Genomic DNA, 66,912 nt, shown 5'->3' on the forward strand with positions numbered 1-66,912 from the left:
CCACCCACCCAGGCCTCACGGTCAGGGGACCCTCTCAGGCTCCTCTTCCCCAGTGGCCCAGGCACACACAGGCCCTGGTGATCACGAAAACAGCACTTCACCCGCCCCGTGCTCCCCACCCCACCGCTACAACTCTCCACATAGCTTAATGCCCAAAACAGACTGAGGCCACAGGCGCTTGGAGGCTGGGGCCACGACAGAACCCAAGAGTGGCTCACACAGTGTTCCTTCCCTCCATCTCCATCTCAGAGAGCTGTGAGTCAGCTGGGGTGGCCCTGACGGAGGTGGGGGGCTGTTCTCATGTGCCACCATCTCCCCAGCCCTGGCCAGAGCTGGCAAAAATGCATACGTACATTCAATCTTTAAGAAAGCGGCCGATATTTCTGTATGGAATTACAGCATCAGCTCCCAGCTCCGCCCACCCCACGAAGATCTCTGGGATGCTCTCCCAGGACAGAATGAGCCCAGCGCCTCTCCCTCCAGGAACAGGAGAGAACTTCTCTCCCGTGAAGGCCTGGGAAGGGAGGGGACTAGGGAGGGGTGTTCTGCAGCAGCAGGGAGCATGTGCAGGATGGGAAGAAGCGGGGTGGAGGCCAGTGGATATCCAGATCTGAGGAGGGGCTGACTGGATCCCCTACAGGACCCTTCTCCCCAGGAAGCCCTTCCCCAGAACCTCCCTCCCCCAGGGCACCCCTCCCCTAGGACCCCCTCCCCCAGAAGTCCTGCCTAAGCCTCCCTCTGCCTGACTGGGGAGCCAGCCCAGCTCTCAGCTCCTAAGTGGGGCTCCTGGTTCTTTATGAGTCTCCTACCCCATAAAAGGATCACCGCTGTGCACAGTCCAGAACCTCTGGAAATAGCTGACAGCAGCCCTGCAGGCCCTGCCAGGCCCCTGGCAGCCCTGGGTTGGGCGGGTGGGACAGGGGCTGCTCTGAGCGTGGGAAGCATGGGCTCATGACCCACAGAAGCACTACGGTTGCTCCGTCTCAGGTCTCGGTCTCTCAGTGGGCCTGGTTCTGGTCTCTGTGGCCTGGGGAGCTGCAGCCAACCTGGCCTTGAATGTGGGACAGCTGCAGCCCTGCCCTGCCTCAAGCCCTCCCACTGACCGAGGCCCAGGCCCCTCCCAGGAATGTCCGGAGGGACCAGGTGGGGACTAACAGCAAACGCCTCCGATTAATAAAAGGTTTGATGGGAATTTCATATGTTGATGCGGATCCTAAACATTTTCCAGGAACATCTGGCAGAGGTGGAGGCCTGTTTATGCTCTCAATGAGTGTTTTTTTCCAGGTCCTCAGCCTGTCTCCTTCCCTGGGCCCCAGTGGGGTCTCTGGGTTGCCACCCACCGCCTCGGCCTGAGCCCACCCCTTACCCGGGAGCAAAGAGTCACTGGAATGGGAGCCAGCCTCCAGGCCCACCCCTGGGAGGGGCCTCAAATCTGATTCTTCTCACTCACCTCTGCCTGCCTCCTTCCTCCTCCTACCAGTACAGGAGAAGAGTCCTTCCTGGACGCCATCAGCCCTGCAGGTGCACAACCTGGGGAGGGGGGCAGCCGGGAGGGGGCTCCAAGCCTCTGCAATATGGGTTGGGTTGGGCTGTGGCCCCCTCTGGCCTTTACCCACGGTGGCTGCCTCCAGCCTACACACACACACACACACACACACACACACACAAACGCACGCAGACACACTCACACCAGGGCCTGGGGCTTCTGCGGTCCCTGTGGGTAGGCTCCAGAAAAGACAGGGCAAAGCAAACCAGGGTCTGTCTGAGGTGGTGACAGGAGAGAGCTGGACTCCAGGGGTAGGTTGGGCCCAGGGTAGACCTGGAGATGAGAGGTGGGGTGAGGGGTACCCAGGGCAGATCTGGAGGTGACAGGTCAGGGGCGGGTCCCTGGAGGGGTCAGCACCACCCCAACGCCGCTGTTTGACAGGCCCCGTGGTTGCTGGCGTCCTCAGCAAAGACCTCATTTGAGGCTATGTGGGGCTCAAACAGATCTCGTGACACGTCAGGCTCCAACCAGAACTATGCCAAGGGGGTAAGGGCCAGGCGAGACTCATCCCCCGAGCTCCCTCAGCCTTAGTCCCTAATCCCAGGGCAGCAGGTAGACAGTGAGCGTGGAGTCCTGGACTGAGGCCAGTGGGACTCATTAGTACTAATCCCACCCCTAGGCCCCCCGTGGGGGCGGGGCTCCTGTCAGCGGGGCACAGCCTGTGCCCGCCGTTCCCCCAGCTGCCTCATGCCATCTGTGTGGCCCTTGTAGGAGCCACTGTTTATTTGTTTTCGTCTCTTTTTTTCTAATAAAATGCAGCGGAGTGGTGGCAGACGCCACATCCTATCTCCTTATAAAATGCATGTATTTGTGCTGGGGGCCCGTGGGCAGCTCCAGCCCAGCAAACTGTCCCCACTGCCCTGGGTCCCAGTGGATCTCAGGGCCGGCCTTGGAGACCCCCAGACACTTGCACATGGAGGCTGGGTCGGCTGGAGAGCAGACCTGACTAGGAGGGTATGGGTGGCAAGGTCCCCCTCCACTTTGGGCAGCCTGAAGGACATCCCCGGGCACCCAAAAGCAAGATGGGGCCCACCGTCATGGGTCCTGACAAGGTGCCCCTGGGGCCTGGGAGCACAGGGCCCCGCTTTGGCACTGGGGCTCAGGGATTATTCCTGCGTCCCGTTGGAGTGACTAGATGGGGAAGGGGACTGTTCTCTATCCCCTACTGCTGGGCTTGCGGTGTGGAGTGAGAGCGGCATGTGTGGGCCTGTGTGAGGGTGCCCGGCTGCTGTGGGGTGTGGTGGGAGCGTGAGGGCTCCCTCAGGTTGGGGCGGGACCCCATCTAAGTCTCAGCACCAAACATTTGCTCCAAATTACAGCCAGTGTGTCTCTTAATGTTTTATGCTTTTCCTACAGAGCTAATCTCTGCTGCCTGCAACACCCATCAGACAGACATCCTCAGCCAATCCTGTGTGAATAGGCCCAGCCCAGCCCTCCCGGTCAGGGCTCAGGGGACATGCCACCCCCACCAAACCACAGTGGTGCCTGGACTAGGTAAATGCACGAGATCGCCTTAGGTCCAGGTGTACAAGGCCCCAGGTGTCCGCAACCCAGATGGCCATGACCCAGATGATGCCCACAGCCCAAAGAACAGGAGGGTGGAGGGTCTGGGGCCAGCTCTTCACCTCCACCTCATCCCAGCAGCAGGGCTGCGTTATCAGGTGTCACCTTCGGCTGCCTGCCCCTATCTACCCGGGAGCCTTCTGCCAGCACTCATAGGACCTCCTCTCCAGCACTCGGCACAGATAGCTTACCTGTCAGCCCGGTGCCCCCCACCCGCCCGCATGGCCCCACATGCCAAGGAGCCTGGGAAGGTGGGGCCTGCCCTCAGCACCTCGTGTGGGGGAACTGCCTCCATCACCTCCTCTCTGTACCCACCCACCCTGGGGCCCAGCCAAGCTGCCCCTGAGGTCGGCTGTGTCCTGGCCACTCTCCTGCCAGCTGGGCCAGAAGCCACTTCTCTCCCCACTTTCCCCTCAGCCATCAACCCTCAGGACCAGCACCTGTCAAAGAGGCCCCTCCCAGGAACCCCACTCAGGAAAGGCCCCTCCCAGCTTCCAGCTCCCACGCCAGAACTGTCCAGCCCCACACCCCACAGCCTCCCTCCAGCCGGCAAGCCCCCTACAGTCCCCGCCTGGGCCTGCCTTTTAGGTCTCAGAATCCCCACCTCCATCCTGCTCTGTTTACCTCTAGACTCCCCTCCCCAAGGGCACTGGAAGTTGCCCTCCTTCTATGACCTCCAAGCTTAGCAAGCTCCTACCCTGCCCCAGGTTCAGCCACACTCACCTAAGGTTTCCTAGAAATGTCATCCCAACCACTCTGCTGCCCCCTGGGTGGAGGTAGAGGGAGTTAGCCGTTTCTGCTACCCAGAATGGCTTCTGTCTACTTCCTTCTTGTCCTCAGGAAGGACCTCTGACCCCACCCCTATCCTTTGGAGAGTATCTGGGAGTGGGCTGTCCCTGGGCCCTCCCCCAAGCCCCTCAGCATCTCTCAGAGGCATTGGTCAGCGCCTCTTGGCAAGAATCCTCCAAGGACACCTTAATCCGCGGCCTGGTTTCCAAGGCCAAAGGCCCCAAAGTGCCTCCCTTGCATTCCAGATGAAGGTCAGTGACCCCAGGCAGGAGGGATGGTAGGGAAAGGAAGGACCCACAAAGGGTGGGGGCACAGAGGGGATGCAGCTGGACCCCGCACCCTACGATGCAGCTGGGGGTTCTCTCCATAGGGAGGTATCTTCAACATTTCCTTCCCTGGGTCCCAGCTACTCCATGTCTGTCCATCAGTCTGTCCTCTGTACTGGGCCTGGGGCTTCCAACTGTCCTGCCTGGGGTCAGGGTCAGGACTGGGAAGAAATGAAACCTTTTCTAGGAGACTGCAGCTTACCTGGCCCTGAGTCACAGACCCTGCTCAGCATCCCCTTGGTGTCAGTTGCCTGCTATTTTCACTAAGCAATCTATAACGAACCTTCTCCCGTGTGAAAGCAGCCATTTTCAAGATGGACCTCCGGGCCTTCATGCCCTTGGGGGTCATTTTAACTGTGAGCTAAGGGTAGCCACGCAACCAAGCAACTCCTAAGTGAGGTGAGCACTGCTGAGGCCCCTGGACCACCTGCTCTGGGGACAACCACTTCTGTGTCACTCAGTCAGCACTCTGGAGAGACCCTCATGAGAGACACTGAGGCCTTGGCCACACCAGCCTTCTCCAGCCCAGCAGTCACGAGAAAGCCCTCTTGGAGGACAGCTGCTAGTGAGCGGCCTCAAGGCAGAATGGCCGGGCAGACTCCAAAAAGAGGCAGTAGATGATTGTTGATAATTACGTTGGTCACTGAGTTTGGGGCTATTTCTTACGCAACCAGAACACATTCCCCCTGAAGCCACTGCCGGGTGGTTTTCCAGGTGTCCACGTGTGTGATCTGCCATCCTGAGGGTGAGTCATGCCAGGCCCACCAAGGCATGCAGCACATGTGTGCCCACAGAGCTGCTAGGTCCCGGTATTGTACCCAATCACCCCCCTGACTGTCAGTAGGGATATCTATCCACATGTATCATAGCCAGGGTGTGACATGAGGGCCCCTAAAGGGTGCAAGAGAGCTGTTTCCCAGGCAGAGGGAAGAGGGAGGATGAGGATGCACCCACTGGGGCAGGAGACCTAGGACCCAACACTGGATGCCATGGCTCCTGACCCCCAGGAGCCCATAGAACCTGCAGAGGCAGGCAGGGCCATGGCAGTCAGCTGCCCTGCCCTGGGGCCTCGGCCTGATGCAGTGGATCCCCGGGCAACCTACAAAGTCTACAGTTGGGGGGCAGGTAAGGAAGGCCCGAGGCCCCGACCTGTCATGTGCACCACCCGTGAGGAAGGCCCAGTCATTCTCAGGGCCCCTCCCCTGACAAAGCTGCACATCCATCCCTGTCTACCTCTCCAGCATGGCTTCTCCAGGCTCCTGGTTCAGAAACGGGGCATTATTCCCTACCCATCCCCCCTTACCTCACCCACCCAATGCCAGAGCCAGTCCTGTGTGCAGATAGAGAGACTGAGGCCCAGAGGCCTAGTGAGGAGAGCCTGACTCAGTATGCTCCCCTGGGACCAGAAGTCACCCCAGAGCTTTGGGGAGCTTCCGTCCATCTGTCTGTGCAGGGGAAAGCCTGTGGCCATGACCCTGGGAGCTGGGGGCTACCCTGAGGGTCTGGGGGCTTTGTCCAGGTGGGCCAGGAGGAGGAGGCCAGTCCTGGCCCATACAGGCAGAAGGCAATGCGTGCAGAGCTGTGAAGGCTGGCCTGGAGTGAATGGAGGAGCCAGGCCTTTGTTCAATCACACTTGCACACTCACACACTCGTGCTCACATATGCACACAGCCCCAGGAGAATGCACACACACTCATGCACACACAGAGTGTACACTCATACTGATATATGCATGCACAAACTCCCAGAAGAATACACAACCCCCAGGAAAACACACACACTCACATACACACCCAGGAGCATGCACACTGGCACACGCAGGCGTGCATGGCTGCCAAGTGCACCATGGGCGTTCCCTCAATTTCTGGCCTGGAGCTGGTGAAGGCTGTCACCAGCTGGCCCCCCCTCCCTGCTCCTGTACTCAGGGAAGCTTTATAGGAGGCAAGGTGGAGGCAGCCATCAGCTGGACCCTACACCAGGCCCAAGGATCTCAAGTGCCAGCCCAAAGGCCTGGTTCCCGGGAGGCGGCCGCCGGGTCAGAGCACATGTGAGAGGTGTGGGTGGCGCCCTGCGTGTGCACATGATGGACCCAGGGGCTTGGTTTACGATGGGGCTCCCGCACATAAAGGCGCCGTGTTAAGCAACGGCATAAAAATAATATATAGGTTACCGCAACATTTTTATGACCTTCTCCGGCCCTGCCCTGGAATGCTGGGATCCAGCAGGTGAAATAACACACGTGTCAGCGGCTATGCGGAGCTGAGTGCATGGGGAGCCTGGACAGCCAGGATGCTGAATCTGGGCCCTAGTCCTCCTGGGGAGGCAGAACCAGGATGGTGTCGGGCACGCCTCTGAACCCCAGAGAGCCCGCAGCTTGGACCAGGGTGGGGCAGGGGCATGCTACAAGAGGGGATGCTCTTCATGTACTGTGGACAGGCTGCAGAGGAAGACTGCACGAGAAGAGCCTGTAAGGGCTTGCAGCCACTGTGGGGACCAGAGAAGGCTGAACCAATGCAGGTAGCCTTGTGACAGGGAAACAGGACCCTTGCATTCATGACAACCTCTGGCTGCAAAAGGGACAGAGAGCGATGTGGGTGGTAGGGCAGCTGCAGACATCCCCCCCCCATAGGGGAGGGGCATCCCCCTGGGGACACTTTCCTTGTCTGTGGGACAGGAAGTTACAGAGTCTGTGAGCAAAGCCCTGTAAAACACCTGGTCCTGCACGAATCTCACAACGTCGTCTGCCTTGGTGTGCAGGCCAGCCCAGGTCTTGGAGCCAACAGGAGTTACCCTTTCCCTCTAGGCCCAGGAGAGCCTGAAGACCTGAACTGACAGTTGATGGGGTAACCAGCCCATGTGCCCACAGCCCATGCTCCCGAGTCCACTCACCCACCTGCACAGGTACCTCTCTGGGTGTGGGGGCCCCTCCTCTGAAGCCTTCCTGAGCTGACCACATAGATGCCAGGCTGCAGCCTCTGCGGCCACAAGCCGACTCTGGTCAGCTTCAGCCAGTTGTCCTGAGCTCCCAATGGCCAGCGGAACCTGAATTTGGAGACCTGCCAGGCTGGCAGGAGAATGTGGCCAGCAGGGGCAGGTGGGCTCAAGAGGCTGCCCCTCACCCTGCCCCAGGTCCTCTAGCACCCCAAGCCTCCCCACTGGCGCTGGTTGCAGATGGGCAGAGTCCAGGCTCAGGCCTCTAGCTGGGAGGGCCCTGGCTTGGCGTGGCCCTGGGGACTGGAGACTGATCCTGGAGAGCCGTCCATGAGACGTCCATGACACGAGTCCTGTCCCTGGGGCCGTGGCAGCCTGGGGCCACACACTACAAGGCCCCAGAATTGCCCTGGTGTCCTTCAACCCTGGTATCCTTCAACCTCTGTCTGTTGAGGGGCTCCAGGTGGGGGAGACCTCTCGGAGTGTGAGGTACCATTAAGGAGGCTGGGAAAGGAGGTGGGGTCAGCCTGCCCCAGGCCACAATGGACTTTTTGAGGGGGGCTCCATGGGGCTCCCGAGCACCTCAGGGCCCAGGTGACCAGGAGTGGGGGGACCTGTGGGCAAGGCAGGCATAGTCCAGGAGTCTGCACACCAGGACAGGGGTCCATAAAAGTGGCTATGGGAGGGCCTTGGAGGGAGTCCACAGAAACACACATGTCCCTGCAAGAAGCAGAAAATGCCATCCGCCATCCCCCCAGGGAGGGCCCCTCACTTGGGCAACCTGGGCCACCGTGGGCCCCACAGCTGCTCTCCAACCCCTCATCCATGCCAGACTTGTTGGGCTCCTGGGACTGCAGTGGTGACAAAGCCAACTGGAACTTCAGCCAAGGTGGGGTGGGACCGGCCGGGCCAGTGGGGGGTCAAACAGCAGACAAATATGGAATTTTTATAGTACATCCAATAAATGCCAAGAAGAAAAAACCAGGACCCCGACAGAAGATACTGGGGCAGTACCCTCCAAGGGTGGGTTGGCTGGGACAGGACCCTCCAAGGACAAAAGAACAGAACTGCCTACGAGTCCCCTGCTACAGACTGGGACAGAAAAGACACGTATGAAGGGCATAAAGGCCAAGGAAGCCCAGCAGAGCTCACCCTGGGAGCAGGGTCTCTACCCCAAGAGGAGGTACAGGCAACAGGATTTTGTGGTGTGGAAACCGAGAGGCCGGGTGCGGTGTGTCTTTGCACCCACTTTGCCCATTGAGTTTTCCACAAATACCACCGCAATATTTTAAGCTCTACACACTGTGCTAGACCCTTGCACAACCCTGCCAGGAAATGGGAGCTCTCCCGTCAGAGCTGGGGACTGTGTGATCGCTTGCACATGGATGTGGGTGCTCGGAGTGACCTCCAAGGTCAGGCACTGAAGGGGACACAGCCTCCACCTGGAGCCTGTTCTCTCTCACTCTCCCTCTGCCAGGACCCCAACCCCACCCACGCCATGCTGTGAGGAAGCCCAGGAGTGGATGCACCCCACAGGTCCCAGCCTGGCCTTCCAGTCCCTGTGGCCGAAGGAAGCAGGGATTAGCTGTCCACCATCTCCTGCCCAGTCGAGAACCCGGAGTATGACAAGTGCTGCTGCTGGGAGCAGCTGCGTCTCGGGGTGGGGGTCATGTAGCCCCCACCCTGGACCGGATGGCCAGCAACAGGTGCTGGGCTCTGAGAAGACTATGGGCACCACTTAGGGAGCTGGTCTGGACCTGAGCCTGGAGGCCACAGGGCAAGGACTCAGAGAGAAGTGCTGTGGTTCTGGATCACACCCAGCCAAAAAGGAGATGGAGAAGGAATTCTGGGAATTCACGGGGAGATGGGGATGAAAGGGAGTGGGGGGAAAAGGAGGCAGAGGGCGCCATAGGACTCTGGCGTGGGTTTTCTGGGTACTCCAGACTCCCCAAGGAGGCCGTACAGGACTTACCTTTTTCTGCTTTCCTGAAGTCCACAAGAGCTTGCGTCACACTTATGAGCAGAAAAAAATTATTAACCCCCCAATGGCTCCCTGCCCTCTGGCTGAGGCCAGACTCCTGGTCTGCTCCCAGAGCACTGTGGCTGCTGCCACCCCCAGGCTTCCTCTCTGTCTTGTCTCTCCTCCCCAAGGCCTCCCCGCACTGGCCTCCAGGCAGTGCCCCCACCCAGGTCCACAGGGAGGCAGGAGAATGGGGTAGGGCCCTCACAGAGGCCTGGGGAGGGAGAAGTCTTGCCCGAGAAGACATGAGACTCAAGCATCAGGCATATAGCCAGCATCCAGGTGCAAAGATGAGACAGGACAGGCCAACCAAGGCCACATCTCAGGGTCCAAGGGCAAGTCTGTGGGGCCAGGACCCACATCCTGGGTCAGGGATGCTCTCGGTGGCTAGCTCAACAAGTTACAGCACAGAATCTGGAGAGGGCAGTGGGCCCAAGGGCCATCAGAAGTCTCAGGGCTGTGCCCTGGAACCGAGGAAGGACCTCCGTGACTCTTAGGTCCTGAGCATGGCTTCTGGGTAGCTGTGTGGCCCCAGGACCCTCGGGGCCCAGCAAGGAGAGAGTGATGTCCAGGAGACACACAGCTGGGGGGCGGGGGCTGGGGGTATCCCTCCCTGCAGAGACCAAGTGGTTGCAAAGCCAAGACCTCACTCAGCACGCATGTGCCATCACGAGGGAGACCAGGCCCCTCTGGGGTTTGACACCACGGGAGGAAGGTGGGTGTGCAGGGCGTGCTCTCAGACCTGAGAGGACAGAACAGGGCGGGCATTGCCCCCCACCCAAAAGGCCATGGGCTGCCTCCCAGTGGTCCTGTCCTCCCAGGTTGGTGGGCAGTGGTTAGGCTTCAGCCCTGCCAGGTAGTGAGCCCATAAAGCTAGGAGAAGGGAGGAAGCCATATCCTGGCCTTGCTGCCCTTTCCCCCAGGTGAGGCTCCCTGAGCACATGCAGGTTCAGGGTGAAAGCCTGAGCAGTGGTGACCCTGGCCAGAGCTCACACTCCGGCCTCAGCCACGAAAACCTCCACAGGAGGAGGAGATCCCATCAGCACGGGAGCCCCGAGGAAGGTGTGTGAAGAGCCTGTGGAGAGTAACGCAGGGGCAGCAGTGGGGGAGCCTTCAGCCTCCCCGTCTGGCATTTGGGGCTTTCCAAGGATCGCTGCTCTCGGCCATGCTCACCTCCACCAACCCGGGGGCATTGTCCCAGCCCAGCCAGCACCTCCCCCTGCGGGAACTTCCCTGGCCACTCACTTCTTCCTTAGAGCAGTCACCCAGAGGTGGGGAGACATCACTGGGGGTGCAGGGAGATTGTACAATATAGAGCCCTGGGGGTGGGGTGAGGCCAACCTAGGAGCCAGTCCATGTTGGGGCATGTAGGGGGTCCCCAAATGCCCACCCTTCCAGCCACAGTCCAGGGGTCCTCCAGCATCAGGGGAGCTGGTGCTGGTCCCCCCCGCCAGCCTCTGCACCCCACCCCACTCCCACCCCCCCACCCCACCCAGGTCTCAAACATTCACAATCTGGAAACAGCAAAGACAAAACAGACAAAGCACAAAAACAAGGCGAAAGAAACCACTCATCCCCTGGAGCATCTTGGACATGTTTCTCCTGGACATTAATAAAATCTATGCCTTTGAAACACGGCTTGGGGAGTGAAATTTTTCCCTGTAAGACGGGGAGAAAGGGGCTTCCCTGGTGGCGCAGTGGTTGAGAGTCCGCCTGCCGATGCTGGGGACACGGGTTCGTGCCCCGGTCCGGGAAGATCCCACATGCCGTGGAGCGGCTGGGCCCGTGAGCCATGGCTGCTGAGCCTGCGCATCCGGAGCCTGGGAGAGGCCACAACAGTGAGAGGCCCACGTACCGCAAAAAAAAAAAAAAAAAAAAAAGAAGGGGAGAAAGTGGTTAGGGTTAGTCAGAGCAGCTACAGCCTAGAGGCTCAGGACAGAGCACGAGCCAGAGAGCCTGGGAGCACAGACACCGGTGCCAGCACACAGGACGCATCCAGGGTGCATGGCGCCCACGATCCACTCAGGATACACTGCACCCACATGCACACATCTGCTCCCATGGGTTGCAGAGCCTGCAGCTGCGTGCACACATATGAGGCCCTTCTCTTTGCTAATTGGGAAGGGAGCACACTCCCCTGCTCATGACACATGGGCACACAGAAGTCCTCCAGGAGCCCACGCCAGCCACTTCAGCGACATGGGGGACCCCAGGAGCCTGGAGGGCAGGAGAACCTTGGGGACCCCTGGACCACTCTCAGGTCCAAGGGCAGTAGACCGGGCCGCAAAGCACTCCAAGCAGGGTCTGAGGCTCACCCCCATAGCCCCTTGGATTCCTGGATCTCAACTTTCTCCAGTCTCAGCTGCCTTTCCCGGGAGGGACTCTGTGGGCAGTGGTGGGCACATGGGGCCTGTAAGGAGAACCAGCCCAGGACTCCAAGCCTCTGGCCCCTGGGCAGTCTCAGCTCTGGAGTATGGCTGGCCGGGAGGGCAAATTCCAGCTGGGTCCCCAAGCCCTCATTTCTTACATTCTATGCAAGGGCCAGATCTGATAGGCAGGATTCTTCTCACTGAGTGCCCCTGGGCCAGCCACCAGTCCTTGCTGGGAGTCTCACTGGGCAAAGGAACTTGGTGTCTAGCTGCCCCCCTCAGCCAAGTACCCCAGGAACAGTGTCTGAGCTGTCAGCCATCAGAAAGAAAAGGACAAAATATGTTTGTCTGTGAGTTGAGGTGAGAGGAAGGGCCTCAGCCTGCTCCCTCCCCTGTCAAAGCCTCCGTTTCCCCACCTGGATGTCCTCCTGGCATCCATCGGCTCAGTGATTCGTTCATTCACTGAATGGTTCATTCACTCACCCCCTGCCAGGCCCTTGGGGCTGGGACCCCAGCCGGCCCTGGAGGACCCATAGTCAGGCCAACCAGCAGGGAGGAGTGGGGGCAGACCAGGAGAGAGCAGCATCCAGGGACCTATCAGCATCCAGGGGTGAGAGTCTGCCCCCGCTCCAGGAAGTGTAGTCCGGGCAGGTAGCCCAGGCAATGCATCTCAAAATGTATTTGAGATGGGCTTTGCAGTGCAAATAGGAGTTCACAAAGCTGGAGGGGTGCTCTGGGCAGAGGGGGACTTGAAGGAGGGGGGTGCCTGCGGGTCGGGGGCTCTAGGTTCCTATGGCTGAAATCTGAGCCTGGGAAAAATGAGCAGGGCAGAATGAGGGCCGGAAGAGTTTGGGCAGGTCCTGAGGGTGGTGAGAAGCGCAGGGAATTTAAGAAAAAAAAATGTCATGAAGAACATAGGGGTAAGACAGGAATAAAGACACAGACCTACTAGAGAATGGACTTGAGGATATGGGGAAGGGGAAGGGTAAGCTGTGACAAAGCGAAAGAGAGGCATGGACATAAATACACTACCAAACGTAAGGTAGATAGATAGTGGGAAGCAGCCGCAGAGCACAGGGAGATCAGCTCGGTGCTTTGTGACCGCCTGGAGGGGTGGGATGGGGAGGGTGGGAGGGAGGGAGACGCAAGAGAGAAGGGATGTGGGAACAGATGTATATGTATGACTGATTCACTTTGTTATAAAGAAGAAACTAATTTAAAAAAAAAAAAGAAATAATCCTTCCTCCTCCTCCAAAGCCGTGGCCCCTGTTGCACCCACCCATACACCCCACGTGGGCCAGCCCTCACCGTAGCCCACGGGGGACACAGAGATGCTGCCCGGTGTCTTGACCCTGCCCCACACAACCTGTGCCAGGGTGTCCTACCACATCACCCCTTCAAGAGGAAGAGGGCTTCTGCTCAAGGACGGGCCTGGGGACCACTGGAGTTCAAATGGTCCTTCTTGGCCTTTGGGAAAGCTTCAGGGATCCCAGCTGCTCACAGAGTCCCCCACTGCACTCAAGGGAGGCCAAGCAGAGTTCTGAGACCCACCTGCACAACCTGTCCCTTGGAGCCTCCCTCACCCTGCAAGCTTCAATGTCCGCACTCAGGAAATGGGTAAATGAAGGCCACCACACAGGACTGCAGCAAGGGCAACATGAGGTGCTGGGTGTGAGGTCCACGCCCGTCCCATGTCCACCCTCCTTCCAGGGGCCCGTGCCCTCCCGGGAGGGCGGATGCACACGCGAGGGCCCTCAACTGTTCAAAGTCCAGAGGAAGCAGAGCCTGCTCCGAGCTCACACTCCTTTTTCATTTATTCCCTTTGGATTCATGTTAGCACTTAGAACAACTCCAATTCTCAAGTATTAATGAACTACATTAATTTTTTTCTTTAAAAAGTACTGGAATTTGATTCTTAAAGTCTCCCTTACACAGTGGGACTATAGAAGGAAGGAGAAAGTCCTGATTCACAGGGCAGCACATCCCCTGTGAAGGATCTTCAATAGAGCACCCATCCGCCACAGGTTAGGAATGATGCAGAAGACAGAACACCCCCACCCTGGGCCTTTGCCAAAAGACAGATTCTGACCCACCAGGTGTGGGGGGCGGTGCTGAGAGCCTGGTGAGGGTGATGTGCACCCACACTCTCAGCAGCAGGGGCCACAGCAACACACATCCAGTCTCGCTAGAGAGGATAGAGGTGGCTATGCCAGGCCAGGCAGGGCCCAAGTCAATGCAGTAGTTTAGCCCTCTCCTCATGGTCCAAAGATGGCTGCTGCCCTCTGAGTCTCACGTCTCTATCCCAGGCCATAAGAAGGGAATGAGGACAAGAGCCAGAATGGACCACAGAGCCTTTCTTCTCTCAGAGAAGTCTCACCCAGGCAGGTGAGCAGGCCTCCTCCCAACACCTGCCTTCATCTCTTTGGCCACAGGGACTCCACCAGGGGCCTCATGGCTCAAGATGGGGTGGATGGGACAGTGCCACTCCTCAGTGAGGCCCAGGGCAGACCAGGGCCAGGACTCAGAATGACACTGGGGTTTGGGAAAATGTCCCTGAGAAGGTGATACCTGAGGGAAGGATCAAAGTGGGTGCTCAGGGGGAATCGAACCAGGCGTCATCCTAGGGAGTCTTTGGGGTCAGAGACCTGGCGGAGTACTGTAGAGTCCCAGGTGGGAGCTGTGGGAGGGCATGATGACCTGGATTTGAATGGTGCAAGAGCTGGGGGTGGGGGCGGCTTCATCAAGTGGCCAAGAGGAAGGGGCATTCCAGGGTGGGCAGGTGGGGTCCACCTGAACAAGAGTTTGGCCAAACCACCCATGGGGTGCCTGAGGCCATGACAGACACCCTAGTTGTAACATGTGCTTTTTCTGCCAATATGCTGCACAGGAAGCTGGACCTCAGGCTCCAAGGGCGGACAGGCCGCAGGAAGCCGGGCCCTGTCCAGGCCCTGAGGCACCCACTGAGGTCCCAAGTGGCTGGAGCCAGGACCTGGGAGGAGTGAAGGAAGCAGGCCAGGATCTGACCGTGCAGGGCCAATGCTAGTGCAGACACCCTTCTGCAGGCTCAGAGGCCCAAGGCTGGGGCAGACGGGCCAGGGGTCAGAGCAGCAGATGCCCACAGGGTCCTCATCCCAATGTGCTGAGGAGAGAGGGTCACAGTGCTGGGCCCTGCTCTGAGCACACAGCCGTGCGGTTTGAAGAGGGAGCCCTGGCCGCACATATCCCCTCCACAGGTTTCCCCAGCCAGGCTTGGCGGCCAAGGGTGATGCAAGCCTGCCCTGGCAGGTCCCCGTGCTGCCACTCAGGGCCAGCCAGATGCTGGGGATGAGGGCCTGCCAGCTACTGATAGGTTAGAAACCATCTGCCGTGCAATGGGAAATCCCTTATTTCCTGGGCTCAGGAGTGAGGGGCTGAGAGCAGGGAGAGGAAGTGGGGGCCCTTGGGTGGGGACACACAGATGGATTGGGGTGTGGGCTCAGCCTAGGACTCTGTGTCCAGCTGACCCTACCCAGAGATCCCTGCAGTGTCCTCAGCCATGGGGAGCTCCTTACTTCCCAGAGCAGCCCACGGTTCTGGGGGAACCATCTCCCACTTCAGCTCTGCCAGGACTAGACCCACACAGTGAGCCTCAGATGGAAACAGGGCCATGTTCTTCCTCCAGGCTGAGTGGCCCCCACCCTGGCTGTTCCCTCAGTGTCAGCCTCATAGCAATCTAGAGTATGAACAAATAAGTAGACGAATAAATGAGTGGGTGAACAAATGAATGAATGAAAGAATGGATCCATGGATGGATGGACGAATGAACAAATGAGTAGATGAATGAATGACTGAATGAACAAATGAATGAAGAAATGAAGCACCTGCTCAGTGGAGAATGAAACATCTGTTCCTTAGCAAATACCTCCTGGGACAAGGGGTCAGGGTGGCTAACAGGTGCGGGCCAGGAGGAAGCCCACCTTCTTTTCTCAGGAGCACCCAGGGACACATCCTGCAGGAAATCTGAGGCCCCATCTGCAGCCCAGCCCACCCTCCTCCCAGCCCTGGATGCTCATGCATGCCCATGGGTCTCCTTCTTCACCTGTTAACCCTGAAGTGGATGGGGTGGCAGGAGGTAGCAGAGCCAGCCATCACCACCCCTGGGACCTCATGCATCACAAACCTCCTGGTGCCTTAGTTTCCCCACCTGTGAAGTGGGTCCAAGTAACTGTCCTCCTCTGGGGTCACCTAAAGGGGGTAGTATACACACACAGCCATGCAGCCACACATAGAATCATGAAACTATACACAGAACTACAGATCCACACATGGAACCACAAAGCCACACACGGAAACATGAAGCCACACACAGAAACCACACATGGAACCAGGAAGCCACATACAAAACCATAACACTGCACACAATCACACCTTTTGTCAGTCGTGAGAACCTTGCACACAAACCACACTCTCACATGCACACACATCAGAGAACTCAGGGTTTCTTCTGCAGCTCCCAGAGCAGGGACCCAACAAGTCCCAAATAGTGTGGTCAAGCCTCCCACGGTGTCCTCAAATCTAGCCTGACCCAGCCAGTTCCCTCTGCCACGCCTTTCTGGGGCTCACCCCTCTGTGAAGCTGTTCCCTCCTCCAGGAAGCACTCTCTGAAGGCCCAAGAGGAAGTGAGATCTGGGCCTCCCAGATATAGATGGTGGCAGTCAGTAGCAAGGGGACTGGGGCAATGAACACGCCCCTCTGAGCTTCCTTGTCCTGGGTGCACAATGGACTGTGCAAGCATTCACCGAGGTTCCCTGCCACCCACAGCTCCGCGGCTCTGCCCCAGGTGTGCAGAACTGCCTTGTGCCCTCGTGCAAGGTGGGCGAGCGAGGGTCCCAGGGACCAGGATGCGGGACCAAGCAGCGTGTGGCCGCTTGCTCTCTGAAGCAGACTGAGATCTCAGACTTCATGGCCTGTTCCCCCAGAATCTTGGGATTTGAACCCCTTCAAAGAGCCCTCCCCAACATCTAGGCCCACAGCCAAGACAGGGCATCCCAAGTTTCTAGCCTCTCCCAGGACCTCTCCTCTCTCTAGCACCCTCCCCCAGGAGCATCATAGGAGGCCACCAGGCCAAGGGGGATACTGGTTAAGCAGAGGCCCAGCTTATCTGGGGAGCCTATCATCGGAGGGAGGGAGAGCCCTGAGGTGACAGGAGAGACACTGAGGCAGCCACACTGGGGGAAAAAGTGTCCTTGAACAGGAGGAGGTGGGCCCAATGAAAACATTAGGAGCAAGACCCTTACAGCACGGAGCACCAGCCTGCATGGAACCTGTGACAGAGGCCTCTCTGTCTGCAGTCAGCCCAGATCCACTGACCACATCCTGGGTCCCACAGCGAGCCAGGCCTGGGCGCTGAACAGAAGATAGATGGACTGTCAGATGGACTAGTGGGTGATGAAGGCTTAGCTTCTGTATGGCCAAGTGTAGATGAGTAGGGTGGGTGGAGGTGTGGACTGGTGGTGTGGGAGCTGGGTACGGGGGTGGGGGTGAGGATGGGGAGTGGGGATGGACAGATGGGAAATGGACGGATGCGGACTGTTGGAGGTTCCCACTATCTAGGAGACCGCAGAGCATCAAAGCTTCCACAGGGGGCTGGCTGGGTGGCAGGGGCACAGCGGCCCCTCCTTGTCCTCCCCACGGGCACAGGCGTGCTTTGCCGTCTCCCGCTTTGTTTGCCTCCAGCTCCCTTCAAAGCTTTTGGTCCCATAGCAGTATTTGACTCACTGTTGCGTGTGTGTCGGCTCCTGTAGCACATGCACATGTTCACACACACACATGCCCCCAGTCCATCTCAGCTCACCACACTGCTCCCAGACCCAGCCTCTTCGTCTGTCACCCCCTCTGCCTGCCTTGGGCACCCCCCACCCCGCCTGCCCAGCAAACTCTATGAGCATCTATTAAGCTAACTTCTGTGCCAGTTCTCCTTTCACTGACTCTGGTGGGATGGGGGTGGGAGAGCAGGAGAAGGGGACACAGAGACTCACAGGGGAGGGACCAGGCAGGGGAGGCTGCCGGTCTTCACCTCCCACATGCTGCATGAACAGCTGGATCACAGGACAGCACCACCCCCGCCTGAGCTGCTGTTGCAGGGAGACAGGTTGGGGGATACAAGGACCCAGTCCTGGTGGGAAGAGCACAGGCCCCAGGTCTCCCAGACACCCCTCTACACACAGCAGCTCCCACTAGGCCCATGAGTGACGGACACACCCTCACCCGACTCAACTCTCCCGAGCCGACCTCCTCGGGGCCCCTCCTCAGATCTCGATGAGGACCAGGCCATTGTCACCACCCTGTCACCTCAGCTTCCCCTGGTTATGCTTCCTGGGTCAGCAACACCTGACACATTGCCTGCTTGCTAGGTCTGTCTGACCCTATCTCTCTGTCCCTCCCTCTCTCTCTGTCCGTCTCCCAAAATTCTTCTCCCCTCCGAGGGTATGGGGAGGGGTGACGAGTTGTAGCCAGCAGCTCCCACAGATGATGCTCTGTTGTTGCAAACTTCCCTTCGGGCAGGGCCCAGATGCCAGGGGTTCAGCACAGGAGCAAGGCACAGTCTGCTACCCATCATGCCCTGGACATGAGGAACCCAAGTTCCACTCTGGGGTGGGGGGAGCGGCAACAATCCACCCACGGCTGTGGAGAGGAGAGCCCCTCTGTGGTTCCCCCACACAGAGGCCACCCTATCCGACTGTGGGCTCCAAGCCACCTGAAAGCACGAACCTCACAGCCATATACATGGAGTGCTCATGGGGTGACCACATGTCCCCGATTCCCCCATCCCAAGTGATCTCGTGCATGTGAGGTGACCAGCCTTCTCCATTCTTGACATTTTTCTCGGATTACTTATTCCTTTGCTCCTGGGTCCCAGTCACTGTCTAGAACATTCTCCCCTGAGGTTGGTTGGTATCCATGGCTGGGGCTGGCATGAGGTTAGTTATCTGGTCTCCCCTCTACTGAGTTGCCCTCAGCTGACCACTGTGGTCTTTATCCAGCCGCGAGCCTATGTGGCGTTGGGCCTCAGTTTTCACCTCTACAAAATGGGAACAGAAACTTCTGATCTGCAGCCTTGAAAAGGCCCGTCAGCAGCCAGGCAGTAAGAAACGTGTGCCCTGGTGGGTGTGGCCAAGTCATGGGTGGCCTCAGGCCCCAGGCCCCCCTGGCCCCTTCCCAGCACCAGAGTCTCGTTACTCGCACCACCAGCCTTCCCGCTGCATCAGCATTGAGGTCCCTCACTAGTTCGCTCACTCATTCATCCTTGTGCAGTTATGGAGCACCAACAACATGCAGGTCCCCCCCTCTGGGCTCACAGTCTCCTAGAAAAGAACCAAATCACACAGGAGGCTGACTGAGCCCGGGGCGGGCAACAGGGCCTCGGCCACCCTGGTGAGAGACCCTCTCTCCTACAGGCTGTGGGAGAAGGTCTGGGGCCAGGGAGGGGGCAGGTAGAGACTCCCACCCTCCTGGTCCCTCTCTGTCCTGATGCCCCCGTTTCAGGCCGCCTCGGTGTGTTTTCTTCTCTAGTTCTGCCTCTGGCACTCCAGGTGCACCAATGCTTCCCTTGCTGGACCCCATTCAGGGTGAGCCTGGTCCAATCCCGGCCCCTCCCCAGCCCTACTGGCCAGCTCTGCTTCCCCCAGCTATAGGAGGATGACTTCACCCTGCCAGAATCCAGCAGCACGCAGTATTTACATAAACAGTCCCCCACCCCTGGACCTGGAGTGCGGCAAGGCAGGCGGGCGATCTGTGGGGCTGCTCAGCACCCCCCACACTCTGAGCTCCAGGCAGCCAGCCCAAACTTCTGTCCCTCTCTGAAGCTGCTTCTCAGGCTGCACATGGGGCCAACGAGGCTTCCCCCATGCACAGGCCCAACTGGAGAGGCACCTTGATGGGCAGGAAGCCAGGATTCCCGTCACCCGCCTCTCCTCCAAGGCCAGCTCACCCTGAACCCAGAAAGTCCCCTTCTCCCTGTAGGCTTGAAGGACAGACCCATCCCACTAAGAAAAGAAACATTCTCACTCAGAGGGGCACCTTGGTCTGGGGCAGGCAGTTCAGGAAGACTGTCTGTTGGAAGTAGCGGCAGCCTTGAGTCTTAATTGATGAGAGGCAGGTGAGAGGGTGAGGAAGGTCCAGGCAGAGTTCAGAAGCCTTGAAGAGGAAGCCCACAGGAAAAGAGGGGACACTGGCCACTAGAACCAGGCAATCAGGGCAGGCCTTACAATCCAGCCGGGTGTGGCCCCAGGCTGACCCACAGGGGAAGTGGCAGCCCCTAGCTTTCTGCATTTGGGGCCTTGAGAAGAAGACTGGGTGGGGAGAGATGGTGGGAACTAGCCTCACAGATGCGGACGGCCAGGGAGACGGTGGCATGGAAGGGGTTGCCCAGGAGAGAAGCCCAGTGGGGGCTGCAGATGAGGGCACGCAGCTGCCTCTGGGCCTAGCTGACTGAGCCCTCTTTCCAGCATCCCCAAGAAAAGGAAGAAGAGAGTCCTGGTGGGAGGAAGCCCCTGCTCGGTGGCTGCTCCCCTCTGTTGACCCTTCCCGGCCACCATCCGGATCAGGACCCCTCTCAGATCTCAGAGCATGTTTCGCATCAGTTCCAAGCTGGTTCCTCTGTCCGCTGGTTGCCATGACAATTGATGTGGATGCTGGAGTGGGCAGCTCTGAGTGTTCCTTGTTGACAGTGCTCACCCGGGGTTGGGGGCGCTGAGGGCCTGTCTAGGCCTGGGGCCCAAAGGGCTGAGGCACCCCGGTCTTAAGCTTGGGAGGGCTCCAACCCTCCAGCCCTCTGGGCCTGAGTGTCTCTACCCATATGCACTGAGAAGCTTTGGAAGGCCCCTCCTGCAGGTCCAAGGCCAGGTACGTGGACAGAGGGCTCTCTTTGTCCTGGAACCCACAGAACTGCTCCAAGACAAGGGTCTTGGGCCAAAACGGAAGAGAGGCCATCACTGCAGCCCCTGCCCCCCAACAACTTGAGGGGGCAAGAGTCCCCCCCAGGGCCCTCAGAGATCAAGGCAGCTGTGGTCACTGGACGGAGATAAGGTGGGAGAAAGAGGAGCAAGGGGGCTCAGGCGGCCTCAAGTGTTCACTGCCAAGTACTCCCAGGGGGTAGAGGCTGCCAGCAGCAGGGGCTGTCCTGGACCCTACCCAGAACCCCTTGCTGCAGCTACTTGGGCCGAGACAGTAATGCCAATGTGCCTGGGACACCTTGCTGCCCCAGGTGAGCAAGAAAATCCTCCCCCACTCCTCACAGCTGTACCAGTCTGAGGCTGGGGGCCTAGGAGACCCGAGACATTGTGGAGTGAGGGGAGGTCCGTCTACTCCACCCACCCTCCACCTCCCTAAGACCTCTGGGGTCTCAGACACCACCTGGGAGAGCTGCAGATTCAGGAAAAGCTAGCCTCAGAGAATATAGAACCTGTCCTTAGGTCTGGGGATGTGGGAGGTGTAGCTGTTCCTTGGGGACTGGTCTAGGGGACACAGCACTGCCCTGGGTCTGGGGGATATAGCCCTCCTTGCACTGGGGTCTGGTCTGGGGTCCCGCCTATGATCATAATGGCAGACTGGTCCAGATACCCAGCTGAGCCAGAAGCCAAGCCCTTTCCTGGCCACGACCTGGGCGGCTACCACCCTCGGGGCCTGGAGAGGGGCAGGATTCAGCCAGTGTACAGCTGGCTGGTCTGCAGGCCCTGCATTCCCAGCACCCACTGGAGCATGTCCCTGCTGCAGTCCAAGCTTCAGCTATTCAAGAAATTTCCACTCAAGGCTGGGACCCACCCTCCCGACATCCTGGACCCCAAAGTCTGCAGGGCTGAGCCCTCGCCTGACCTGCTGCTCTGGAGGGCCCTGCCACCTGGGCCCATAGCACAAAGCGGGGGGGGACTATGGGGGACTGTCCCTACCAGCACACCTCTGCACAGGCCCAGCCTGGGAAGGTGTGCCACTGCCATCAGATGTGGCCCCAGAATTCCACCCAGCCATGTGGGCAGGGCAATCCAGGCACCTCAGGGGGCCCTCGAAAGACACCTCTCATGGTGCACTCCAGCTGCATTCAGTTCTCCCTTTTAGGAGCATACAGGGGGTCAGGGGGCTGAGGGACTCTCACAGCTGCCTCCCAACAGGAGGGCCAGCTTCCATGGGGCCTGCCTGTCTTCTCTGAGTCTATTCTATTTAGGGTTTGAGCACGCACTCACCACCACTGTTACCAGCTCTGTCAGCCCCTCTCAGCAGGGTCAGGGAGAGCAGAGGTATGGCCCCGGCTCCCTCCTGGCCCTGAGGGGGTACAGGACTCCCACCCAACCTCAGCCACTGAGACATTCCCCTACACGACAAATCACATACTTGCTAGAAATCAGGCCCAGGCTGCAGTGGAAGACCACGCGAGCCCAGATGCCCGGTAATAAAACGTTTACAGCCTCCATGTCGTCCTCGGTGTCATGTGTTCATCACATGTGGCCGCGGTGAGCTATTTGGCATGGAAATCGCCCTTCCCCTCGGGGCCACAGAAATGTCACTGGCTGTGGTCACCATCACCAATGACAGTGACCAATGTCCTTCCTGGCTAGGGCAGGGGCTTCTCCACTCCACCCATCTGCTCTGTGACCTTTGGGGCGCTCTCTCACCATCTGCCCACACCCCAGAAGTGAGCTCTGAGACACACGCAGGGTGGGTAGGGAGCAAACACTGTAGGAGCACCAGGATTGTGGATCTGATGCTAAATCGTGGCCACAAAGAAAAACCAGTCAGGGTGACACTCAAGGCCCCGCCCCTCCAGGACCACCGCCCTACCCTGGGCAGGAGGCTTCGTGGGTTGAGTGCCAGGACTCTGAGCTGGTGGGGCTGGGTCTTCATTGCTTCCCATGCTGGTCCACACCAGCCAGCCCCTGGGTAACCCTGAGCGTGTACCCACAGGAGAGAGGTTCCCCAGCTCCACATACCGGAAGCTTCCAGGCCCAGAACCCATGATCTGCTAAGAAGCATTGACTTAACAGTAGCCCTGGCCCCGTGTCCCCTGTCCCTCTCAGCCCCACGTCCCCGTGTCTCCGTGTCCCAGGTCCCTCTCAGCAATCTCAGCTCACTCACACACAGTCACACGCACACAGTCGCACATATTCTTATACACACTTACATAGGCACACATGTTCACAGGCTCAGACATCAGCCCTCTTCGCCTCGCCTCGTCCTCGGCTTCCCTCTCCCGCCCTCTCCCCCTCCGACAGTGGGTTCCCACTGCCCCTCCCCTCCTCCTCGCCCGCTTCGCCCTCTCCCCACGGCTGGGCCTGCGGGAAAGCCCTCTCTCCTCACCATCAGTTGCTCTCTCTTGCCCTCTCGTTCCCTCTCATCCAGAGCATGGTACGGGGGTGGGGGCACCCTCTCCCTGTGCTCTTGTCTCTAGGATGCTCTTACGCTGTGTTTGCCCCCACACATGGCCATGGACATGGTTATCCTGTACCCGTTTGTGTATTGCAGTTCAGACCTTGCTCTGAACCTGAACTTTTCCTCCAGATGGGGCTACCGGGCTCCGTGGAGCAGGCTCTCTGAGGACCTGCTTGGCAAAGCACAGACCAGAGAGGCAACAACACCATTCACTCTCTGCCCCTGCAACTCCTTGCTCGCCTGAGTTGTGACCAGTATTCAGGTGTGAGTCCTGCCCTACGGTGAGCAGCAATGGGGAGGTCACTCTGCCAGGCACCCTGAGCAGCTCTACGCCTGACACTGCAAGCCCATTTCCTGCTGGGGGTGTGTTTCCTCAGGCACTGGCTGGGGCTCCTTTGTGGGCAGAAAGTGGAAACGTCTTTTCCCCTTACTCTCTTCGCGGTGGCCAGCAGAAATACTTCTCCAAATGTAATCAACATCAGTGGTCTGGTTTTTCCTTACGGTCTGTGCTCTTACGGTGTGTTCATTAAGTTTTTCACATATATATTTTCCTCCATTAAGCTGATAGTTTCAGTTCTAAAGTTTACGTCCTTAATTTCAGCATCTGCATATATCAGGTGCTCAACAGGTGTTTGTAAAATGAGGGAATGAATGATTCTTTAAAGAAAAGGTCTCTGGACTGCACAACCCCTCTCTGCCCCGTCCCAGCCTGGTTCCCCAAGGGGTCTACATTCCTGCCCCACTGGTCCTCAACCTCCCCCAGGAAGCCCTCTGTGGCCTGGCCACTGACTTGCTGGGGCCAAATCCACCTGCTTGTCCTTGCTTCTTTCTCTTGGTCACCTCAGAGCATTGGTGACATTGTCCGCACTTCCTTCACTTTCAGAATGACTTTTTAAAGAGGTGAAATTGATTAAACCTATTTATAGTTTTAAATCAAGCAAAACTAAAATGTACCATGAGAGTAAATCATTACCCCAGACTCCTGCAGTCAGAAGGAAACCTTGTTTACAGGAACTGAATTTTAATTCAGGTCTTTTCCAGGCATCACACATGGTCCAGGGATCAACACATGGGCCGAAGGAAGGAGAGAGCAGGCGGGAGGGAGGAAGGAGGGAGGGAAAGAGGGAGGAGCCAAGTGAGGCGATGAGATTCAAAGGTTTACTCGCTGAACTTGGGATAAATGTCTCTGCAACACATGAGATACGTGCATGTTTCTGAATAATCCTTCTAGGATTAAAAGAGAGAGAATATGTGAAATGAGGACATTGGACTGGTCTCCATTCCGCCAGCGCTGGTATCTGAGAATGGATCTGGCCCTCTCCTCCCCCGAATCCAGGTGTGCCCTCCTCAGCCTCCTGACTTGGCAAGCTTTCTACAATTTGCTACAATTCCTTGTCTTTATTGCAGTGGGCTCAAAACTCACTCCTTCCCCTCCACCCATGCTTTCTACCGAAAACTTCCCCATTTTAAGCTCTGTACTTTGATTCGTCTTTCCAGTGGCTGGATCTAACCACAGGGAGAGGACCTGTTTTGTATTGTTTTTCATGAGGACCCACACATCCTGAATTTCATCAATCCTGGGACATATGCCATCTTCCTTGCACCCCACCCTATTCACACCCTTGGGGTGCCCCCGCCCCTGCCCCAGCCATCCCAAGGTTTCCTCCCCACTCTCTGGGTGGAGCCTTGTTCTCTGCATCCCCTGAATTGCTCTGTGCAGCACTTCAAATAGTTTACTAGAAAGGGTGTGTAACAGAAGTGAACTTTCTGAGAACTTGCCTGCCCAGAATGCCTCTGTTCTGGTTTTTTTATGCAAGCTTGGCTAGGCATGGACTTCTAGGTTGGAGACGACTTGGAAGGCATGGTTCCATTTTAGTCTAGCACCCTCCCATTGCTGATGATGTCCAGTATCTGTTCAATCCTCAGGGCTCTATGTGCACATGAGTTAGGAATGATCTGGGTATCAGATAACAAAACCCAACCAGTGGAGCCTAAGCAAACAGACGTTCATTTGTTTTATTTTATTTAATTTATTTATTTTTACTTTTTATTTATTTATTTTTGGCCGTGCCGCGCGACATGCGGTATCTTAGTTCCCTGACCAGGGATTGAACCCATGCCCCCTGCAGTGGAAGTGCAGAGTCCTAACCACTGGACCTCCAGGGAATTCCCATGTTCATTTGTTTTAAATCACATGCGCAGAACAGAAACAGAAGAGGAAGAGTGGGATTAGAGCAAGAACTCTACAGGGTCACAGGGGACCTAAGCCTCTTCTATTTGTGTCCCTTCATTCTTCACGTGTGGCTTCTGTACTCATGATCCCAGGATGGCTGCTGCAACTCCTCCATCACAGCCTGTGTTTGAGGTAGGAAAAGGATGGAAGGGTATACAAGTGATGAACAAAATGGGCATTCTCTTAGCAAGCTTTACCTTTTTATTAGAGAAAGGACACTCTCCACAGGAATTTATCACCATATCTCCTTGGCCAAAACTGTTAGGTGACCACCATAGCTGGAAGATAGCCAAGAAGAAGTTGGCCTATTTTTTTCTCACTAGATTTCTTGGGCTTTATCTTTCATTTTTTAATTTAAAAACAATTCTTATTCCACCAGCCATATTTTCATTTCCAATAGTTCACTTTTGTTTTTAGTGTTCATTTCCCACAGATTCTACACTTGTTTTATGTAATTCCTCCACAAATCTTTCTAATGACACTGATGAGTTTATCTAAGACTCCTTTCTGTGCCCTGAATTGTTTCTATTTCTTCCGATATCATTTTTTGGGAATATCTCTTTAGAGTCCCCAGAGTGACTCCCTGAACACTTTCATTCTGTCTAAAAACCCTAGAATCCAGAAAGCAAGGAAATCTGCGTAGACTGATGGGACGGAAAAGCCAACTTGGTGGGGGCGGAGGGCGGGGTTCCTCCTGGCCAAATTTGGAAACATGTGAACACTTGAAGAGGAACAACGTCATTGCATTGTAACCTTTTGAATTAAAAAAAGAATCTGTGTGTCCTTGGAAATGGGAAAAAGCAAACAAAAGTTGGGGAGGGACATTTTCTTCATAGAACAATGACATGTAATACATGTAGCAGAAAGGATAGAATTTGGAAATTGCCCCTTCACAGGCACCAGTGCAATCACTGCTTGGAGCAGAGTATCCATGAGTCCCAGGACCACCGATGGAGTAGATTTCTCACCAGTCACAGGAAGACCACATGCCTGCCCGGCACAGAGAAAGGGCAGTTACCACTTCGCCCATGACCTGCCTCGGTATCCCTGAAGGGGCAAACAGGTACATCCTTGATTGGCCCTGGATCAGAAAACAAAAACCAGAAACAGCTACACAGTGATGTTGTTCCACTGATGTTGAATAGTCAGTGTGAAGACAGTAGGGAGTTATGTGGATGAATGCTCGCGGTACTGGAAGATACACTGGAGAATTACGGGGCTGACGTGTCAGGATGTCACTAACATACTCTCAAAAGGTAAACATAGATGTGTATGTGTTTAGAGAGTAAACAAAGCAAACGTGACTAAATTAACAACTGTTGAATCAGTACAGGATACATGGGAGTGTGGCAGGTAGACTACCAGATGTCCCCGGGACCCCTGGCCCTGTGGCTTTAAACCACAACTCTTGATAATCTGTTATGCAACAGTACATGACTGATGCTCTTCGTAGGATGGTCACAAATTCTCTTTCAAAGTTGGGGAGAAAACCATGTGGATGTGCACAGTTGCCCCTGTGATAAAATCCACACCGAGGTCTTGTCGGCTGGTCCCGGCCCGCCCTGCCCCCAGGACCTCACCCCACTCTAGGCCTTGACCCTGCCAGTCCAGGTTTGGGACATCCCAGCACTTCCCACACAGGCTATGAGGGCTGTCCCACCTGCCTGGGGTGCTGCTCCTGTCTTCCCATCCCCCGTGGCATCAGGGCCTCCCACTGTCCACCCCAGTATCATGACAGCCCAACTGCCCCCATGCTCCTCCTCTGCCCTCCCCCACCCCTCCCCACCCCTCCCCCACCTTCTCTGTCCCTTCCCCTCCCCCAGCCTTCTTCCTCCTCTGCCCTCCCCCACCTTCTCTGTCCCTTCCCCTCCCCCAGCCTTCTTCCTCCTCTGCCTTCCTCCCTCTTTCCCCTCCCCTTGCTTCCCACCCACCTCCTCTCCCCTCTCAGCTTCTCCTCTCCCTTCCTCTTCTTTCTCGTCTCTCTCCTCCCCTCTCTCCTCCTTTCTCCACTCCCCTTCTCTCCCCGCTCTGGAAGGTGGGCCTCTGGCTGCCCAGCTAATAACCACAGCAGGAGCCTCCCGGCTCCGCTCCCCAGCTCCAGCCGTTTCCATGGACGAGGGCCCACACAAACACAGGATGCTGCAGCTCCCCCTGCCAGCCCAGGACCCCCCGCAGCACAGGGTTGGTGGCAGATGAGGTCATTGCCACAGGGGCCCCACAGGCCTGTAGGGGGGGACTATTTGTTTGGCCTTGTTTCTGTGGCAACCTGCTAGACCCCTCCTTCGCTCCATCCGTGGGGGTGTTTGCTGGTGCAAGGGACGAAGCTGCCCCTGAGCCCCCAGCTCCACCTCCAAGGTATGCATAGGGAAACTGAGGCGCAAGAGCCAGGCAGAGGCAAGACCCTGCAGGGTCAGGACACTTGTCCCCAGACCGGGGTCTCCCTCTGCCCGGGAACTCAGGCAAACCTAGGCCAGGTGGGTCTGAGGCACACAGCCCGTCGCCCAGAGCAGGGGTCCTGGCTCTGCCCAGCATCTGTCCTGCCCAGGGATCAGGACACTGACCTATGTGCTGGACAGTGGGCCGAGAGGGTCATGTCCCAAGAGAGGAGGCCCTGGGCAGGGAGCGAGGAGGGGCTCAGAGGGCAGAGCAGTTTCCAGAAGAGGCACTGTGGCCAGGCACTGGGGAGGAAACCATGGGCAGCCCAGGTGGGGAGGAAAGAGGCACAGTCACAGGCTGGGGTGGCTCTAAGAAGAGGGGGGTGGAGACAGGAAGCTGGGGGAGGAGCTGAGAAGCAGGCAAGGCAAGGCAAGGTATGTCCAAGGCACCAGCACATCAGCCCACTGCATGCTGTTGCCACTGTCTCGTCCGTCCAGTGGCCTTGGCAGCAGCCAAGAGCCTCCTTAGATGGGGGCAGTCCCAGGAGGGGTGGCGTAGGCTCAGGCCAAGGGCATCAAGACCCCCAGAGCAGGGCCAGGAATGGGGGCTGTGTGCTCACAGTATTGGGGTCCAGGTGGGCCTGGCCCGCCCACAGCCTCCCAGCTTTCAGTACATCAATGCTCTGGGCCTTCAGCCCTCCTGGGCAGCCTCCTTCTCACATCCCTCATGCGCTGCCCCCTGAGCACCTGCTGTGCATGTCCTGGCCAGGCCCTGACAGAGCAGCAAGTGCCACTTCCTGTGGTTCCTATGGTCCCGGGGCCTGCAGGGTCTCACAGCAAGAGGCAACGGGGCCCCACCATGGCCTGTCTGAGCTCTCTGGCCATGGTGAATTGGCCTCACTGTTTCCACCCTTTCCCTCCCCCTTCATCTGCCTCTGCACCTCATCCTGTCTCTGAAGTCATCCTGGAAGGCAGGTGGGATCCAGCTGAATACCTTCCCGAAGTGCAGGCCCGTCGGAGACGTTACCTAACCGCACCTTCTTACCTAATCCCCCAGCCATCTCCTGCTTCCTGCGCCTGCCCCCACCCCAGCAGGGCCAACCTGGGCTCGAGCCCAGACTTGCCTCTGGCCACCTGTGGTCTTGGGCTGCCTCCCCAGGATGTGGTCCTACAGGGCAGGCCTTCCCCTGCCTCAGATTCTGGGCGGGCCAGCACGAGCTTGTCAGCTGGAGGAGGCCAGAGACAGGGGCAGGAGAGACTACAGTCACTGGGCAAAGCGGGTAGCAGGAGAGGAGAGTGACAGCCTGGCACTTTGTCCTCACAGTGCGCACATTCACGCATACACACGCACAGACACGTGGACCCAGCGCCCCCACGTTTGCACTCAGGCACACAGACACAGATACATGCAAGGTTAGCCAGGTGCACAGAGCTTATCCACCGCATATGGAACCCAGGATCGAGGGGAGACCTGGGTGCCCAGATAGGGACCCTCGGCAGGGGGCTGAGTGCCCAAGTAGGAGGAGGTTGGCCCTGGCAGGAGGCTGTGCATAGTGACCTATCCAGCCTGTCCCGGCTGGCTGGCCCCTTCTCCCCTCTGCAGCCCCCACCCGCCTGCAGCCCGCAGCCTGCACCTGGGTTGGTTTCAGCTACAGTTTCAGCCACCCGTCACCCAGGAAGAATGGCCACATTCAGGCTGCCTGCTCTCTAACCCAGGCAGCTCGCAACCCTCTCGCACCCAGGGCACAGAGGCCTGAGCCCTCTGCCTGTCCCTCCATAGCGGTGCCGGGGAGGAGGTCTCGGTTTTCCCAACGTGCGAAGACGGGGAGCTGCCCCCACAGGCCCCCCACGTGGCGAGAGGTCCCTCAGCCCCCCTCTGCCCTGTTGCCACCCACCCCCATCCCTCACCTGTGGATCCCGGTGCCTGGCTGAGGGGCCTCTTGGAGCTGCCAGGTCACCTTCGGCCTGGCAGAGGGTCTGGCCTCAGGAGGAACCATTCGGTCTCCAGTGGCAGTGTTCAGGAGGGCAGAGAGGGGGTACTGTAACCCTTCCGCCTGAGCACAGTGATTAGGCAGATAATTCCACATTCCTCGGGCAGCAGCTCCTCTCCTGGGTATCCAGGGGGACTTGGACAAGACCCGAGGTGTCAGGGAGGTGACCTCCCCGGAGAGGGGCCACCAGGGGTCCAGCAGGGCACATCACAGCTGTGGGGGAGGAGGACACACGAGATGGGCTCGAGGGAAGACAGAGGCCAGCAGGGAGGGCGGAAGGGCTAGGGACTGGGGACAAACTCGGTGGGAGGGGGTTTTGTTGCGCCCAGAGGACCCCAGACTCAGAGCAGGTGGACAGACAGATGGACAGGCTGTGTCAGGGACTCAGAGCTGGGATGAGGCACAAGGAACCTGCTTCTGGAAGAGGTTGCAGGCTTAGAGTGAGGGAGAGAAAGCTGGGGGTCCAGCAGGCATCCTGAGCGGAGGCAGGGGGCGCCCTCCGGCTAGCCAAGGGCCCCCCACACAATGGGGGGGTCACATGCCCACCTGGGATAGGGAGAAGGCGGCCAACACAGGGGCCTAACGCATGTACTGCAGGATGGGCTGAACCTCCAGCCGCTCTCTGAAGGACATAGGCCTTGAGGTGATGAGGGAAGAATTGCCAAGAAAGAGAAAGTCTTCTTTCCTAACTGGGCAAGAGAAGGAGATGTGCTCTGTCCTGTCCACCACAGCGCCTGGGCCCACCCTTGCTCCACACTCCTTTCCCCGCTCAGGGATCAGGTCCCAGGTCCCCTGGACTGCAGTGCTTGGGGTTCTGTCCCCCAAAGTTCACATCCACCTGAACTTCAGGATATGACTTTATTTGGGAAAGGGTCTTTGTAGATTATACTCAGTTACTTGAGTCAATGGTTTCAAGATCAGAGCATCCTGGACTGTCTAGGTGGGCCCTATGTTCCACGGCAGGTGTCCTCATAAGAGACAGAGGGGAGAAGACAAAGAAGACACGGAGATGGCCACATGAAGATGGAGGCAGAGACGGGAGTGATGTGGCCACAAGCCCGGGAATGCCTGGGGCACCAGGAATGCCTGGAAGAGGCAGGAAGGATCATCCTCTAGAGCCTCCCAAGAGCTCAGCCTGCCCACTTCTGGCCTCCACAGCTGGGAGAGAACAAATTCCTGTTGCTGTAAGCCATGTCCCTCACCCTGTTTGTGGTCATTTGTTACGATTGCCCCTTGACTAATACAGGGGACAAAGCCCCCCAGCAGTCCCCACACTCCTGCTCCAGAGGAGAGAGTGAAACAGGGCCTCAGCAGGCACTCTGGTAGAGACGAGGGTTTGGAGGCTCACTGAGAGCACTGTTTGAGGGCGTGCTGGGACAGAGGCCAAGCTAGAAGGAGCTGGGCACGTGGTCCTCCAGTGCCAGCCTCTGAGAGGATCCACGGGGCCACTCAGGGACGGGAGACCTGGGATATGGTCCCTGCACATGAGAGCTGCTGCATCTCCAGGTGCTAACAGGGAACTACTACCCCCTCCCACCTCTGGGGAGGGCTGGGCTGGACTTGGTCTGTGAGACACCTGTAAACCCCCTCATCTCCCTGGGCTCTCCTCCCTCAGGCCTCCTCCTCACACAGGCCCTTCTCCCCAGGACCACTGGAACCCCTCTAAAGGCAGCCAATGAGATGAGGCTATAATTTAAAAATACATTTATTTAGTGTTTCCATTTGTTTCTGTTCTGTTACACAAGGCCATTAAATAAATACATTCTCCAAGTCACTCGAGTACACAGCTACTCGCTATACAGATGAGGTAGAGAAATCAACAGGCTCACACAAGACTTCCCTCGTGTGTGAATGCCCCTCTCCTCCCGCCCGCCTGGACCTGGCCTAACCAAGCTCGGAGTCACGTCTGTGCAGGCTGAGCAGAGAGCAGGTGGCCGGGACCCGCCTGGCCCTCAGCACGGCTCTGCCCCTCCGGCCCTGGGGGGGCCGGGGGATCCGGACCCGCCACAGAACATGTTTTCTTTTAGAGACCCTCTGCTGCACAGAGAGAAGCATGTTAATGAGAGGCTCCGTCAGCGGGAGTTGTTTCTTTGCTTAGCAAGACATTCTGATATATATTTATGTATAAACAAACCAGCCAGCAGACGTTTTCAATCTGCCTTGTTTAAAAAAATACTTTTCTTAATATTTATGGCATAGAGCTAAATGTGGTATTTGATTAAAAAAAATCCTTCCTCTGACTTGCCGCCTTTCCAGACCCAGTAGTGACCGAGCTACAGTCTTGTCATAGAAGCATGGCCAGTTCTGCCTGCTCCAGGCCCCAGCAGGTGGGAATGCTTGGCGACAACTGGGATGCACCCCAGCCTATCCTCACCCTCTCCAGCCAGGCGTGAAGGAGACCGAGGGGCAGACCCACATCATCCACTGTCCCCTCCCAGGGGACATGCCTTGGCTGCACCACTCTGTCAGCATGCACTTATTCATGGGGATGTTCTCTGAACCACAGGAGAATAAACTTTACTATTTACACTATAAAACAGGGACAAAGAGACCCACATCCACATAAATAGGTTTTCTTTTAAAAACACAGTCCCCAGGGTTCCTGAAGCCCCCCCTGGACTCCGAGGAATCCCTTCACTCAGTAGTTCCCGTGTCCACGCTGCCACCCAGCTCTGTGCTTGCCCAAACCCCAGCGCACACCCTCGGAGCACAGTCATAGAGCTGAGCAGGATGGGCCCAGGGCTGGAGGCCCCACCAACATGGGAAGTAGAACTCCACACCTAGGAAGGGCACAGGGCAGAGGCCACAGCCCCGCCAACCACTGACCACAACCCAACACAGCGTGCATGAGCACACACACCACACACATGCACTGACATGCTTACGCACATGCGTGTACACACACGTATGCTCACACGTGCACAAAGCACAGACACCGCACATGCACAAACATGTGCACATGGTCACACACATACATGCATCCATGTACGTACATGCACACCCATGCACAAATGTGCTCACATTCTCATGCGTGAACACACACCACATGCAGATACACACACCTGCTCACACACAAGCACGCACGTGCACTTATGCATACACACATCACGTACTCACACACATGTACACTCATGCATGCACACAAAGATGCTCATGCTCACACGCTCATGCATGCATACACACATGCACACACGTGTGCGCACACCCTCAAACCAAATCAGGTCAGCGCTGGCCATCCTTCTCCCTTCCCCGCAAAATCAACAGCATGGCCAAGGAGAACAGCCTTCCATCTGCCACAACCTAACCTAGACTCTCTCCACCCATGTCTGTCCCCACGCTGCCTCCCCCGCAGTGACAGAGAGCAAGCCGTGCCTCCTCATGAAATGAACCTCCGAGGGGCTGGCACTGCCCCTCCCCATGTCCACCTCTGGGGGAGAACAGGCCACCTTCTGCCACCCCCAGCCCCAGAATCTGCACTGAGGAGGCTGGAGTGTGGAGCCATGTGCCCGCAGGGTTCAGAGCAGGGCCCGTCCACTTCCCAGGTCAGCCTTGCTATGGGTAGCCGACCGGGACCACGGGACCTGGCTTCCAGAAACCCTGAGGGTGGCGGCCAGACACAGCCTGCTTTACTCCTTCAAAAACGACGACAGCATGTCTCTCTGGATTTAGTGGTTTCAAACGACAAAGCAGATCAGGAGAACAGTTTAGGAGGGGGCGTGGAGGGAAGGGAGAAAGGGCCCCTCCAGGCCCGGCTCTGCTGAGAGGGGGAGGAGCCGCAGCCTGGGAGACTGCAGGGGTGGAGAGAAGAATAATTATATATTAGTTAAATAAAAATAACTTAAAAGTCACTGATATCACTCCAAAGAGAAGTACTCGATGTCAGAGGGGGCCGGCCGTACACCCCTCGCACCTGGGCAGCCAGGCATCTCCTCTCTCCCCTAGTGGTTTGACTCTAAGCCAGTGCTGGTGCAGGACAGGCCACAGGCAGCTCACACAGAGGCCGTGTGGTCACGAAGGTGTGCCCGCTGCTCCTCAGAGGGCACCCAGCGCAGGAGGGGCACCTGGTGATTTAGGGGGACACAGCTTGGAAAGCATCTGTGCAAAGCTCTCAGGTCATGGGGAGGGACAAACAGAGGGGATGCAGAGGTCAGACTGGGCCTTCGAGATGGGGAGACAAAAGGGCGGAGCTGGCCAACCCAGCCAACTCCCTGGCCCTGCCCCTGCCTTGTAACCAAGTATACTGGGGGCGCCCAGGTCAAGGACTCAGCCCCTGCAGGTCTAGACCCCTCACATGGCACACACCACCTGTACCCCTGCAACAGCCTGGCCAGGCCCAGGGGCTCAGCCCCTCCAGGTGTACACCTCTCACATTGCACACACTGCCTGCAGCCCTGCAGCAGCCTGGCCAGGCACAGGGGCTCAGCCCTTGCAGGTGTAGACCTCCTCACGCTGGGTGCACTGCCTGCACCCCTGCAGCAGCCTGGCCAGGCCCAGGGGCTCAGCCCTTGCAGGTGTAGACCTCCTCGCGCTGGGTGCACTGCCTGCACTCCACATAGCAGCACCAGCGCACCTGGCACTGGCAGGGCCGGGTCACCACCCGGCTCTGTGTGTTGTGGCCACGCCCGCAGCAGATGCTCTCGCAGTTCTTCTCACGGTGGCACCTGCGGCCGGCAGTGCCGGGGGAGAAGCGGCCGGCCAGGCAGAAGCTGGGTGAGTCGTCCAGGTGCACTAGCTCCGGTGTGCGGGGCAGTGGGTCGCCACCACCCGTCCCTGTGGCCCGGCCCCGCGGTGGTGGGATGGCGCCGGCCTCGCCGGTGGCCTCATTGGTGGTACTGCCCACCTTGAGCGCTGTCTCGTACTTGTGCTTCAGGCGCTTGCCCACCTCATGGAAAGGCGCCAGCTGCCGCCAGCACGTCCGCACGGTGCATGAGCCTGACACGCCGTGGCACTTGCATGTGGTCTCCACCCCGGCCTTGATCACCTGGGAGGGAGGTGGGCATGAGGGCCACTCTGAGCAGACTGGAGACCAGTCCCCAAGGACAACCCTCAGAGGGGCTGGAACTGCCATTCACCCCAGGGCCAGACCTCATGGCCCCCCAGACCCAGGCCCAGGCAAAGGGGGTCACCACTGCTCATCACCCAGGCTCCCTGGCACCCACACATGTCCCTCCCTCTCCAAGCCATGGACCACCCAGGACAGAAACCCCATAGCCAGCACCACACCTTCAGAGTGGCCACCGCAGCACCCCGAACCCACCTCCTGCACCATCGTGGCCCTCCCTTCCCATCCCTGCATCCCAGGCTGCCCTCTGCAAGGCAGGGCACACCTCCGCATTAGCCCCCCTGTCAGCAACCCCCGGGCCACACAGTCTGTCCTCAGCAGTCTGCTCCTTAAAAAAGCAAGGACAAGCAAGTTAGCTTGCCTAGTAGACAGAACTGGCCACTAGAGTCTACATTTGAGCTGACTATGCGCCTGCCTGAGCATAGGGATCAGATGCTACTGCATGTGCGGGCACCATCCCCCACCCTGCTAAGAGTAACTTGGAAAGTGGGAGAAAGCCTCCAGAGAGGTCCAGATGGGAGGGGGCTGCACCCACGGCACACATGCAGGCCGGAGCAGGCATGGCACAGCACCAACACTCCGCTTGGGATCTGGGAAGCTGCCTAAGACCCAGGCTGGGCCCTTCCCCTCCCAGGACTTGGGTCCAACCTGCAAAGCCGTGGAGTCAGCCCAGCTGTCCCACGGGGCCTCCTGCCTGACTTTCCACACTGGGGTCCCTAGAGGGACACAGGGAAGAAGAACGGCAGGGGAAGGGGAGGTCCCTCTCCCAGTGGGCCCCAAGCCAGGCCTGAGCTCCCACACTGCCCCCAGGGAGAGTCGGCTCAAGGGGGATTAAGAAACATAGCTGCCCTCCAGCCAGGCAACAGAAGAGTCACATTTAATGATACTTTGCTGAGACACCCGGACAAATTTAATTAAAACGAGGCTTACCCAGGACCAGTGGAGCTAATGGAGCACTTTCATATTCTGACTTTTCATTAATAGCTTACAAAAGGGCGAGTGCAGAGGAAAAGAAAGGGCCTCCCATGGGGGATTTAATCAGCCTGCACCCCTCCCCAGAGGGTGGAAGGAAAGGCAGGCAGAGCTCCTGTGGAAAAGGGGGAAATTGATTCTTTAATAAGCCCACACCTCAGAACTCTGGCTTCTCAATAAAGAGGGGCTCAGAGTGAGGCTGCCATTAATTACCTCACGCCCCACTCCAGCCCCCAGGCTGGGGCTCCATATCCCAAGGGCTGCCCAGCAAGCACGCAGATCCCCCTCCCAGCCCCTGACTATCCCACAGCTCAGGCTGAGCCTTGGGAGGCATTTGATTGTCCAGGTTGTGCAGGGACTAAGAGGGTGGGGTGTTCTGTCCACAGTGAAGGTGGCGGGACCTGATGCCTCCTCCAGTGGCGTGGAGCCAAGCGGCTGGCAGGTGGGTAGAGAGTGGTTGCAGAGCCAGGTCCCCCCAGGCCCAGCCATGCCTGCAGCAGCAGCTCCCAGAAGGGCCCAGCAAGAGAGGTGAAACAGTCCTTTTCACCTTGAGTCTTTTGTTTCAAGTTTCCTTGGAACAGTCCTGGCCACAGACAGTGCCCCTGAGGTAGAAGCAGCCTCCCCAGCTTGAGCCAGCCACACCCCCAGCTTTTCCCCGGGACCTCTGGACCACACACTTACCCGTTTGCTGTCCACCTAGGTCCCTGGTGACAGGACCACCCACCCCTCAGCCCTGGCAGGTAAGGACCAGTCCATTGTCCTCCTGGTTAGATGGTGCCCCGCAGGGAGACCCTCCCAGTGGCCCTGACCAGCCAGACCCACCTGCCTGCTCCCCAGCCAGCAGCAAGTAGGCCTTCTGGTTCCACCCAACCATGGGAGACCATGGGGCACCCCTCCATGGAGCTCCCCACCATGACAACTAGTATCCCTGCCCATCCGGTAAGTAATGAGCCTTATAAGCAGAAGGACTGGAGGCCCTGGCTGTCACCAGTGGCTGGAACAGAGCCCCAGAGGCAGCCGACTCCACCTCGTCCCAGCCCTCTCCCCCACCAATGCGCCTCCCTCAGCCCCTGCATCCCAGCCCTTCAACACATATGCGCCCTGCCCACCCCTCTGCACTGTCCCGCCCTGCTCCCCAACTCACGCCACCTGCAACCCCACACCCACCCCATGCCCTGCCCTGTGCCCTGTGCGCCCCCCACCCTGCACCGTTTCCCACTCCGCACCCCACCCCGCTTGCCTTCACACCCACGAGGTTGTTGTGGAAATCCACACGGGCTCGCAGATCCTTGCTAGACCGCCGACCCAGGAACTCCTTGACGAACTTGCTGCTGTACTTGAGATTGTCCCCGCAGCCACCCCACTGCCAGGCCTCTCGGTTCTCCAAGTCAGGGGCCTCATCACAAGTGCAGCGCTCCATGCGGCCTGCACTGCACGCCTTGGCCAGTGCATGCGTCAGGCCAGCAGAGGAGATGGCGTAAAGGAAGGCTGTCTCCTTGAAGCCTGGGGTGGTGGGGGCAGGGGCAGGTCAGCAGGCCACAGGGCCCCCGTCTCACTCGGGTGCAGCCAAATCATGGCATCCCCAGGCACACATTCCATATAGAGCAGGGTCTGCGGGAAGGCTCCTTCCTGGTGTTTTCCACACAGGGAGGGGCACACCTGCCTGGGCTGCCATGTGCACCTGGGGACAGGAGGTGCTCCCTTGTGCCCCAGACATAGGACTGGTCAGGGGCAGGAGAGAACCCAGAGTGTACTGGGCCACAGGTGTGCCCAGCAATCAGAGACCCTATCCATCTGGGTCTCCAACCTACTAGACTGGCCAGGGCCCTCTGTGAGCCTTGCCATGCCCTGGGCCTCAGGTCCCTAGTTTTGTTTTGTTTTTTAACATCTTTATTGGAGTATAATTGCTTTACAATGGTGTGTTAGTTTCTGCTTTATAACAAAGTGAATAAGCTATGCATATACATATATCCCCATATCTCCTCCTTCTTGGGTCTCCCTCCCACCCGTCAATTCCAACCTTTTAGGTGGTCACAAAGCACCGAGCTGATCTCCCTGTGCTATGCAGCTGCTTCCCACTAGCTATCTGTTTTACATTTGGGAGTGTATATATGTCCATGCCACTCTCTCACTTCGTCCCAGCTTACCCTTCCCCCGTGTCCCCTAGTTTTTAAAACAACGCTGTTGAGAGACTCAGATGAGAGTCCTCCTTGGCACACTCATGCAGAAGGAGACACAAGAGAGGAGGCTCCGTGCTCTGGGCTGGGGCAGCAGCTGGACACCTGCTCCTGTGCCCAGGCGCCTCAGCCATTGCCATGTGGCAAGAGCCATCAGAGCTGCCTCAGGCCCTGTCACAGCTGACCACGTGCGCCTTGTGCCACCAGCAACTGTTCCATGCAGGTGTGAGAAGGGACCGGGCGTGGGGGAGAGGGCAGGAGGAAGGGGAAGGGGGAAGCAGCGGGGTCAGTCCCACCCACCGCCCAGTCACCTGGAACTCAGCTGAGGTGATGCACTAGGGGCGCACACCAGGGCTAGGAGGTCCTGCCTCCCTGCTCTGGCCCAGTGTCCCAGCACACTCACCTCGCTTGAGCAGGCTGGCCCGGTAGCGACCCTCCAAGGTACAGTTCCAGCGCTCAAACCGGAACTGGTACTGGCACTCGAGAGCACTCATGCTGACCGCTTCCACCAGCGTCTCAGCCACACCGGGGTCCCGGCGGCACATGCGCCGCTGCTTGCGCTCCAGCTTCAGCCGGTCGCAGGCCTTGTAGTGTGCCTGGGCAGCTGCTTCCGGCTCCAGGGTCAGCGGGAGGATGGTCAGGGGCTCACTGCCCGTCAGCCTGGGCACAGAGAGGCCAGAGTGAGCCCTGCCCCAGAGGCAGAAGGTGGGCGCTGAGCGAGGGCTGCAGATGCTGGGGCAGCAGAAGAACCTGCTCGGCCGGAAAGCATGGCGGCAACTGGATAGGAGCCCCCGTGGGCCCACCTGGGGGGCAGGAGGGGCAGCGGGCCCAGGGACAGGGACACAAAGGCCACAGAGAACCCGGCGGGGGGGGGTAGTGAGAAGGCCGTGGGACCCGTGCCCACCAGGCATCCTCTCTACAACCGCTTGCCCGCATATCCACTCACGTCCTGCCCTGCCAACTGCTTGTGGACCCCTGCCTGGCCCCCTGCATGCCCTGGGTTCTCACACTGGCTGCCCAGTGAGCATGACTCAGGTACCCACATGGATGCTGACCCCTCCCCAACAAGTCCCTTCAGGGAGTCACACCCCAGCTGACACCAGCCTCACTTGCCCAGGTCGGATGACAGGGGAAGGAACATACAGCTAGAACCTCATATGCACACACCTGGGAAGACTGCCCAGCCCAGGGTATTGGCCAAGGGCAGACAACCAAGGCAGGGAGCGGGCACAGTTGCCTCAGGCCACATGAGACGTACATCTACTGTACCCTGCCCAACCCACTCCCATGTCTGCTCACCCAGCTTGCTCTAGGACCCCCACCCTCTGCCATCCCCAGCTGGGGGTGCCCCCCATGGCCCTGTGGTCCCTTGAGGATGGCCCTGGCTCACTCCCTGTCCTCCTGCAGCCTGTGCAGATGGCCCCCATGGTTCCATTGGGGTCTCCTGGAATATGTGCACCAGAAGGGGCCTCCCAGCCCAGGTCCCAGGTGCCACCCAGGAAGCGGGCTGCTGGTTCTTGTGCAACTCCACCCATTCTCTTGGCTGAGCCGAGGCCCTGGCCTGGGCCTGTCTTCCTCTGTCTGGCCTGCCTGCCCTAACTCCCTACCAGCTGCTCCATCCAGGGACTGACCGGCTCTGGCCTTCTGCCTGCTCTGTGCTCAGAACCATGGGCCTCAGTGTCCCCAGACAGACAACTGCACATCTGGGCTCCAGGAACGTCCAAGCCCAGCCCCACCCAGACCTTCAGCCCTCGGGAGGGAGAGGTGCCCACCTGGATGTGAATGGGGCTCAGAGCCCACCACTAGAGCATCTTTAGAAACAAGCCCCAGCCCCCACCTCTCACCTCAGCCAACCCCAGGAACCAGGGGTACCAGGAGTCCACAGATACTGGAGCCCCACACCGTGCCCCATCCCATTTCTTGTTGTCCTTCCAAAGCCCCTCAGGGGTACGGTGGCCACTGGGCTGATAAGAGAGCTGCAGCTTTCTGCAGGGGAAGGGATGTGGGCAGGGCCTTCTAGAACCCCACCCTCTAACAGACTCCAGCAGTAATGCTGCAGGTTGAGGTTCCCCTGGGGTACCACATTTTGTAGCTGCATGCACACACACCCCAGCATGCCCTGCCCTGCCTAGTGGAGAAGGGAGTCGCTGCATCCACCCTGGTAAGGGTGGGGCCCGTGCAAAGCAGAATCAGCCCTACCCTGAGGCCTCTGGACCCCGGTCCCTGAAGGAGTTGCCCCTGTTTCACCCTCGCTGATCAGCACCCTGAGAACAGCAAAGCAGGGCGCTGAGGCTCGGGAACCAGGCTGACAGGAGGCCCAGGCAGCGTTGGGCAAGGAGGCCACCAGAACACCAGAGCACACGGGTCAGGCCTAGGGGTGCAGAGTGGAAAGGACCACTACCCCCCACCTCTGCACACGTAGGTGCAGCATGAGTGAGGCCATGGTGGGCACCCTGAGAAGACCCACCCCAGGCCTTGGCCCTGCTCTCCACAGTGCTCAGAGCTAGTGTACCAGTGAGCTGTGGGAGAGCAGTGGCGGCAACTGCTCCCAACCCTGAGACCGAGGGTGTGGGTGAGCAGAGCCCACAGAGGCATCCCTGCCAGCTCAGGTCTGTGCAGACGTTGCTGAAGGACCCGTGCCCCTCTCCGTAAGCAACACTCTGGATCAGGGGGCCCCTGGGTGTGCAGTGGGAGGCCAGCATGGGTGCTGGCTAGAGGAGAAGCTCCAAAGGTCCCTGAGACACGGACAGATCCTTTGTGGGCCACTGAGCAGTGGGGATGCAGAGGCAGTAAGACCTTCGGGGAGAAGACACATGAGCTTGGAGCTGGGACGATGCATGGGAGGGGTAGCAGCACAGGCCAGCCCCAGTTACCTGCACCCCTTATCTAGCGTTAGGACTTCATGCCTAAGGACGTGGGGATGTGGCAGAGGCTGATGTCAGGGGGCAGTTTTGTGGACTTCCAGGCCCCTGCCTGAGGACAGCTGCTGTGCTGGGGCAGGGTGAGCAGGCAGGGGCCCGAGGACCCTGGGCTGGAGGCCGGAAGAGCCATACTCCTCACACAAAGACAGCTCACACAGTGGAGACTTGTCCCCAGACAGGAATGTCAACAGCTGTGCCCAGAACTGCGTGCCACATGGCTAAAGCACTGTAGCCTCCAACCAGCACATGCCCCAGGCAGGATTCAGATTAACCAAGCTCCCACCACTGCCAAAACATTCCGGCATCCAAGAAGACCCCTACTGTAAGGCCATCCTGGGGGGACCTGGGGCCGGGCTGGAAAGGGACAAGGAGAGGGAGACAAATGGCAGGTGATGCTGCCTTCCAGTCTTCCAGGAGGCAGCGGGGGTGCCTGTGTCCAAATTCTGCACATGGGCGCTGAGGACAGGGCCCCCTCCACCCGGTGCCAGCCTGTGCCCACACTGCACACGAGGAGCTAGCTCAGGGGTCCCTCACACTCAGGGCCAGCCTACATAGCTAGAGGTAGTTTCACTCCCACCTGGCCTCAGCATGTCCACCAGGGTATCAGAGGCAGCTCCATAAACACAGCCACAGGCAAGCTGACACTTTCCTGAGGCCAGGTGGGGTCTACATCTGTTCTGGGCAGAAGGATGTGGAGGAAGGGTCAGCTCAAGTCCAGGAATGGCCATCTGAAAATCGTGTGGCCAGACGGCTGGGGCCTGAGGCCTGAGGCCCAAGGGCAAGGCCTTTCCCCTGAGCCATCACCCAGCTCCCATGGTAGGCATGAGGCTGAAAACCAAGGGGGTAGCACTGCCCTACCCCCCGGCGTCCCTCATCCCAAGGTGGCACGTCCCCACCTCTCTTTTATGGGGGCCCAGCTGCCCCCTGTCCAGGCCCCCTTAACAGTCAGTGTGGACTCAGTGCAGCCAGCCTGTGAGCTTATGGCCTGGACTGCAGCGACAGAGGACAAACCCTCACGGAGGTGCCGGTGTGCGACAATGCATGGGGTACAGGGAAGAGGGTGGCCGTCAGGTGGGTCCGGGCTCAGTGGAGAAGGTCCCAGGGACAAGAGGCAGAAACGACAACACAAAGAGGAACCCACAGAAGTGCTGGAGGAAAGATGAGAGGTTCATAAGACATTCTTAGAATCAGGAAGGCTTTTGTCAGAGTGACTCAGAATCCAAAATGTCTTGAAAATTTAATAAATTAGACTATCTAAATGTACAAGAATCTCTGCACAGCAAAAAGTAGCATAGAGGGCTTCCCTGGTGGTGCAGTTGTTGGGAGTCCGCCTGCCGATGCAGGGGACACGGGCTCGTGCCCCGGTCCGGGAAGATCCCACATGCCGCGGAGCGGCTGGGCCCGTGAGCCATGGCCGCTGGGTCTGCGTGTCCGGAGCCTGTGCTCCACAATGGGAGAGGCCACAACAGTGAGAGGCCCCCATACCGCAAAAAAAAAAAAAAAAAAGTAGCATAGAATCCAAAGACCAACAGACAAAGATTAGAGGAAATGTTGCAATTCAGATCCCAGGCCAAGGACCAAGTTTCTTTGCTTGTGTGTGGGCATGCGCATGTGGGCACATGTGCATGTGTTGCATGTACATATGTGGACACAGGTGTATCTTTTCCTCTAGATCAGTAACAAAGGAATCAACTGTTAATTGGATACGGGATATGAACATACAGCTCAAGGGAAGGGAATATAGCTGGCTGTTAAAAACTTATTTGCAGGCTTCCCTGGTGGCGCAGTGGTTGAGGGTCCACCTGCCGATGCAGAGGACGTGGGTTCGTGCCCCGGTCCGGGAGGATCCCACATGCCGCGGAGCAGCTAGGCCCATGAGCCATGGCCGCTGCGCCTGCGCGTCCGGAGCCTATGCTCCGCAGCGGGAGAGGCCGCAACAGTGAGAGGCCTGTGTAACACCAAAAAAAACCAAACCAAACAAAACAAACTTATTTGCATTTCACTCAAAAAAATGCAAAATAAAACTATATTGATAGGTTATTTTTCATTCATCAGAGGAGTACAAATCAATGTCTCATAGGATTTTTGTCAAGGACACAGGGAAGGAGGTGTTCCTCCTTGGCTGGAATTCTGGACTGACATACCTATAAAAATTCACCCACCAAATCTCTTTCTAGAAATACAGACTACAGATATGTTATCTTAAAACATATAAGCAAAAAAAAAAATTTAATGTCAGCAAGAAAAAACGTACAAGCGTATGTCACTCACATGTTACCCAATGCAATGTTGTCATGCAAAAACACTGGAAGCACTGTTTGGTATTCAGAAAGACTGGAGATTGGCTGAATAAATGGGATCCATCCACTCCAGTATTCAGCAGGCCTCAGAAAATCCGCAGCCCACCTGCTGTGTACACTCAGTGTAAGGCACAGGCCTACCTCTGCAGAGTACCTGCATGCATACCTCTGGGTGCATGGGGCAACCCAGGATAAAGGCGGCCTGGAGCAGAGGAAACACGTTCTTCTCCCTTATAGCGTGTGAGCCACTCACACGTTGTCCCATGCACATGTGGCCCATTCAAAATGACAAAGTTCAACATACAGCCAGTGGCATGGAGAAACCCCTCACAGGCTCTCAGCCCTGTATGCCAGCCTGGAGCAATGAGCCTCTGCCCACACAGCCTATCTCCAGGGGCTGCGCCTTCCAGCCCAGAAAGTGCCCAGGCCACCTGGCACAGCACAGACCCTCCAACCGCCCAGCTGCCCACACCAGTGCACCTGCCACTGTGCTCAACACAGCTGCCCCTCCCTCTCCGAGGGCATCTGGTCTGAGACAGGCGGGTCGATGGGCACATGAGCCTGCCCAGGAAGCCCATGGAGGCCTCGAGTCCAGGTTGGCTGCCCTTGCTCCACCTGGCTGTCCTCTCCCAGTGCTGGACCCAGTTCCTGGGAAGAAATGAGATCTAAATGTTGGTCTGGCACTTTACAACACTCAGGTGTCTTCAAAAGATATAATACACACATGCAAGTGAGCAGCACAACTGGGAAACACAGCTCTCACCCAGCTCAAGAAACAGCCTTGTGCCCAGGGACTCTCAACTCCCACCACTAATGTCATAAACCTTCTCCTAAACATCCTCCAAAAGCTTCCCCATCTTGCTGTGCACATCCAGCTCTCCATCCAGCTGACACCAACATCTGCCCATGAAGTTTGGTGGGGCCAGCATCCCTCCCTCAGGATCCCAAAGGTTCCATCTCCTCGCTGCTCTGTGACGTCACAGCAGCCTCACATGTGGCTCATTTCCAGGCTCCACCCTGGGCTAGTGTCACGAGCTCCTGACGTTTTACTGGGATTCCGTCAGGAGCTGCTTCCAACAGATTCCAAGGGCACATGCTGGCCCTGCATTTGCACACACGTTTGCTGGGGTGGTCATGACTGCTCTGTGCAATTTTTTAAATAAATTTATTTATATATTTTTGGCTGCGTTGGGTCTTCTTTGCAGTGTGCAGGCTTTCTCTAGTTGCGGCGAGCGGGTCTACTCTTTGTTGCAGTGCACGGGCTTCTCATTGTGATGGCTTCTCTTGTGGCAGAGCACCAGCTCTGGGCGCGTGGGCTCAGTAGTTGTGGCGCACAGGCTTAGTTGCTCTGCAGCATGTGGGATCTTCCCAGACCAGGGATCGAACCCATGTCCCCTGCACTGGCAGGCAGATGTTTAACCACCGCGTCACCAGGGAGGTCCCCTGTATGTGCAATTTTGAATCTCTCCATTGGTGAGAACAGCACCTCTCTCCATTTACTCAGAATTCCTTCCTGCCTCTCTCTGAAGTCTTACACGTTCCCCCACTGAAGTCTGAAGTCTTACAGCCTCCCACAGGGCTGCCCTGTATTAGAGTCAGTCTGTGTTCCAGAGTGATAGTGTATAAAAATAAAATAACTTTATAAAGTCAGTCTTCCCTCTGTTGCTGACCTACAAAAGTCCAACTGACCCTATGCTGATGTAGTATTTGGTGACCTTGCTATGTGTTGCAATTCATCTCTGATGATTTTCAGATGCTCTGTGTACAATCATGCAGTCTGCAGAGACACCAGTCTATTTTCTGACTATGCGGTTCTTCCTGCCTTCCTACACTGGCTAGGGCCATCAGCATAATCGTGCAGAATCTGCCAGCTGCCCTCTGGGACCCAGCCTCCTGACCCCCAGCTCCATAGCCACCAGCCAGCACAGAGCTGTCCAGTGCCCTTGCCAGCACGTGTGGCCATGAAGTGAAGGAGAGAACTGTGGGCACCACCACCAGAAAGTGGGGACCCTCATCCTTGCTCATCTCTTGCTACCCAGACCCACCCCTCCAGATGCAAGGGCGCCCTAAAGACTGGCATTACAAGGCCAGAGACCAGGAGTCAATGCACTCACAGAGCCAGAGCATGATTGCTACACGAGAGAAACGACTCCCGTCATGCTTGAGGGTCTGTGAAGACAATTGGCATCACCCAGATTTAGACAACGGTGACGACAGGCATCCCTGTCTGACTCGTGGTCTTAAAAGGGAAGCTTTTGCCATTTCACCGTTAAGCACGAGGTTTGCTGTGTGTTTTTCTGGACACCCTGTATCAAGTAAAAGAAGTTCCCTTCTGCTTTTAGTTTGCTATGAATGTTTTTAAAATCACAAATGGATGTTGAACTTCATCAAATGTCATCCCTGCATCTTTTGATGTGTGATTTTTCTCCTTTAATCTGCTAAATTGAGGAATTTCACTAATTGATTTTTCTAATGTTAGACATTAAGCATTCCTGGAATAAACCCAGTTGGCCATGATGGGTTTTATCCTTTCTCTGTATTGCTGATGTAACTTGATGATGTTTTGTCTAGGATGTTTGCATCCATGCTTGTAATTTTCTTCTCCCATGCTCTTCCTGCTGAGTTTCAGTGCCTTAGCAAGAGTTTTTTTTTTTTTTTTTTTTTTCATTTCCTAGAAGAGTTGTGTCAGATTAGAATCGTGTCTTCTTGACTGTTTGGTGGAACTTGCCATGAAGCCACGCAGGCTGACATTTTCTTGGTGGAAACATTTCCTTTCTGATCCAATTTCTTTTTCTTTTTTTTTTAGAACACCTTTATACATTAAGACATAATTCACTTACCATAAAATTTGCCCATTTAAAGTATATAATTCAGCGTTTTGTAGTATATTTGCAGATATGTGCAAACACCACCACAGTCCATTTTAGGATATTTTCATCACTTCAGAAAGAAACTACATAGTGTACTCTTTAGCTATTACCTCCCTATGCCCCTCCCCCAACTCTTGGCAACCACTAATCTACCTTCTGCCTCTGTGGGTCTGCCTGATCTGGACATTTCCTATAAAAGGAATCAAACAACATGTGGCCTTTTCTGACTGGCTTCTTTCACTTAGCACATTGTTTTCAAGGTCCCTCCATGTGGTAGCACGTAATAATATCCCACTGTATGGATATACCACATTCTATTTTTCTACTCCTCAGGTGATGGACGTTTGAGCTGTTCCTTCTTTGTATTGATTTTACTTATTTAAATTATTTTTTGGCCGCGTCCTGTGGCATGAGGGATCTTAGTTCTCTGACCAGGGATGGAACCCGTACCCTTGGCATTGGGAGCGCAGAGTCTTAACCACTGGACTGCCAGGGGAGTCCTGAGTTGTTCACTCTTCAGCTATTGTTCATAATGCCACTATGACCACTCATGTACACATTTTTTTGTGAACGTATGTTTTCATTTCTCATGGGTATATACCCAGGAGTGGAACTGCTAGGCCATAGAGGAATTCCATATTTAATTGTTTGAGGAACTGTCAGATTGTTTGCCACAGTGGCCATGCCACTTTACATTCCCAATGACCCAATTTCTTTGCTTACTATAGTATTAGTCAGTATTTCTATATCTTGAATCTGTTTCTGTTACTTTTTTGGTTTTCTCCATTTCCTCTGAATTTGCAGATTTATCAGCATGGAACTGTACATGACATTCCCTTGTTTTTGTTTGCAGAATCTGTGACGATATTCCCCATAGCTGGACACTAGCACTCTGAGCCGCCTCTTCACTGGGTTAGTCTCCTCAGATGTTTCTAAGACCTTCCCAGAGAGGGATCTGTTCATCTCTAATGCACATTTTTTTTTGTTGATTTCTGCACTACTTCTACTTTCTTTCGGTTTACCTTACTTCTCTTCCTCACTTTTGTGATGGACACTTTCTGAGTGCTTTCAAGTGTCTCTCCACTTCTAAAATATGCATTTAAGCTACCACTGTGGCTGCTTCAGTCTCTCCGAAACTGCAGCCTCAGGGCACCAGACTGAGCCTGACACAGCCCAAGGTCACTGACTAAAAGAGTCACAGCTCAGATCACTGTGCTGAGTCTGAGTCTCTCTCTACTCTCATTTGCCTCTTTACCTTATGGCCCATTGAGCTGGTGTGTTCTTTCTCCATCCTCTTATGTTCTCTATCCTTACATCGTGTGTCTCTCACCCAGAGCCTATAACTAGACTCAGGACCTGACCACAACCCCCATCACCTCAGCCTTATGCCTGGAACATTTCATCCACTGGGGTCCTGGGGTCCAGTTTATCCTTTCTGCTGGCCATGCCTCTTTTTTTCTTTTCTCCTCTCCTGCCTTCTTTTGGGTTATTTTCATTATTCTGCTTTTCCTTCTGTTAATTTGAAGTCATATATTTCCATTATTTTCATGGTTACCCTCAAAATTACAACATGAGTCTATGAGTTACCCATGTTCAATGTTGGTCAATACCACCCCCTTCTCGGTAATATGAGGCCTGAGAACACAACCTTGCTGACTCCCTGGAATTATATGCTGTTGTGTATTTTAGTTCTACATTTAGGACCCAACAGGAAGTTGTTCAATGTTCCCTTATCCCCTCCTTCCCTGTGACCTTCTCTTTGCTGTTCACTCCTTTTTGTGTCTGGAACACAGCAGGACCATTTCCCATGCCTAAGCTGCGGCGTCAACATTTCCTTCAGAGCAACTCTCAATTTGTCTGAAAATGCCTTTATTTCACCCTCATTTTACAGTAATCTTCACCGAGCGTAGAGTTCTTGGCTGTCAGTTATTTTCTTTTCATGCACCAAGTGGATGGTCCCACCACCTCCTGGCTTTGCTCTCAGTTCTGAACTTAGCTGTCAGCCTGACAATCCTTGGAAGGTAATCTGTATTTTGTTTTTTGGGATTGCTTTGGTGTTTTGCAGTTGCAATCTGTCATGTTCTGGCATGAACTTTTTTTTTTTTTCTGCTTAGAAAGACACTGGGCCTCTTGAATCTGCTTGATTGTTCTGATCAGTTTCAGAAAAATTCTCAGCCATTCTCTCCATGTATCACCCCATCAGTTCCTCTTCTCTTCTACCTCTGGGCCTCTGGTGGAGCATGTGGGACCTCCTCACTGTGTCCCCAGGTTTCTCACCCTCTCTGCTTTCCGTGTATCTGCCTGCCCATGCCACACTCTGTGTAATTTCTCTTGACCCATCTTACAGTTTGCTAATTCTCTTCAACTGTTTATAACCTGCTTTCAAATCAGTCTACTACTTAAAATTTTTCCCAGTTCTATTTGGTTTTTCCAAACTTGCTGGGTCAGTTTTTGTGGCTTCTCATTCCTTACAGATATCCCAAGCTTATCTTGCTCCTGCAAGCACAGTGAGAGTTGTTTTATTCAGTGTGGGATGCTCTGTTTACTGGTCTGCTGCCATCATTTCTGCAAGTCCTTGGCTGCATTTCCTTGCACACGAAGTTATCTCTGACCATATGCTGGTTGCCGTATTTGAGAAACTGTTTGCAGGAATAATCTGAAGCACAGGATAAAGGTCCCCAAAATTCACAGCCACCTGGAACCTCAGAATGTGCCTTCTTTGGAATAAGGGTCTTTGCAGAAGTAATCAAGGTAAGGATCTTGAGACCAGATCATCCTGGATTAGGTCCCACGTTGCTGAGGGCTTACCCCCCTGACGAGCTCTGCAGAGAGCACACTCCAGCCCTGGGGCAGCAGGAAAGAACCTAGGACAGACAGGGCCGAGTCTGGGGATGCCCAACCCCCTCTGTGGACCAGGCCTGAGGCTGTCATGCCTGACTGCTTGGGGACTACTAGCGCAGCCCCTCTGAGCACCCAGCCAGTCACACATCCTCACATCTGCCCCAAGGACAGCCAGGTAGCAGGACGGGCATTGTCGGAAGAGGGTGGGTGCAGGTTTGGCCCACGCTGGTACTGGAGCCATCCCTGTCCCACATCACTCAGCCCCTAGAACACCTCACCCCTTCCCACTCACAGGTGGGGTAGGGGAACAGATTTCGATTGCCCTTCCTCCTGCCTACAGGCCCAGCCACCACAAGGGCCACCCTGCCCGCAAACCCAGCTCCCCGGGCATGGGGAGCTGAGACCCTGGGCTGGGCGGAAGGAGAAGAGGCCGGAGTTCCAGAAGCCACAGCGCCCTGCCAAGGAAACCTCAGCCCCACCAGACGGCGTTTAATTTCTGTGTGAATCAAATTCAAAACAAATTCCAGTGCTGAGAACTGGTTCTGAGATTAACCCTCCATCCTCCCGTGGCCTGCAGCCTCCCACCCAAGCAGGCGGGTGTGGGGTGTGCATAGACACCCCCAGAGCCTGGGGCTCCCCGAGAGCTCCACCATCACTTGGTGCCCTGCCACGCCAAGGAGGAGGTGAGGGCCAAGGGATGGGGATGAGCAGGGCAGGAGGGCAGCTCCCTGAGTACAGGTCACACTGCGGCAAAGACCTTGTGCCTATGACAGCTGTCACCTCCATCAGCTGTGAGAACCGCCAGGGCCCGACGTCCCCACCTCATGGGGCCCGAAGATTCCAGGGCATGAAGAGCTCTTGGTCAGTCCGCAGATCCATCACTGTCCAGGGGATTGCCTAGCTAAGGCCTGGCCACCCTGGGGGTCAGCTGGCAGACACATGACTCAGCAAACTCCACTACACTGGGACCCACAGCACTGCCCACCAGGCCTGGCACCCCCAAGCCTAAGAGAAAGGTCCTCGTCCACACTTGGCCCCTGAAGCGAGCAGAACTTGTGGGACCCCCAGACTCTGAGGGCCACCAGCCAACTGCCCCCTTTCCAGAGCAGGACGATGGAGCCCAGATTGGTCAGTGGCATGCCGAAAGCCCCCAGGAAGGTGGCTGAGGCTGCATGGGACCCCCAGATTCACTGACTTCCGCAAGGAGAAGACGGGCTGCGGTGGCTTCATGGAGGAACCAGAGTGACCAGGCCACCTCTGTGCCCTGGTCACCACACCCCCAGGCCTCAGAGGTGGCTGTGGACCCACGACGGGGCTGCCACAAAGGACAGGAAAGATGCAGGGCAGGTGCTCAGAGAGCCACCAGACCCCACCACCACCGCCGCCACTACCAGCATCACCTTGATATCTGGTTTCCTTCCTGGAGCTGGCCTTCCAGGGGCCTAGCACCATGCCAGACACAGATGGGGGTCACTGGGACAGCCTCAACCAACACCCCACCCTGGGGTGGCCTGAGGCAGCCACTGCTGCTCCCTCTGTCCAAGAGGGAGCCAGGTCTGGTGTGCTCTGGTCTGGGAGCCCCTGGCAGCCTCTACTCTCGGGCCAGACCACTTCCCTGGCCACGTCTACCTCAGGTATCGCTAAGAAAAACAAACGCAGCTTGAGGCTTGCCTTTTTCCATTCCCTCGTCCGGCTGCCGGTCTCGAGGTGCAGGGCCTGCCAGCTGGGCGGCCGGGTTTCCTCCTGTGGCTAGGGGCACCAGGCCAGCCAGGAACCTCACTGGGAGGAGCAGGGGACCGTGGCGGGCTGTGCCCGCAGGTCACAGAGCCAGATGGCCAGCACACCACCCAGGTTGACACTGTCCCGAGTGGGGCTGCCCTCCTCTGGAGACCCTGGCCCAGCCCGCAGATGTCCATTAATGATTAGCCCCTGCAGAAAAACAGGCTGGTCATCATCCAGCCCATGCTACCAAGCCCCACTCCAGAGGCCTGCTCAGACCTGCTATGCACCATGGGCAGCCACCTGCTCCCACCTCCCCGACCCTCGCTCAGTGGGGTCCTCAGCCCCCGCCTCCCACCTGCCCCCTGGGAGCTCCAGTGGAGCCCTCTGCCCTCAGCACGGCACCCACAGCAAAAATGCCCGCAAAGCCTCTGTCCAACATCCAGGCCCCATTGTCTTGTGTCTGCGACACCTGGCCCACCACCCGTGCGCTGGAAGGTGTAATGGCCCAGCCAGCAAGTGTGGGTGCAGCGTGGTGGAGGTCAGGGCCAGGGGTGAGCAGGGGGCTTGGCCACCTGGTGAACGAGCACCTCAGACCCCACACCAGGCTCCTGGGTGCAGAGCCAGGAAGCGGAGGGGAGACAGGGCCCCTCAAAGGCCTCGGAAGAGCCAGCCCAGTGCAGTTTGGAGGAGACACCACAAGGGAACCTCCTGGCTTCCCCAGAGGTGAGCTACAGGTAAGGAGCAATACTTCTGGGCTATGCTCTGGCTTCCTGGAAGAGGCAACAGCTGAGGCAGACCCAGGAGGATGGGTAGGCCCATGAGGACAGTGGCCCTGTTCCCCACCCACCAGAGGCTGACCTTCAAGCAGGAACCTGGCCTCACCCACTTCCCAGACAACTGCGCCTGCTCTGAAACCTCCTGCAGTCTGCTGAGCCAGGGTGGGCACTGCAGGGGCACCCCCACCTCTGGGACAATACACAAAGGGAGCCGGGTGCCCCCCAGGCTGGGATTAAGGGGGCTGAGTGCCGGCCCTGCTGACAGGTGTCATTTTTCTACAGCCAGGAAAGCCAAGCCAGGCCCCTTATCAGCTCATCGCTCCTCCCCGAATTCAGGGCCCACAGCCCCCCGGGAGGAATCGTGTGTGTGCATTCTTTTCCAGGAGAAAAAATACCCACACACTTCTATTGTCCTCTATATCACAAGGCCCCTGGGGTGGGTGGTGGGCGCCACCCTCAGTCTGGGGCCACCCTGGGAGCCTGGGCAGGATCATGCTAGTGCCCATGGCTCTGGAGTCGGGTCCTGGACCACAGTGGCAAGGACGGGGGTGAGATTAGGCCAGCTGTCCTCCCGTCCAGACGGCCGCCGGCTGTGGCAGAACATCTGCTCACACAGCTGAGGGGAGCCAGATGGCGGCGGCTTCCTCCTCACCTCAGACCCCACCAGGAGGCCACCGGACTCCACGGCCTGTGTGCACGAGGTTCCCAGCCCAGAGGCCCGGTCCTGGCCTGACGCTGCCACCTGCCTCTCTCTGGTCTCTGTATGAGGGGGCCGGGGCAAGGCCCCCCCAGGAGCCTATGGAAGGGGACAATAGGCCAGGCAGGGGCCAACGGTTTGGGAGTCCACAGCCCCCCAGAGAAGACTGGCCAGGAGGGCGGGGGAGGCAGGAGGGACTCTGGAGACGAGATGTAAGGGGCAGTGAGCTCCCCGGGGGATCCCCTCTGCCTCCCCCGCCTGCTCTTTCCAGCCGCCTCCCCACGTCTGCCCTGGACCCACAGGCTGGGAACCTGGAACACCTAGGTCCCTCTGCTGGCCACAGAGGTCCTGGACCAGGAGTCCAACAAGAATCCCCCCTCCTTGGCAGGCAGGAAGCCCAGGCCCCTCCACACACCACCCCACTGTCCTCTCCTGTCCCTGGAGCTCCCTCCCCTGACCTGAAGCCCTCCCCGCACCCCCAGGCACCTTCCCGCAGCCTGCTGGGCATCCCTCGTCACCTGCTGTTCTGAGGTCTCCCCTCGGGGCTTCCAAGGGGCCTCAGCAATCTCCCTGCCAGCCCCTCAGCTGCCCTGGACACTGTGGATAGGGCCCCATCGCCTGGGCCCTCCCCCAGCTCAGCTGCCAGTGCAGGCCTACCCTCTCCTGACCCTCCGAAGCACACTGCTCTCCAAGGCCTCTCCCTCAAACACCAGATCTGAGGCTTTGCAGGACCGTTGCGGGCTTGTCTGTCCGGAGGTGGGTCTCCATGGGTAGCACCTGCCCTGTTGCCCAAACCCACGTGACTCCCTAAGCTCCTGCCTGCTTAGCTCACAGCACCACCACCCCTGGCCGGGGAATCCCCTGGGACACCTCCCACTCTGTCAGCCCCTCCCTAGCCCCAGTGGACTCTGGGTCTCCCCAGCCTCTCTGTGAAAGGCTGACCTCCCCTACAGGTGAGCCCCAGCCCTCAGCCCCATACACAAGCCCCCCAAGCCCCTGTCAGAGCTGTCTCATTCTCTTAGCAGGGCTCCATCTTATCCCTTGCCCACTCACAGGCTCACCGTACAGCCTTGTCATTCTACCATTAGGCTCGCTCCTGCTGCCCAGGGAACGTTCCCTCCTTCTTTCTACTCTAGGGACCAGCTGGGAGCCCCTCCTCCAAGCAGCCAGCAGGCACGTGGCCACATAGGACCGCCAGCTGAGCCCCAGGCTCAGTATTCAGAGAAGCAGAGGACATGCCCTCACCTCCTGGCGCTGGGCAGTCGACCCTCCCTGACCCACACTCAGAGTCCACCCTCACCCCAGTGACAGCAGCCCCTCTGGGGCAGACCTCGAGCACAGTGCCAGGGCCCCCAGCTAGCCCCAGCCCCAGACCAGGCTCCAGCAAATGAACAGCCACCTGCACCCTGGCCCCCCACATAGTCCACTGGGGGCCAAGCAGGGGGAAGATCTGTTGTGAAGACCCATGGGTGCAGCCCCTGTATGAAGGGGTGAGAGCATGCCAGCTCACAGGTCAAGAAAACAGGTTCTCCTCAGTCCAAGAATAGATCTAGAACATTTAAAGAGCTCTTACAACTCAACAGAAAGACAAACCACTGAGCCAAAAAGTAGGTAAAGAAACTGAATAGACATTTCCCCAAAATAAGACATTATAAATAGCCACTGTGCACATGAAAAGATGCTCAACATCACTAGTCATCAGGGAAATGCAAATCAAAACTACAATGAGATGCCACCTCAAATCTACCAGGGTGGCCAGAATTTAAAAACAAACAAAAAAATATGTTTTCTTTAAAATCAGAGAATTAACAAGCATTGGCGGAGAGTGGAGAAATTGGAACCCTCGTGCATTACTGACGGGAATGTAAAATGATGCTGTGGAAAACAGTTTGGTGGCTTCTCAAAAGGTTAAACGTAGCATTACTATATGATCCAACAATTCTGCTTCTAGGTATGTACCGAGAAAAACTGAAAACATATAGCCCAAAAAAAACTTGTACACCAATTTTCACAGGAGCATTATCCACAATAGCCAAAAGGTTGAAACTACCCAAGTGTCTATCAACAGATGAATAGGTGGAAGGAAACTGCCATATGTCCAGCTAGTCACATATTATTTAGTCACAAAAAGGAATGATGTACTGATTCTTGCTACAAAGGTGAATAAATCGTGAAAACAGCATGCTCGGTGAAAAGAGCCAGATGCGAAAGGCCACATATGGTATGATTCCATTTATATGAAATGTCCAGAATAGGCAAATCCACAGAAACAGAAAGTGGATTAGTGGTTGCCAGGGGCTGGGGGAGGGGGTCGGGATATGAGGTTTCTGGGGTGATGAAAATGTTCTGGAATTAGATAGCGGTGCTGCCTGCACAGCCTTGTGGATGTATTAGAAACCACTGAACGGTATACTTCAACTAAGTAAATTTACAGGATGTGAGTTACGTTTCAATAACAAAAAGACCTTTGGCCCCAAGGCCAATTGCCCCCCACCCCCCAATTTGCAATGGTCCAGAGCACCTCAGCTGCCTTTCGAACCGGCTCCCAGCACCCCTCATGGGCTAGGGAAGCCCTTAGTCTCACGCTTGGTGCTGCCTCTTCCATGCAGGCCTCCAGGCCACTTGGACCAGAGAGTTGGGACGAGCCCAGACCTCACAGCAGTGCCCCACTCCCCCACATCACCCTGCAAACGTTTCCTGTATAAGGTGGAGTGCTGAAGCCAACACCATGAAAGAGCCTCAGGGCTCACCGTGCCCCTTCTTATTCTCCAGAAGATTAATCACGTTGGAAGCCTCAGGCCTCCGCTGGCCTGTGCAGCCCCTGGATGCCTGTCTAGCCGTTTTCCCAGGGGCCTCTGCTGGGGGCTGGCTCAGCACACACACGGAACCTCTAAGAAAAAGGCAGCAAGGTGCTGGGGAGCCCAGACCCTGCTCTGGCAAGCACAGATGCCCCAAATCCCCAGATCCAGCCCCTGGCTCCAGGCTCAGAGGAGCACAAGGGTGGCTTGCGCCAGGGCCTGGGGCATCCCTTCCTGAGCAGGTTTCAGCACACAAGGCCCACCCTTTAGCTCTATATTCTCACCTGAGGATAACGCCAAGAGAGGAGCAAAGTATGGGAGAGCCCACCCAGATCTATGGGGTGGGGCAGCGGGCTGGTGGTTGGCAGCAGGGAGGGGTGTCCAAGTTTGTATCTCAAACTTGCCACAAGACCTTGGGACAGTCTCTTCCTGCTTAGAGTCAGGCTCCACTTCCTTCCAAGAGAGCATCAGGCCAGCTGTCTAGGCCCCCAGAGCACAGACATCTCTGTAGCCCCAGGAGAACCAGATGGAAACACCACCTGCTAATCACACCAGAAAGAACGGTCAGGCCAGGGAGGAAGAGAGGAGAGCCCCTTTCCCATGGCCGGCAGGTGACCTGCAGGGCCCTGCCTGGTGGCCAGAGGCTGAGCAGGACAGCGGGAGCAGGGCGGTTTGGGTTGCAGCCTGGGGGGGGTGGGGGGGCGGGGCAAGGAGGGCTCCCACCACCCACGTGATCCTCCCCCAGGCCAGCCTCTCTGGGTTTCTGGGCTGTAACTGGAGCTGCCCTGCCTGTGAGCCTCTGTGCCAGGCAGAGCTTTCAGAGTGGGGGAAGGGAGAGGAGGGCTGGATCCCAGCTCCTTCCCCCTGTTCCCTCTGTACTTGGGGTGGGGAGGGAAGCCCCAGCGCAAGGCGCAGAGAGGCCCCCTGGCTCTGGCCCAGCCCTGCCTGGCCATGCCTGCCTTGGGCCATCTCCTCCTCCCCCTCCCCTCTGGCTCCTGCCCCTTTACTAAGCCAGGAGAAAGGGCCCCAGACCCAGGCTCAGCCAGTCACTGCTAGCCAGAGGCTGGGCCTCCATGGCTGGTGCTCTCCTGAGTGGACTCCAGCACCAGGTCCCTTACCTTCTCTGCCCGTGGGGCTGGCACAGAGTCTGCCATCCTCCAGGACCTCCGTCCACCAAGCTGAGTCCTGTCTCTCTTGTCTGGTGGCAGGGGGAAGTGGCGTGTACCCCCAGCAGAGGCAGCGGAACTGCTTTCTATGCTACCCACGGGGCAGGACTTGGGAAGCCTCACTTGAGGGGGCCTTTGGGATTAAAGGGCAGGGCCAGAAGGGCTAGCTGGAGAAGCCACAGGGGCTCCAAGCCCTCCTGACTTGCCACACAGCCACTGGCCACACTTCCCCGAAGGTACAAAGTGCAGAGAAAACATGGAGAAAAAGAGGGATGCTACAGGGGTTGGGATGGAGGGCGGGAGCCAGGACCCTGAACGCCACCCTGTGGGTCTGATCTTCCCAGAGAAAAGGCCAGCAGCAGGGAGACTCCGAGCAGAGCACAGCGTGGCGCAGACAAGCCTAGGGTGTGTCTGAAGCCTGGTGAGCAGACCCATGGCTGAGCCCGGACAGCGAGAAGGCACAGCTGGCTGACAGGCCATCGTGACTCACCGTGGACCTGCAGCCAGACAGCCAGCCTCTGACCCTCCCTCTGCCCGAGAGGGTGAGGCAAAGGCTGCACAGATGGCATGCAGGGGCGTGCCAGCCTCTGCACAGCCTGGGCCCCAGGCGGGCCAAACCCACAGCCGCAGCTCTGGCTGCGGGGTGGGGTCTCCAGGGTAAGGAGACAGGGAGCTGACCCTGGAAGACAACCCAGGAAAAAAGAACAGGAGAAGGGGGAGGGGGGAGAAAAACACAAAGGGAAAGTTTCCCATGAAAATATTTTATTTTCTTTGAGAACAGGATACACCTGCAGGGCTTCTCGCCCAGTCGGCCTCTCCCCGCCCTGGCAGTGCCACATTTCTGGACCAACGGGGCCCTCTGCCGGCCAGGACGCTGCGCGCCGACGCCTGGTCCAGGGGAGAGGGAACAGGTGACGACGGGTGGAGGGCGGCAGCCCGGGAACGGCCGCAGGGCACGCAGGACAGGGACTGGGCAGGACGCGGGGGTGGCCTCGGCTCCAGGAGTGGCACGGGGTAAGGAGGCGGGGAGACTGGGGAGATCCGGAGGGCTGCCCACACGATGCCACCCAGACCCCGGTGTGCCCATCTGCAGAGTACAGCGAGGGTGCCCAAAGCTCGCCCGGCTGGACATCCCAGATCTGGGAGCGAGGAACGAGGAAGGGCAGGAAGGAACGTCGGAGAGAGACGAGCCCAAACCACACTAACTGCTGCTGCGGAGAAGCGCGCAGGACAGCGACCCTGGAGGCGGCGGGAGGCAGCATTCACGGCTGGGCTGGGCCCTGCGCACCGGAGAGGTCCCACAGACGCGCTCCCGCGGGCCGGGGCCCGAGCGAACGTCAGAAGCAAAGCTCAAGAAAAATAAAATTCCTCCAGTCTGGAGGTTTTTTTTTCCCTTTGGGGCTCAGAGCAAGGAACATCTGGATTTTGTACGTATTTTTTTGTTGTTGTTAAATTAACTTCTCGAGGAGAGAAAGGAGGGGGAAACTGCAGGGGGGGGTGGGTTTGCAGGGGCCAGGGAGGCTCCAGACGTTTGGCAAGAAATCCTGGCCTAAGGGAGCCGATAACCAGAGCTTGGTCCCGGAGTTCCAGGGAGCCTCACGCACGGCCGCGGGTGCGGCCGCAGCGACTACGGCTCCGGGGTCACGGAGGACCGGGGCCTCACGCCAGCCCGTCGGGTACGCCGGCCCCTCTCCGCGCTCCGCGCCACGGGGACACGGACTCGCGGACCCAGCGACGCGGGCTCCGCAAACAAACAGCTCCAGGCAACCCGGGGGCCCTCGCTAGCCCGGGCACCGCGCCCCGCGCACCTGGGTCGCCCCCGCCCTCGCGCCCGCGCCGGCCTCGGGCCCGGCCCGCCCGCCCCGCCCCGCCCCGCCCGCCGGGCTGCCGAGGCACCTACCCGAAGTAGGCGGCCGAGGGGCGCAGCGCGGCGAGCAGCAGCGTCAGCGCGAAGGCCGCGGCCAGCCAGCGCGCCAGCAGGGGCCCATCCAGCATCTTGCCGCGCCGCGGCGGCTGACCATCGCGCTCCCGGCCCCGCGCTGGGCGCCCCGCGGCCGCCGCCCTCTTATAGCGCCCGGAGCGCCAGGCCGGGGGCGGGGCGCCGGCCAGCTGGCCCGGCCCCGCCCGCGCCCGGGGAGGGGTCACGCCGGCGCCGGGGGCGGGCCGAAACCCGAGCCAGCGCCCCGCCCCGCCTCGTTGCTGCCCGGCCACTCGGGTCTCAGGGCGCGCCTCGCGCGTGGGAAGGGAGGCACGCGAGGGGGCAAGTGGGAACCGGGGCGGCCGGAAGGGGCGGGAGCGTGGCGGGGGCCGGGGGAAGGGAACGAGCCCCAGGGCGGCTGTGGGGGTGGAGCCAAGACAGAGCGTTGGTGGCCTGGGGCAAGACGGCGGGGCGGGCGTTGGGCGGCTAGCCGGGTGGGAGCAAGCGGGTGGGAGCATTGGGGGACCTGGGGGTGGGGGACTTGGGGCGGCCGCGGGGCGGGGTGTGGCCTGGGGCGGGGCTAAGGCGGAGCTCTTGGCCGCGACGCAAGGGGTGGTGCCGCAGGGGACTCCGGTGTCAGTCCGGAGCTGGAGCGCGCGCGTCGGCTCCCGGAGGAGTTTGCGTGAAAGGGGAGACAAGCCAGCAGGTGATGCCCCTGCCTTTTGCGAAGACTGACAGTTCAGGAAGCGAGGCCAGAGGGGCGCTGCTCCCTGGTTTGTTGTCCTGGGAACGAGGCGACCTGGTGAGGGGTGGTGCGGGCCGGGTCGCTCAACATTTTGGGACCTCTCTCTTCCTATCCTTAAATCCAGGGAGGTGAGCTAGAGGCTGAGGTCACTGCCAGCGCTGATCCTCGGGTGACCTCCTTCTCAGAACCTCTGTACTGTGAGAACTGGACAAAGGGGTCTTGGCGCTGCTAGAGGCAAGAGGAGTTGCCAGGGACGCGGAGGAGAGATGACGCAGAGCCACTGCTAAAGCAAGTCAGTGTCCGAGAACCCAAAACCAAAATTAAAACAGGTAACACGAATTACCAGACACAGGATGGGGTCAAGGAGCATCCTTAGAAACCCCTGAGCCAAGGGTTCTCCATGTCAACAGCCACAGACCAGGGAGAGCACTGCTCTGGGGTCCAGGCTGTGGGATAAGTGTCCACGAAATGCCAGCCTTCAGATGACACTAGAGGCTCCATGGGCCCACTAGGCCAGGGCTGCCAGAGCCCTCAAGTCCTGGGCCTGAAGGGGAGAGCCCAGCTCCCTATCAGACATGTGTACTCAGAGTTGCTGCTTCTGGGCACAATGACCCAGGGTCTGGGGGTCTGAGCACCCCCCAAAGGCTGGGCTAGTGGGCTCTGAGGATCTACTGCTTTGTGACCTGTGTCAGGACAGTGCTGCGAGGCAAAACAGGAGGGCAAAAGATGTACCCTGACAGTGGCCCGTAGAGCAGGACATATCCTTGGGCTCTCACCTCTCTTAGAAGGCCACCCAGGTGAGCATACCCCATCCTGCCTGGGGACCTGGGTGCTTGGCTGGGTGAGAAGAGAGTGGGGAGAAGATGGGGCCTGAGCAAATGACTTCCTCTCTGGGCCTCAGTTTCCCCATCTGAGACCCATCCAATTGGACCCATCCAATTCCAGGGAGTCGTGAGGGACTCAACACAGCCCCCAGGGCCTCCACCTGAAGGGCTGGCTCCCACACCCGGGAAGTGTGAGGCATGGCGTGAGGGGACGCAAGGTGATGACATATTTAAAGGCGCAGAGATTACGTCCAAAAAAAATGAAGTGTGAGATTGTAAATGTGTGTCTGGAAGGTGCTGTAGGCCTTATAGAGTTCCATTCTGTGGGGAGTGGAGGGTTCTCTTCTGGCCACCCAGAAAGTCCCAAGGAAAGAGGTGGCCAGCTGAGGTTCCAGCCATCGACTGGCAGGGCTATAGTTGGCAAAAAGGGGACTGGAGAGATGAGCACCATCTGTGGAAGGGGAAGGAGGGCTGGGATTCTGCTTTCATCGGGGGCAGCTTGGGGGGCTATCCCAGCCAGACTGAGTGGCCCTATGGCACCTGATTTTGAATGCTAAGCCTCCGCCAGGTATCAGCAGGGGAGGGATTCTGAGAGACCCCTTCAGTCCAGGGAGTGAGAACCAAGGTCTATAGGAGGACCAGGCTTTGCCAGGCCATGCAACATGGGAGTGGAGTGGAGTTGGTGGGGGGGCGCAGTGCCCGGTGCACAGTGACGTTGGGAATACACCTGAGGGTCTGGGAGAGGCTGCCCCTGCCCCCTATGCCTGGGGTGAGGGCAGCAACTGAGGTGGTGCCACCATCTACCCCCACCCCAGCTGGACCTGGGGACACAGGTTCCCTCACCCAGGAGTCTCCCAGGACTCATACCTCCCCATCAGGTCTGACCTCCTCGCCCCACCCCTGCCTGCATTCCCATCTCCTCCATGGCCAAGGTGGCCCTATTGCCTACAGACCTCCAGGTGCCCATGCAGTCTGGACCTCTTCGGAGGCGGCCAGGTGCTTCCCACCTCTGTGTCCACAACTCCTGCCTCCCCCACACCCAGCCCCAGCCCACTTTTGCAGCTTCTGGTCACCTGCAACACCTCCCATGGCCATCCCGCGTTGGCCTGGCCTCACTGTGTCTGCCCAGCATAGAGAAGGAAAGTAAATTAACATGGAACAGCCACTGACAGACCAGCACCTGGTTCAGTTGACCCTGGATGGTAAACTGAGGCCTAGAGAACTCAGCAAATTAGCTCAAAGGACACAAAGCAAGTGGGGATGGGGCAGTGGCAAACACATGATCCCAGTCTCCTGCTTTCACCAGCTAAGCCACCTCCAGATAATCTTGCCGGCCTCAGCACAGCGTGAGGAGGGTGTGTTACCCAAGGCGGTCAGAGCTTTTCTTCCAGCGTAGCCTGTGCTCTGGCCAATGGCAACGTGGCCCCGTGTTTCTGTTAGAGAAGCCTCGGCTTGGGGCTTTTTATATTCCCCCTGCCATGGCCACCCAAGCCTGCTTGGCACAGGCCAGCTTTCTGGGAAAGGACATCCAGAGTATGAGGCAGGACAAGCTGTCACTAGTGCGGGGGCTGCAGCCACCCTGTGCAGCATGAGGGAAAGCAAGGAGTGGTCCAGGCTGGGCTGCGTCTCTACCCTGTACCTGTTCCTAACCAGAGTTATGACAGTGCTCTCCCAGGGGCTGATGGGCACAGCTCCAAGAGGACCTCATCAGCGCCAGGGAGGGGTGTGTGCCGTGAAACAAAGCCCACCCCGAGACAGGAAAGACAAGGGTGGTAGGCTCTGCAGGCTCACCGGCCCTTTTGCAAACATCCAACTTCACGGAGACCTTGGCCCTGTGAACTGCCAGAATCATGCACAGCAGTGGGTCCTGAGCATGTTGACACCCAGCCATGCAGAGGGGGCTACCCAGGTCTCAGCAGAACAGCAAACTCCTGCAAAGCTGGGGGTGCCCACCATGACCCCAAGGTAGGCAAGGGCAGCCCACCTCCCTGGGCCAGGCCCACCCGACATCTTTAAGGCCTAGTTTGGATGCAGAAGCAAGGCCTCAATCGCCAATTCAGTGACTTTCTCAGTCGCCTCCTCCCAGGGCCAGAGACAGAGACAGAGAAGACACAGAGGACCACCTTCCCAGCTGATGCCCACCCGCTCCTCAGCCACTCAGGCCTCAGTTGCCCAGCCAACAGCATGATGGGAATGAGGTGTGGGGAGGATCCAGGAGGGCCAGGCTGCGGGGCTTGCACTGCCCAGGTGCTGCCCAGAACAGGGAGTGGTTCTCAGGTGGTCTGGAAGGAATGGGTGAGCAGCTGCTTATCAGAAAACATTGCCTAATTGGTGCCTAATTGGGAAGGTTTATGGGGCCAGGAAGAGGGGCTCCTTGGGGAGATGGTGAAAGCCACTCATGAGTCATTTGAAACTGAGCCGGACAAAGAGCTCAAGGAGAAATGATCCCACCCCGCCTGCCAGCCATGGGTAGAATGAGCTCATGAGCGCTGGGACGCACATGCGTGCATGTGTGTGCACATGCGTGTGTGTGTGAGAGAGAGAGAGAGAGAGAGAGAGAGAAAGAAAGGGAGGGGAGGGGAGGAGAAGAGAGGAGCTGGTACTCACACAGCTGGTACTCAGAAGCTGAGCCCTGCAGAGCCTCCACTGCGGGCCCCATCACTGCGTGGTCAGACTGCCCCCTGCAGATCGGGGAGGGAAGGGTCCAGTATCTCAGCCAGCATCCTGGCTTAGCATCCTCACCCAGCATCCCAGCCAGCTTCCCGGCCAGCATCCAGTTCAGTATCCCAACCAGCATCCAGGCCAGCATAAACACACCTTCTCTGCAGTGCCCAGCACAGGACCTGTCCTGGGACAGATGCCAAATGGACACGGAGCTTATTCTTCACAGTGGGACACCATCTGTTCCCACCACTTCATCCTCTGTGAGATGTGTGTTGGAGACTTGGATGCATAATAAACATTTTAACATGCTTATTCAAATGTTTAAAACGTGTTTTGAAAGAAATGTAGATTCACATGCAATTGTGAAAAATAATAAGAGACTCCTTGTACCCTTCACCGGGCTTCTCCCAATGGACAATATATGACAGCCAGGAAACTGACATTGACAAAATGCATCGACCTTGCTACATGCACTCATCTGTGTGCATGTGTGTTTAGTTCTATGCACTTTTATCACACATGGAAGTTCATTTGTCCACCACAGTCACACTGAACATCTCCATCACTCATGGAGACCCCTTATGCTGCCCTTTTATAGCCACATACCCCTGGCATCTACTAATCCACTCTCCATCTATCATTTTGTCAGTTCAGGAATGCTATATACATGGAATCATACAGTAACCTTTGGGGATTGGCTTTTGCACTAAGCAAAATTTCCTGGAGATCCATCCAGGTTGTCAAGTGTATCAATAGCCCCTTCCTTTTGATTGCTTCATAGGATTCTACTATATGGATATACCATTCACACATTGAGGGACATCTGGGCTGTGTCCAGTTTCCGGTTATTGTGAATAAAACTGCTGTTAACATTTGTGTACAGGTTTTATGTGAACATAAGTTTTATTCATCTGAGATAAATGCTCGGGAGAGCAATGGCTGGGTCATATGGTAGTTGCATGTTTAGTTTTGTAAGAAACCGCCAAACTGTTTTCCAGAGTGGCTGCACTGTTTTACATTCCTACCAACAATGTACAAGAGATCTAGTTTCTCCACATTCTCACCAATATTTGGGGTTGTCACTGTCTTTTTATTTTAGTTGTTCTTATAAGCATGCAGTGGTATCTCATTGTGGCTTTAATTTGCATCTCCCTAATGGCTAATAATGTTGAACATTAATGGATTTTATTGCCTCTTTGGTGAAATGTCTATTCATCTTTTGCCCATTTTCTAATTGAATTTTTTAACATTGAGGGGTTTTTTTGTTTTGTGTGTGTGTGGTACAGCAGGCCTCTCACTGTTGTGGCCTCTCCCGTTGCGGAGCACAGGCTCCCGACGCGCAGGCTCAGTGGCCATGGCTCACGGGACCAGCCGCTCTCGGCATGTGGGATCTTCCCAGACTGGGGCACGAACCCGCGTCCCCTGCATCAGCAGGCGGACTCTCAACCACTGTGCCACCAGGGAAGCCCCTAACATTGTTTTGAATGTTCTTTATATGTTGTAGGTATGGTTTCTTTTGTCAGATGTTGGTTTGAAAATATTTTCTCCCAGTCTGTAGTTTGTCTCTTCATCCTCCTCACCTGGGCTTTTTCAGAGCAAAACTTTAATTTAGTATTTCCTTTTATGGTCATGCTTTTGGAGTTATGCCTAAACTCTTTGCCTAAGCCAAGATTCTGAAGATTTCTTCTATTTTATAAATAAAAGTTTTATAGTTTTACAGTTTACCTTTAAGTCCATGATCCATTTTGAGTTTTTATATAAAGTGTGAGGTTTAGGTTGAGGTTCATTTTTTTGTCTATGGACATCCAGTTGCTTCAGCACCGTTAGTTATAAAGGCTTCTTCCTCCATTGAACTGCTTTTGTGCCTTTATTTTTAAAAAAATCAGTTGTGCATATTTGTGTGGAGCTAGTTCTGGATTCACTGTTCTGTTCTGTTCATGTATGTGTCTAACCCTCTGCTGATACCACACTGTCTTGATTTCTGGAACTATACAAGTCTTAACGTTGGATAGGGTGATTCTTCCACTTTGTTCTTCTTTTTCAAGACTGTTTTAGGTATTCTAAGGCCTGCACCTTTCCATATAAGTTTTAGAATAAGCTTGTCTGTGCCTACCAAAAAAAAAAAAAAAACCTTACTGGGATTCTGATAAGAATTACATTAAACCTATAGACCATTTTGGAGAGAATTGGCCTATTTGCTATGTTGGGTCTTCTAATCCATGAATACAAAATGTGTATTTATTTAGGTTTTCTTTGACTCCTTAAAATCATCATTTTGTAATTTCAGCATAAAGATCCTGCACATTTTGTCAAGTTTATAACTGAGTATTTCATTTTCTTCGGAGTGATTATAAACAATATTGTGTTTTACATTTCAGTTTCCACACGTTTGTTGTAAGTATATGGAAATGTGATTGACTTTTGTGTGTTCATCTTACACACAACCATACAGAGCTTAGTGCTAGAAGGTTTGGCTTTTTTCTTTTGAAAGGTTCATTGGGACTTCCTACATACAATAGATAATCATGTCATCTGCCAATAGAACTTCCAATACTATGTTGAAAAAGAATGGTAAGAGCAGACATCATTGTTCTCGAACATTAGGGGGAAAGCTTTCATCTTTCACCTTTAAGTATGATGTTAGGTGTAGGGGGTTCTTAGGTGTTATTTATCAGTAGGGAAAATTCTCCTCACTTCCTAGTTTGATGAGAGTTTTTTCATAAATTGATGGGTTTTTTCAAATGCTTTTTCTATATCAGTATAAGCATATGATTTTTCTTCTTTAGCCTGTTGATGTAATGGATTACATTGATTGGTTTTCAATGGTTGACCAAGACTTACATATCTGGAATGAATCCCACTTGGCCATAGTATTTAGTTCTTTTTATACATTGCTAAGTTCATTTTGTTAATATTTTGCCGAGAATTTTTATTTCTAAGTTCATAAGTGATATTAGTCTGTAGTTCTCTCTGACTCTGGCTCTATCTCTGCCTCCCTGTCTCTATCTCTCTCTCTTCGGTACTGTCTTTGCCTGGTTTGGGTATTACACAGGGTAATACTAACTTCCCAACATCAGTTGGGATCTATTCCCATCTCTTCTATTTCCTAGAAGAAATTGTATAAAATTGGTGTAATTTCTTCTTGCCATGGGGATTTCTTTGGGGGGGGTGCTTTTTATTTACACCAATTTTTGAAATGTTATAGGACTATTCAGGTAGTTTATTTCATCTTGGTTGAGCCTTGGTAGTTTATAGTTTGTGAGGAATTGATTCATCTCTTCTAAGTTGTTGGATTTATAAGTATAAAGTTGTTCATAGCTTACTGTATTATCTTTGTAATGTCCCAGGATCTGTAGTGATGTCCCCTGTTTCATCCTGATTTTGGTGATTTGTGTCTTCTCTCTTTTTACATTATTCAGTCCTGCTAGAGTTTATAAACAATTTTAAAGACTAGCTTTTAAAAATTGATTCCTCTATTGTTTTCTGTTTTTTATTTCTTCCTTCTTGCTTTGGTTTTATGTTGCTTCTCTTTCTAGTCTCTTGAGAGAGGAACTTAGAATATTGACTTGAGACCTGCCCCCTTTTCTAATGTAAGCATTCAGTGTTATAAATTTTCCTCTCAGCACTGTTTAGCTGCATTCCACATATTGTGACATGTCGCACTTTCATTTTAATTTTCAAATATGTACACAACAAACAACAGAGCCTCAAAATCCATGAATTGAAAACTGATAGATCTGAAAGGAGATGTAGACAAATCCACAATTTTAGTTGGAGACATCAACACCCCTGTCAGCAATTGATAGAACTACTAGACAGAAAATTAGCAAAGACATTTAAGAACTCAACAACACATTGACCAAGAGGGTCTGATAGACACCACCCAAAGTACATTCTTTACAAACATCCATGGAACATTTGCCAAGATGGACCATACCTCATGGTGTGAAATAAACCCCAACAAGTTTAAAAGAATTGAAATCATACAGGGTGTGTTCTCTGACCACAGTGGCATCAAACTAGAAATCAATGCCACAAAAGACATCTGAAAATCCTCTAAACACTCTGAAACTAGACAACACACTTCTAAATAATCTATGGGTCAAAGAGAGTCTCAATGGAAATCTTTAAATATGTTTTTCAAACTTAAAATTTTAAATTAAAGCAGAAATAATCTACCCCCTATTTGGAGAAAAGATTTCATTTCTATAATCTACTCCAAACCAGTTTTCTGAATGGTCTCTTTTCCTCCCTTGGTTTATCCACAGCCAACAGGAACAGTGCCACTCCAGAGACACTCCCACATCTGTAGGGCCAGCAGAGAAAAGGGGAAGGCACTCAGACTGAGACACCATTCCACCTGGACCACAGGTTGGGACTCGGTGGAAGGGGAGCTATTTGCACTTAGGGATTATACTGGAGTATGCCAGGTGCAGGTCCAGTGTCCCATTTTTGAAGTCCCATCCTCATGGCTGGGACTCCCGTCCAGGCTGCAGTCTCCCTGTTGGGGCTAGGGAGCACGAATCCTGCATCCAGGCTCTTCCTGGCTCCTTGCGCCCATGCATTCCTATCCCCCCAGGGAATAGCCTCACTCTCCCATCCAGGCCTGGCTGGAGTTCTGATACCAAGACCACCGTACTCAGTCAGGTGCCCAGATAAGACGCCCTGAAAAGTGCTCCTGTTCCATGGGGCTCACTGGCCTCCCCGGTGGTCAGCATGTTCCCCAGTGTCTGGCCCCAGAATTAGGAACTCACCCTAACATTTTCAGGTTCCTTTGAGGCCGCAGGGATGGCTGTTAGGCTCAGCAACAGGTTCCAGACTCTGCTAGCTGCCGCTTCATCTCTTGGAGCCCTGACTGCCAAATATCACCATTTGCCAGGTTGGACCTGCATTTCCCATGGCTTCTTCCTGAAGAT

General features: G+C 56.4%; 1 protein-coding gene across 1 annotated transcript; it reads right to left on the reverse strand.

The window, feature by feature from the left end:
* Positions 1-34,041: 34,041 nt before the first annotated feature.
* On the reverse strand, positions 34,042-57,840 carry WNT9A (Wnt family member 9A; the record flags this gene model as incomplete). Its single annotated transcript, XM_079702958.1, has 4 exons — positions 34,042-34,524; positions 36,818-37,080; positions 38,158-38,414; positions 57,746-57,840. 4 exons carry the CDS (start codon positions 57,838-57,840, stop codon positions 34,042-34,044), a joined length of 1,098 nt encoding a protein of 365 aa, XP_079559084.1.
* Between the last annotated feature and the right edge of the window lie 9,072 nt (positions 57,841-66,912).

The sequence above is a fragment of the Hyperoodon ampullatus genome, assembly GCF_949752795.1.
Source record: "Hyperoodon ampullatus genome assembly, chromosome: 4".
Classification (NCBI taxonomy): Eukaryota; Metazoa; Chordata; class Mammalia; order Artiodactyla; family Ziphiidae; genus Hyperoodon; species Hyperoodon ampullatus.